Source organism: Ranitomeya imitator, chromosome 1 (assembly GCF_032444005.1).
Source record: "Ranitomeya imitator isolate aRanImi1 chromosome 1, aRanImi1.pri, whole genome shotgun sequence".
In the NCBI taxonomy this organism is placed as follows: domain Eukaryota; kingdom Metazoa; phylum Chordata; class Amphibia; order Anura; family Dendrobatidae; genus Ranitomeya; species Ranitomeya imitator.
This window is the reverse complement of record NC_091282.1, coordinates 23,306,109-23,378,197: the sequence shown is the minus strand read 5'-3', so window position 1 is coordinate 23,378,197 and position 72,089 is coordinate 23,306,109. Positions and strand designations below refer to the sequence as shown.

Sequence of the window (72,089 nt, the reverse complement as noted above, 5' to 3'; positions counted from 1 at the left end):
CACACATTACACACACGGCTCCGCTCCGCACACATAACACACACGGCTCCGCACACATTACACACACGGCTCCGCTCTGCACACATTGCACACACGGCTCCGCTCCGCACAAATTACACACACGGCTCCGCTCCGCACAAATTACACACACGGCTCTGCTCCGCACACATTACACACACGGCTCCGCTCCGCACACATTACACACACGGCTCCGAACACATAACACACACGGCTCCGCTCCGCACACATTACACACACGGCTTTGCTCCGCACACATTACACACACGGCTCCGAACACAAAACACACACGGCTCCGCTCCGCACACATTACACACACGGCTCCGCTCCGCACACATTACACACACGGCTCCGCTCCGCACACATTACACACACGGCTTTGCTCCGCACACATTACACACACGGCTCCGCTCCGCACACATTACACACACGGCTCCGCACACATTACACACACGGCTCCGCTCCGCACACATTACACACACGGCTCCGCTCCGCACACATTACACGCACGGCTCCGCTCCGCACACATTACACGCACGGCTCCGCTCCGCACACATTACACGCACGGCTCCGCTCCGCACACATTACACACACGGCTCCGCTCCGCACACATTACACACACGGCTCCGCTCCGCACACATTACACACACGGCTCCGCTCCGTACACATTACACACACGGCTCCGCTCCGCACACATTACACACACGGCTCCGCTCCGCACACATTACACACACGGCTCCGCTCTGCACACATTACACACACGGCTCCGCTCCGCACACATTACACACACGGATCCGCACACATTACACACACGGCTCCGCTCACATTACACACACGGCTCCGCTCTGCACACATTACACACACAGCTCGGCTCCGCTCCGCACACATTACACACACGGCTCCGCTCCGCACACATTACACACAGGGCTCCGCTCCGCACACATTACACACGGCTCCGCTCCGCACACATTACACACACGGCTCCGCTCCGCACACATAACACACACGGCTCCGCACACATTACACACACGGCTCCGCTCTGCACACATTGCACACACGGCTCCGCTCCGCACAAATTACACACACGGCTCCGCTCCGCACAAATTACACACACGGCTCTGCTCCGCACACATTACACACACGGCTCCGCTCCGCACACATTACACACACGGCTCCGAACACATAACACACACGGCTCCGCTCCGCACACATTACACACACGGCTTTGCTCCGCACACATTACACACACGGCTCCGAACACAAAACACACACGGCTCCGCTCCGCACACATTACACACACGGCTCCGCTCCGCACACATTACACACACGGCTCCGCTCCGCACACATTACACACACGGCTCCGCTCCGCACACATTACACACACGGCTCCGCACACATTACACACACGGCTCCGCTCCGCACACATTACACGCACGGCTCCGCTCCGCACACATTACACGCACGGCTCCGCTCCGCACACATTACACGCACGGCTCCGCTCCGCACACATTACACGCACGGCTCCGCTCCGCACACATTACACGCACGGCTCCGCTCCGCACACATTACACGCACGGCTCCGCTCCGCACACATTACACGCACGGCTCCGCTCCGCACACATTACACGCACGGCTCCGCTCCGCACACATTACACCCACGGCTCCGCTCCGCACACATTACACACACGGCTCCGCTCCGTACACATTACACACACGGCTCCGCTCCGCACACATTACACACACGGCTCCGCTCTGCACACATTACACACACGGCTCCGCTCTGCACACATTACACACACGGCTCCGCTCCGCACACATTACACACACGGCTCCGCACACATTACACACACGGCTCCGCTCACATTACACACACGGCTCCGCTCTGCACACATTACACACACAGCTCGGCTCCGCTCCGCACACATTACACACACGGCTCCGCACACATTACACACACGGCTCCGCTCCGCACACATTACACACACGGCTCCGCTCCGCACACCTTACACACACGGCTCCGCTCCGCACACATTGCACACACGGCTCCGCTCTGCACACATTACACACACGGCTCCGCTCCGCACACATTACACACACGGCTCCGCTCCGCACACATTACACACACGGCTCCGCTCCGCACACATTACACACACGGCTCCGCTCCGCACACATTACACACACGGCTCCGCACACATTACACACACGGCTCCGCACACATTACACACACGGCTCCGCTCCGCACACATTACACACACGGCTCCGCTCACATTACACACACGGCTCCGCTCCGCACACGTTACACACACGGCTCCGCTCCGCACACGTTACACACACGGCTCCGCTCCACACCACATTACACACACGGCTCCGCTCCGCACACATTACACACACGGCTCCGCTCCGCACACATTACACACACGGCTCCGCTCCGCACACATTACATACACGGCTCCGCACACATTCCACACACGGCTCTGCTCCGCACACATTCCACACACGGCTCCGCACTGCACATTACACACACGGCTCCGCTCCGCACACATTACACACACGGCTCCGCTCCGCACACATTACACACACGGCTCCGCTCCGCACACATTACATACACGGCTCCGCACTGCACATTACACACACGGCTCCGCTCCGCACACATTACACACACGGCTCCGCTCCGCACACATTACACACACGGCTCCGCTCCGCACACATTACATACACGGCTCCGCACACATTACACACACGGCTCCGCACACATTACACACACGGCTCCGCTCCGCACACATTACACACACGGCTCCGCTCCGCACACATTCCACACACGGCTCCGCACTGCACATTACACACACGGCTCCGCTCCGCACACATTACACACACGGCTCCGCTCTGCACACATTACACACACAGCTCGGCTCCGCTCCGCACACATTACACACACGGCTCCGCACACATTACACACACGGCTCTGCACACATTACACACACGGCTCCGCTCCGCACACATTACACACACGGCTCCGCTCCGCACACATTACACACACGGCTCCGCACACATTACACACACGGCTCCGCTCCGCACACATTACACACACGGCTCCGCACACATTACACACACGGCTCCGCACCGCACACATTACACACACGGCTCCGCTCCGCACACATTACACACACGGCTCCGCTCCGCACACATTACACACACGGCTCCGCTCCGCACACATTACACACACGGCTCCGCTCCACTCACATTACACACACGGCTCCGCTCCGCACACATTACACACACGGCTCCGCTCCGCACACATTACACACACGGCTCAGCTCCGCACACATTCAACACACTGCTCCGCACTGCACATTACACACACGGCTCCGCACACATTACACACACGGCTCCGCTCCGCACAAATTACACACACGGCTCCGCTCCGCACACATTACACACACGGCTCCGCTCCGCACACCTTACACACACGGCTCCGCTCCGCACATGTTACACACACGGCTCCGCTCCGCACACCTTACACACACGGCTCCGCTCCGCACACATTATACACACGGCTCCGCTCCGCACACATTACACACACGGCTCCGCTCCGCACACATTACACACACGGCTCCGCTCCGCACACATTACACACACGGCTCCGCTCCGCACACATTACACACACGGCTCCGCACACATTACACACACGGCTCCGCTCCGCACACATTACACACACGGCTCCGCTCCGCTCACGTTACACACACGGCTCCGCTCCGCACACGTTACACACACGGCTCCGCTCCGCACACGTTACACACACGGCTCCGCTCCGCACCACATTACACACACGGCTCCGCTCCGCACACATTACACACACGGCTCCGCTCCGCACACATTACACACACGGCTCCGCTCCGCACACATTACATACACGGCTCCGCTCCGAACACATTACACACACGGCTCCGCACACATTACACACACGGCTCCGCTCCGCACACATTACACACACGGCTCCGCTCCGCACACATTCCACACACGGCTCCGCACTGCACATTACACACACGGCTCCGTTCCGCACACATTACACACACAGCTCCGCTCCGCACACATTACACACACGGCTCCGCTCCGCGCACATTACACACACGGCTCCGCTCCGCACACATTACACACACGGCTCCGCACACATTACACACACGGCTCTGCACACATTACACACACGGCTCCGCTCCGCACACATTACACACACGGCTCCGCTCCGCACACATTACACACACGGCTCTGCACACATTACACACACTGCTCCGCTCCGCACACATTACACACACGGCTCCGCACACATTACACACACGGCTCCGCACACATTACACACACGGCTCCGCTCCGCACACGTTACACACACGGCTCCGCTCCGCACACGTTACACACACGGCTCCGCTCCGCACACATTACACACACGGCTCCGCTCCGCACACATTACACACACGGCTCCGCACACATTACACACTCGGCTCCGCACACATTACACACACGGCTCCGCTCCGCGCACATTACACACACGGCTCCGCTCCGCACACATTACACACACGGCTCCGCTCCTCACACATTACACAGACGGCTCCGCTCCGCACACATTACACACACGGCTCCGCTCCGCACACATTACACACACGGCTCCGCTCCGCACACATTACACACACGGCTCCGCTCCGCACACATTACACACACGGCTCCGCTCCGCACACATTACACACACGGCTCCGCACACATTACACACACGGCTCCGCACACATTACACACACGGCTCCGCTCCGCACACATTACACACACGGCTCCGCTCCGCACACATTACACACACGGCTCCGCACACATTACACACACGGCTCCGCACACATTACACACACGGCTCCGCTCTGCACACATTACACACACGGCTCCGCACACATTACACACACGGCTCCGCTCCGCACACATTACACACACGGCTCCGCTCCGCACACATTACACACACGGCTCCGCTCCGCACACATTACACACACGGCTCCGCTCCGCACACATTACACACACGGCTCCGCTCTGCACACATTACACACACGGCTCCGCACACATTACACACACGGCTCCGCTCTGCACACATTACACACACGGCTCCGCTCCTCACATTACACACACTGCTCCGCTCCGCACACATTATACACACGGCTCCGCTCCGCACACATTACACACACGGCTCCGCACACATTACACACACGGCTCCGCTCCGCACACATTACACACACGGCTCCGCTCCGCACACATTACACACACGGCTCCGCTCCGCACACATTACACACACGGCTCCGCTCCGCACACATTACACACACGGCTCCGCTCCGCACACATTACACACACGGCTCCGCTCCGCACACATTACACACACGGCTCCGCACACATTACACACACGGCTCCGCTCCGCACACATTACACACACGGCTCCGCTCAGCACACATTACACACACGGCTCCGCTCCGCACACATTACACACATGGCTCCGCACACATTACACACACGGCTCCGCTCCGCACACGTTATACACACGGCTCCGCACACATTACACGCACGACTCCGCTCCGCATACATTACACACACGGCTCCGCTCCGCACACATTACACACACGGCTCCGCACACATTACACGCACGGCTCCGCTCCGCACACATTACACACACGGCTCCGCTCCGCACACATTACACACACGGCTCCGCTCCGCACACATTACACACACGGCTCCGCTCCGCACACATTACACACACGGCTCCGCTCCGCACACATTACACACACGGCTCCGCTCCGCACACATTACACACACGGCTCCGCTCCGCACACATTACACACACGGCTCCGCACACATTACACGCACGGCTCCGCTCCGCACACATTACACGCACGGCTCCGCTCCGCACACATTACACACACGGCTCCGCTCCACACACATTACACACACGGCTCCGCTCCGCACACATTACACACACGGCTCCGCTCCGCACCGCACACATTACACACACGGCTCCGCTCCGCACACATTACACACACGGCTCCGCACACAGACTGTGGAGACCTGGGTGTCGTAACCAGTGCCTTCCCCCCTCCCATCAGTCCCGTAATCAAACACACACAGTCCTAGGTGGGTTGAACAGGTCGGTCACAGTTTATTAATTAAATAAGCAGAGAAAGGGCAATTACATATCGTAACGAGCGGCTCGCGCCGAGCTCCTGTCCGTGATCGACAGGGGAATTGGCCCAACGAGCGGTTACGACCTTTGCCCTCCCCCGCTTCTTCCGCTGTGACTTAATAAAGGTTACCAGCTTTAGTTATATCACATACGTATGCAAAAAACACTTTTTTTTTTTTTTATATATTACAACATAATTTACACATTTACATTCTCCTGCGGGTTAGTATCATAATTAGCCTTTAAAAGGGAGGGTGGGTGGGACAAAAGCTTCCAGGTGTCCTGCCGAGAGTGAAAGAGAAAGTTCTCGGCCGGACACCTGGATTTAACCCCTGTAGGAGTGGCCGTAGGACCCCTCCCCTCTAGTGCCCACTGGCCGGCTGGGGGTCTTCCAATTAGTGCATCACTAAAGGGGGGGGGGAGTGATGCTAGGGGGGGAACTGGCACAGACATTCTTTTCGTGCAGCTCTCTATGTGCTCCCCAGTCAGAGACGCGCACCTTATACAGTACCGCGTCTGCCAGACTGTGGAGACCTGGGTGTCGTAACCAGTGCCTTCCCCCCTCCCATCAGTCCCGTAATCAAACACACACAGTCCTAGGTGGGTTGAACAGGTCGGTCACAGTTTATTAATTAAATAAGCAGAGAAAGGGCAATTACATATCGTAACGAGCGGCTCGCGCTGAGCTCCTGTCCGTGATCGACAGGGGAATTGGCCCAACGAGCGGTTACGACCTTTGCCCTCCCCCGCTTCTTCCGCCACGGAGGATCCCGCGTACAAACGGCAGTTTCCCTCGTTATATAGCCAGCAGGCCCCGGGTTTTCGCACGACCACTGAGTTCTGACCTGCGGCTCCGGAGTAATTAGTGGTCGTGGCTGAAAAGGGGGGCTGCTTTTGAGACAACATCATACGCAACCACACGTCTGTCGCTTTTACCCCCCAGCCTAGATCGGGCTGTAGGGCCAGACGCCTGCGGAACTCCTCGTCGTACCTTCGCCAGGCTGAACCGCCGTGCGACTTGTACGAACTATATATCATGTCCTGATATATAAACAATTCGGAGCAGCGTTCCGGATGTTTCTGGCCCATAATACAGCCCAATACTGCGAAGGCCTGGATCCAATTATTCATGGTTAGAGCAATTTTCGATCTCCCCTTATCAAAACCCCTATCGTTCGCTTTATCCACCGTTTGTTGGTCGGCTGATAACAGCGACCATATATCTATGTAATCGTTGCTCCATATCTTCAGTCTCGTTTCCTGGTCTATATGAGCGCCTAGCGGACTGATCCCGCAGAAGAAGGCGTCTTTGTGTAGATTAGCGGATTGTGGTATTGAATTGTTCACCACATTTCCCCTTGCCTGAGATAATTGCAGGATTATCTCCTTTAACGCTGAAGTTAGCTCCATTTCCTTCACATTAACCCCGTAGCGTAACGTTTCCTCGCTACCCTTGGAACACTCACCGCTGTGTGATTCTGGACGAGTGGACACCGATCCTGGAGGAACCCCCGCCGATGTTGACGGGGGGATGTCGCAGGACGGGGAAACTCTGGCTCCCGCTACAGCGTGGGACTGGCCGATGTGCTGAGTATCGTGCGTTGGAGCCCGATTACTACCACATAGTGGCGGATTGATGGCTCCGTCTTCAGCGACTGCGCGGTGATAGTTGTGGCTGGAAGCCGCGGGGGGAGCCCGATTACTACCACATAGTGGCGGATTGATGGCTCCGTCTTCAGCGACTGCGTGATGGTTGTTGTGGCTGGAAGCCGCGGGGGATTGTTCTCCCCGGCTGAAAGCCCTAGAGGGTGCCCGCGATTTAGAGGACTTGCCACGTTCACGATGACTCTTATCCGGACTTAGCGATACCTCGGACCCCTCGGATGTTGCTGATGAAAGCCATCCTGAGGCCCGGGATCTGCGGCGGCTCCTATGGGAGCTGCGTCTGCGGCGGTGACGGGAGGGGCGTTTAGAGGAGTAGCGGGAACGGCGACGGGAGTTATCGGAGGAAGATTGGGAGGACGTGCGGCGCCTACGCCTTCGTCCGCCGTTATTATGCGGTGCAATGGGGGGGATTCTATCAGTAGACAGAGGGGGATAATTGGCCGTAGATGGTCCTGTAACGCTAATCGGAAGGGGGGGCATCAGGAGGTAACCATATTCATCCCCATTGCTGGGATTTGACGGGGCAGCGGTTACCGGATAATTTTTATTTAGGTTTTGGGCAGTGGAGGGAGGTGATAATGTGTTTGTGCTTGGTGCGTTTACTGAGGTGTCGCCATGATTCCCGCTGCACGGCTGTTGAGCGCCTTGCTCGGTCCCATGGGACCGAACAACGCGCTCTTCAGCCGCCCTGTGACCTCTCCGGCCTGACCCCTGATACCCCCGTACAGGCATCAGGGCTGCGTCTGCCGGGGGTAGGCTGGTGGTCAGGCCAGGTGATAAATCAGCACGCTGATCGGTCGATTTCGACCAATCAGCGCACTGTGGGGAAAGTGAGGGGTTAAAACCAGCCCCCAGGTTACCCCCTGCGGGCGGCGTATATGTGCCCGCAGGGAAGGCAACCGAGGACTGGCCAGCGCTGTGTTCAGCGCTGATCTGCCGCGACCGGAAGTGGGTGGGCGGGGACCGGAAGTGGCTGGGCGGAGCCTCCCCAGCACTCCGAGCGGTGTCCGAGGCCTCCGGAAGACGCCTGCAGCTGCGAGGCGGCGAGGCCCTCCCCTCCCCGACCTGGAGCCGGGGAAGGGGGCGACACCGTCCGCCGCCGGGCGCCGCCGGATGTAGCCCCGCACAGCCGGGACGGAGCCGGCTGCCCATCACTGCCATCTGCCCCCACCGGAGTCCGGACAAGAGTCGGCGAGGAGATGCCGGCCACCCTCCGACGGGTGCGACGCCCGGCTCTCCCCCGCCGCCTTCGAGAGGCCTCCAGACCCCCTACAGCCGAGGGGTCCGGCACCGACAGCGGCGCAGAGAGGGGCCTCTGTCCACCGATCGGGGCCGGGCCTAACGACGGACCGCAGGGCGCTGGTGCTCCCGAAGGTCTTGGAGGTGAGCTAGGCCCGAGGGGGCCCGATGGCGGAGGGGTGAGGGAGAACAGCCCTGGAGAAGGGATACTAAGGGACGGACCCAGGGGACCAGCGGGCGATGGGGTAATATAGGACGGACATACGGGACCAGGGGACAAAGGGGTAATGGAGGACGGACCTATGGGGCCAGGGGACGAAGGGGTGAGGAAAGACAGAGCGGGGTCAGGAGAAGGCCCAGGGAGGTGAGCCCTGAGGCCGGTAAGGATGGCCTGAAGCCAGTGCTCACCTCTCTGTTCCAATCCTTTCCGCAGGGCCTCGACCAGGGGGTCCGACATTACTACAGGGATGCAGGGACAAAAGCTTCCAGGTGTCCTGCCGAGAGTGAAAGAGAAAGTTCTCGGCCGGACACCTGGATTTAACCCCTGTAGGAGTGGCCGTAGGACCCCTCCCCTCTAGTGCCCACTGGCCGGCTGGGGGTCTTCCAATTAGTGCATCACTAAAGGGGGGGGGGGAGTGATGCTAGGGGGGGAACTGGCACAGACATTCTTTTCGTGCAGCTCTCTATGTGCTCCCCAGTCAGAGACGCGCACCTTATACAGTACCGCGTCTGCCATTACACACACGGCTCCGCTCCGCTCACATTACACACACGGCTCCGCTCCGCACACATTACACACACGGCTCCGCTCCGCACACATTACACACACGGCTCCGCTCCGCACACATTACACACACGGCTCCGCTCCGCACACATTACACACACGGCTCCGCTCCGCACACATTACACACACGGCTCCGCTCCGCACACATTACACACACGGCTCCGCACACATTACACACACGGCTCTGCTCCGCACACATTACACACACGGCTCCGCACACATTACACACACGGCTCCGCTCCGCACACATTACACACACGGCTCCGCTCCGTACACATTACACACACGGCTCCGCACACATTACACACACGGCTCTGCTCCGCACACATTACACACACGGTTCCGCACACATTACACACACGGCTCCGCTCCGCACACATTACACACACGGCTCCGCTCCGCACACATTACACACACAGCTCAGCTCACATTACACACACGGCTCTGCTCCGCACACATTACACACACGGCTCCGCACACATTACACACACGGCTCCGCTCCGCACACATTACACACACGGCTCCGCTCCGCACACATTACACACACGGCTCCGCTCCGCACACATTACACACACGGCTCCGCTCCGCACACATTACACACACGGCTCCGCTCCGCACACATTACACACACGGCTCCGCTCACATTACACACACGGCTCCGCACACATTACACAGACGGCTCCGCTCCGCACACATTACACACACGGCTCCGCTCCGCACACATTGCACACACGGCTCCGCTCCGCACACATTACACACACGGCTCCGCTCCGCACACATTACACACACGGCTCCGCTCCGCACACATTGCACACACGGCTCCGCTCTGCACACATTACACACACGGCTCCGCACACATTACACACACGGCTCCGCACACATTACACACACGGCTCCGCTCCGCACACATTACACACACGGCTCCGCTCCGCACACATTCCACACACGGCTCCGCACTGCACATTACACACACGGCTCCGCTCCGCACACATTACACACACGGCTCCGCTCTGCACACATTACACACACAGCTCGGCTCCGCTCCGCACACATTACACACACGGCTCCGCACACATTACACACACGGCTCTGCACACATTACACACACGGCTCCGCTCCGCACACATTACACACACGGCTCCGCTCCGCTCACATTACACACACGGCTCCGCTCCGCACACATTACACACACGGCTCCGCACACATTACACACACGGCTCCGCTCCGCACACATTACACACACGGCTCCGCACACATTACACACACGGCTCTGCACCGCACACATTACACACACGGCTCCGCTCCGCACACATTACACACACGGCTCCGCTCCGCACACATTACACACACGGCTCCGCTCCGCACACATTACACACACGGCTCCGCTCCACTCACATTACACACACGGCTCCGCTCCGCACACATTACACACACGGCTCCGCTCCGCACACATTACACACACGGCTCAGCTCCGCACACATTCCACACACTGCTCCGCACTGCACATTACACACACGGCTCCGCACACATTACACACACGGCTCCGCTCCGCACAAATTACACACACGGCTCCGCTCCGCACACATTACACACACGGCTCCGCTCCGCACACCTTACACACACGGCTCCGCTCCGCACACATTACACACACGGCTCCGCTCCGCACACATTACACACACGGCTCCGCTCCGCACACATTACACACACGGCTCCGCTCCGCACACATTACACACACGGCTCCGCTCCGCACACATTACACACACGGCTCCGCTCCGCTCACGTTACACACACGGCTCCGCTCCGCACACGTTACACACACGGCTCCGCTCCGCACACGTTACACACACGGCTCCGCTCCGCACACATTACACACACGGCTCCGCTCTGCACCACATTACACACACGGCTCCGCTCCGCACACATTACACACACGGCTCCGCTCCGCACACATTACACACACGGCTCCGCTCCGCACACATTACATACACGGCTCCGCTCCGCACACATTACACACACGGCTCCGCACACATTACACACACGGCTCCGCTCCGCACACATTACACACACGGCTCCGCTCCGCACACATTCCACACACGGCTCCGCACTGCACATTACACACACGGCTCCGCTCCGCACACATTACACACACGGCTCCGCTCCGCACACATTACACACACGGCTCCGCTCCGCGCACATTACACACACGGCTCCGCTCCGCACACATTACACACACGGCTCCGCACACATTACACACACGGCTCTGCACACATTACACACACGGCTCCGCTCCGCACACATTACACACACGGCTCTGCACACATTACACACACGGCTCCGCTCCGCACACATTACACACACGGCTCCGCACACATTACACACACGGCTCCGCACACATTACACACACGGCTCCGCTCCGCACACGTTACACACACGGCTCCGCTCCGCACACGTTACACACACGGCTCCGCTCTGCACACGTTACACACACGGCTCCGCTCCGCACACGTTACACACACGGCTCCGCTCCGCACACATTACACACACGGCTGTGCTCCGCACACATTACACACACGGCTCCGCACACATTACACACTCGGCTCCGCGCACATTACACACACGGCTCCGCTCCGCACACATTACACACACGGCTCCGCTCCTCACACATTACACACACGGCTCCGCTCCGCACACATTACACACACGGCTCCGCTCCGCACACATTACACACACGGCTCCGCTCCGCACACATTACACACACGGCTCCGCACACATTACACACACGGCTCCGCTCCGCACACATTACACACACGGCTCCGCTCCGCACACATTACACACACGGCTCCGCACACATTACACACACGGCTCCGCGCACATTACACACACGGCTCCGCTCCGCACACATTACACACACGGCTCCGCGCACATTACACACACGGCTCCGCTCCGCACACATTACACACACGGCTCCGCTCCGCACACATTACACACACGGCTCCGCTCCGCACACATTACACACACGGCTCCGCTCCGCACACATTACACACACGGCTCCGCTCCGCACACATTACACACACGGCTCCGCTCCGCGCACATTACACACACGGCTCCGCTCCGCGCACATTACACACACGGCTCCGCTCCGCACACATTACACACACGGCTCCGCTCCGCACACATTACACACACGGCTCCGCTCCGCACACATTACACACACGGCTCCGCTCCGCACACATTACACACACGGCTCCGCTCCGCACACATTACACACACGGCTCCGCTCCGCACACATTACACACACGGCTCCCCTCCGCACACATTACAAACACGGCTCCGCTCCGCACACATTACACACACGGCTCCGCTCCGCACACATTACACACACGGCTCCGCTCCGCACACATTACACACACGGCCCCGCTCCGCACACATTACACACACGGCTCCGCACACATTACACACACGGCTCCGCTCCGCACACATTACACACACGGCTCTGCTCCGCACACATTACACACACGGCTCCGCTCCGCACACATTACACACACGGCTCCGCTCCGCACACATTACACACACGGCTCCGCTCCGCACACATTACACACACGGCTCCGCTCCGCACACATTACACACACGGCTCCCCTCCGCACACATTACAAACACGGCTCCGCTCCGCACACATTACACACACGGCTCCGCTCCGCACACATTACACACACGGCTCCGCTCCGCACACATTACACACACGGCCCCGCTCCGCACACATTACACACACGGCTCCGCACACATTACACACACGGCTCCGCTCCGCACACATTACACACACGGCTCCGCTCCGCACACATTACACACACGGCTCTGCTCCGCACACATTACACACACGGCTCCGCACACATTACACACCCGGCTCTGCTCCGCACACATTACACACACGGCTCTGCTCCGCACACATTACACACACGGCTCTGCTCCGCACACATTACACACACGGCTCCGCTCCGCACACATTACACACACGGCTCCGCTCCGCACACATTACACACGGCTCCGCTCCGCACACATTACACACACGGCTCCGCTCCGCACACATTACACACACGGCTCCGCTCCGCACACATTACACACACGGCTCCGCTCCGCACACATTACACACACGGCTCCGCGCACATTACACACACGGCTCCGCTCCGCACACATTACACACACGACTCCGCACACATTACACACACGGCTCCGCTCTGCACACATTACACACACGGCTCCGCTCCGCACACATTACACACACGGCTCCGCTCCGCACACATTACACACGCGGCTCCGCTCCGCACACATTACACACGCGGCTCCGCTCCGCACACATTACACACGCGGCTCCGCTCCGCACACATTACAAACGCGGCTCCGCTCCGCACACATTACACACGCGGCTCCGCTCCGCGCACATTACACACGCGGCTCCGCTCCGCGCACATTACACACACGGCTCCGCTCCGCTCACATTACACACACGGCTCCGCTCCGCGCACATTACACACACGGCTCCGCACACATTACACACGCGGCTCCGCTCCGCACACATTACACACGCGGCTCCGCTCCGCACACATTACACACGCGGCTCCGCTCCGCACACATTACACACGCGGCTCCGCTCCGCACACATTACAAACGCGGCTCCGCTCCGCACACATTACACACGCGGCTCCGCTCCGCGCACATTACACACGCGGCTCCGCTCCGCGCACATTACACACACGGCTCCGCTCCGCTCACATTACACACACGGCTCCGCTCCGCGCACATTACACACACGGCTCCGCACACATTACACACGCGGCTCCGCTCCGCACACATTACACACGCGGCTCCGCTCCGCACACATTACACACGCGGCTCCGCTCCGCACACATTACACACGCGGCTCCGCTCCGCACACATTACACACGCGGCTCCGCTCCGCACACATTACACACGCGGCTCCGCTCCGCACACATTACACACGCGGCTCCGCTCCGCACACATTACACACGCGGCTCCGCTCCGCACACATTACACACGCGGCTCCGCTCCGCACACATTACACACGCGGCTCCGCTCCGCACACATTACACACGCGGCTCCGCTCCGCACACATTACACACGCGGCTCCGCTCCGCACACATTACACACGCGGCTCCGCTCCGCACACATTACACACGCGGCTCCGCTCCGCACACATTACACACGCGGCTCCGCTCCGCACACATTACACACGCGGCTCCGCTCCGCACACATTACACACGCGGCTCCGCTCCGCGCACATTACACACGCGGCTCCGCTCCGCGCACATTACACACACGGCTCCGCTCCGCTCACATTACACACACGGCTCCGCTCCGCGCACATTACACACACGGCTCCGCACACATTACACACGCGGCTCCGCTCCGCACACATTACACACGCGGCTCCGCTCCGCACACATTACACACGCGGCTCCGCTCCGCACACATTACACACGCGGCTCCGCTCCGCACACATTACACACGCGGCTCCGCTCCGCACACATTACACACGCGGCTCCGCTCCGCACACATTACACACGCGGCTCCGCTCCGCACACATTACACACGCGGCTCCGCTCCGCACACATTACACACGCGGCTCCGCTCCGCACACATTACACACGCGGCTCCGCTCCGCACACATTACACACGCGGCTCCGCTCCGCACACATTACACACGCGGCTCCGCTCCGCACACATTACACACGCGGCTCCGCTCCGCACACATTACACACGCGGCTCCGCTCCGCACACATTACACACGCGGCTCCGCTCCGCACACATTACACACGCGGCTCCGCTCCGCACACATTACACACGCGGCTCCGCTCCGCACACATTACACACGCGGCTCCGCTCCGCACACATTACACACGCGGCTCCGCTCCGCACACATTACACACGCGGCTCCGCTCCGCGCACATTACACACACGGCTCCGCTCCGCGCACATTACACACACGGCTCCGCTCCGCGCACATTACACACACGGCTCCGCACACATTACACACACGGCTCCGCTCCGCACACATTACACACGGCTCCGCTCCGCACACATTACACACACGGCTCCGCTCCGCACACATTACACACACGGCTCCGCACACATTACACACACGGCTCCGCACACATTACACACACGGCTCCGCTCCGCACACATTACACACACGGCTCCGCTCCGCACACATTACACACACGGCTCCGCTCCGCACACATTACACACACGGCTCCGCACACATTACACACACGGCTCCGCTCCGCACACATTACACACACGGCTCCGCTCCGCACACATTACACACACGGCTCCGCTCCGCACACATTACACACACGGCTCCGCTCCGCACACATTACACACACGGCTCCGCTCCGCGCACATTACACACACGGCTCCGCTCCGCACACATTACACACACGGCTCCGCACATATTACACACACGGCTCCGCTCCATCCTTCTCTATGATACTAGACACCATCCAGCACAGCAGAGTCCTGCAGACAGTGAGAGCCTTGGAGCTCCGCCCCTGATCATGTGACTCATCCCCATGTGACTGATCACATGACGGTGACGTCACACAGGTCCTGTCCGCTCTGCAGGTGGAGGTAGGTGCTGTGTCCTGGATGTTCCCTCTTTGTAGCCGCCGTCACCCTGCGCTGTATATGGGGGGAGACAGTGCCGGACCCCGCTGTAGAGATGCACAGATAGTGATAGTGGCTGCAGTTCCCGTCCCGTCCAGCAGTGGAGCTGGTGAGTGCAGAGTGTCCCGTTGTTCCGGTCACTGTCGGGCTGACGCTGGACATGGACGCTCCGCTGTTTGTTGTGTCTCGTGCACTGATCTTGGGCCGCGCGGTGCGAACACTGAGCGGGTGATGGAAGGTTCCGGGTGACGGTCCTGATATTATACATTGGTCGGGGGCTTCTCCATTATTAAAGGGGCGCTGTACCCGCCCTGACTGACACTGCTCCTGTATAGTGTCGGCTGTCAGGACGGAACCAGCGCCGCCCCATGACCGAACCTGAGGGCCACTGGGAGAATAAAGCTCATTAGTGCCTGCAGGGTTCGGCCATCAGCAGGCACCGGGCAGGATGGTAAATATATTATTACTAGATGGTGGCCGGATTCTAACGCATCGGGTATTCTAGAATATGCATGTCCATGTAGTATATTGCACAGCCACGTAGTATATTGCCCTGCCACGTAGTATATTGCCCAGCCACGTAGTATATTGCCCAGCCACGTAGTATATTGCCCAGCCATGTAGTATATTGCCCAGCCACGTAGTATATTGCCCAGCCACGTAGTATATTGCCCAGCCACGTAGTATATTGCCCAGCCACGTAGTATATTGCCCAGCCACGTAGTATATTGCCCAGCCACGTAGTATATTGCCCAGCCACGTAGTATATTGCCCAGCCACGTAGTATATTGCCCAGCCACGTAGTATATTGCCCAGCCACGTAGTATATTGCCCAGCCACGTAGTATATTGCCCTGCCACGTAGTATATTGCCCTGCCACGTAGTATATTGCCCAGCCACGTAGTATATTGCCCAGCCACGTAGTATATTGCCCAGCCACGTAGTATATTGCCCAGCCACGTAGTATATTGCCCAGCCACGTAGTATATTGCCCAGCCACGTAGTATATTGCCCAGTCACGTAGTATATTGCCCAGTCACGTAGTATATTGCCCAGCCACGTAGTATATTGCCCAGTCACTTAGTATATTGTCCAGTCACGTAGTATATTGCCCAGCCACGTAGTATATTGCCCAGCCACGTAGTATATTGCCCAGCCACGTAGTATATTGCCCAGTCACGTATATTGCCCAGTCACGTAGTATATTGCCCAGCCACGTAGTATATTGCCCTGCCACGTAGTATATTGCCCTGCCACGTAGTATATTGCCCAGCCACGTAGTATATTGCCCAGCCACGTAGTATATTGCCCAGCCACGTAGTATATTGCCCAGCCACGTAGTATATTGCCCAGTCACGTAGTATATTGCCCAGCCACGTAGTATATTGCCAACTCACGTAGTATATTGCCCAGCCACGTAGTATATTGCCCAGCCACGTAGTATATTGCCCAGCCACGTAGTATATTGCCCAGTCACGTAGTATATTGCCAACTCACGTAGTATATTGCCCAGCCACGTAGTATATTGCCCTGCCACGTAGTATATTGCCCAGTCACGTAGTATATTGCCCAGCCACGTAGTATATTGCCCAGTCACGTAGTATATTGCCCAGCCACGTAGTATATTGCCCAGTCACGTAGTATATTGCCCAGTCACGTAGTATATTGCCCAGCCACGTAGTATATTGCCCAGCCACGTAGTATATTGCCCAGCCACGTAGTATATTGCCCAGCCACGTAGTATATTGCCCAGCCACGTAGTATATTGCCCAGCCACGTAGTATATTGCCCAGCCACGTAGTATATTGCCCAGCCACGTAGTATATTGTCCAGCCACGTAGTATATTGTCCAGTCACGTAGTATATTGCCCAGCCCACGTAGTATATTGCCCAGCCCACGTAGTATATTGCCCAGCCCACGTAGTATATTGCCCAGCCCACGTAGTATATTGCCCAGCCCACGTAGTATATTGCCCAGCCCACGTACTATATTGCCCAGTCACGTAGTATATTGCCCAGCCACGTAGTATATTGCCCAGCCACGTAGTATGTTGCACAGCGATGGAATATACAGCACAGAGCCATGTAGTATACAGACTTAAAATAAAAAATAAACATATACTCGCCCTCCGTTGAAGTCCTGGCGCCTGTTTGCGGTGCACGCGGCAGCTTCCGGTCCCAGGGTTGGTATGGTCGCAGGACCTGTGATGAGGTCGCGGTCACATGACCGTGACGTCATGGCATATCCTTGTCGCATACCATCCTTGCCACCGGAACCTGCCACTTCCATGGAGCGGTCACCGTAGCTTCACGAGGAGCGGGAAAGGCGCCGGAATGTGAGTATATGATGATTTTTTATTATTATTTTTAACATTAGATCTTTTTACTATTGAGACTGCATAGGCAGCATCAATAGTAAAAAACTTTGTCGCACAGGGTTAATAGCAGCGTTAATGGAGTGCGTTACACCGCGGCATAACGCAGTCCATTAGCGCTGCCATTAACCCTGTGTGAGGGCTGACTGGAGGGGAGTACGGAGCGGGCACTGACTGCGGGGAGGAAGGAGCTGCCATGTTGCCGCCAGACTGCGACCGTCGATGATTGGTCGTGGCAATGGTCGTGGGCGTTTTGCCACGACCAATCAGCAACTTGGATTCCATGACATACAGAGGCCGCGACCAATGAATATCCGGGACAGACAGAAAGACGGAAGTGACCCTTAGACAATTATATAGTAGATAGAATCATAGAATGGTAGAGTTGGAAGGGACCCCCAGAGTCATCGTGTCCAACCCCCTGCTCAATGCAGATGTGACGCCCAGGAGACTGGGGTACCCAGCACCGGACCAATGGGGTCTGTCTCTTGAGGGGGATGTCACGGGTGGCTTGACCCGGTGCTGTGGCCTCAGGCAATGCACAGTGTAAGGGGTATCATGAGGGGACAGGCACTTACTTGATCAGCAGCAGGTTCTCCCAGCGGTGATGATCCCGATCCTGGATAGATGGCTATTGTCCAAATGAAAGACTGAGGCACTGAAACGTTTAACCAGTTTACTTTAACATAAAAGGATTTACAACCAGTCCTGTCACCGGAGTCTGTATGGGAACTCTGAGTTACTTTGACCCTGCCGGGGTCTTCGCCTCTTATTGTGCACAATTTCTGTGTGGCCCTGCTGCTGTATGTGAACTGGCTGCCGGCCCAATCTGTCCCCTCCGGGTCCTGGTTCGACGGGCAACCCGAGTCCTTTTATCGGTTTACCCCCTCCGGGAGTACCGCTGAACTCTGTGTCTGTTGCTGCATCCGACCCTAGTGAAGCTGATATCACCTCACGTTTTTCCGGTTGCTGTATTATATATAATGAATACAGCCACGGATCCGGTATCCGTCTTTGCGCCTGTTCTGGGTAGTGATTAATGCTACCCGGTTCTCACAATGTCCTTTTTCTCTATCCCTCTTCTCCTCAGGCCGGTGATTTAGGCCTGGTAACAGTCACAGGGCTGTTAGAGATTCAACTGTATGACCTCTCACTATCAGCTCCTTAGCCCAACTGCCATTTCTTCTCTCAGACCAGAATGGATCAAGGGGAGTCTCTGGAGCTCCCCCTTCTGGCCGGAGGTGGTAGTGCAGTCTTGCTATTTTAGTATTTGTACTTACTGTCAGTAACTATTTTTGTGGCAAATACCCCTAGGGGTGCCACATTCCCCCTTAGTTAAGAACAGTACTCCGGGACTGTGGGACAATAACATTTTGAAATAACAATTAATATGTACAGAGTCTTAAAAATGAAAAGTTACAAAAACCACTCAAGGAAACAAAAATAGAGTTCTGTAAAAAGTAACTTCAAATGGCGTCCATTAATACAGTTCTATCCTTGAAGGTATTAGGAACGGCACTGTACTTAGTGTCCAGGAATTTAGTTCCATTTTTCCAACGGAGTTATCAATATAAAGTCTAAAGAAAGTTCAAAAAGAGCAAAAAGCAAAGTTCAAAAAGCAGTCTTTCCGGAGCTTTGATTTAGTGCCTCCGGGCTGATAAAAAGTTCAAGAATATGCAATAAGTTCATACAGACAAGTCTCTGTAGGCACTGGGCTTAAACGTTGCAGACTGATAGCAATGACTATACTACATTTTCTGTTTAACTATATACGGCATAACATATATACAATTCACATTGTGAGCTTTATAGTTGGTAATCTGCATACCTGGCCGGTAATTGACCCTGGGTACTACGCTGTGATCTACGTAATAGCGGTGTCTCTTCATGTGGTGTACTACTGTCTACTGCGGATGTAGTATCTGCCCGCTCTGCTAAAGATAATTCCACGACTATGGAGTTGGCAAGTCCACCGTGAATGGGATTACTCTGACCAGGAATCTGTTCTTCCTGGCCTGGAACCTCCTGTAGTACGGGGTCAGCCTCTTCCTGTCTTGGGACTTCTGGTATTGGGTTCGGTGTTGGGTAAAAGGCCACCATGGGAACCACTACTGCACCATGGTATGTTAGTAGGGTTTTGGGAAAGTCTCCTATACAGGTGTGATACACTTCCTCTTCTTTTTCCTTTACTGGTTGAACCTGTATGGGTTGAATAACTTCTGGTTCTGGCTGGACAACGTCTGGCTCTTTCAATGCTTCCGGACATAATTTAAGATTGTCTCTTGACACTAGTACAGATGTTAAGCCTCCGTTTTTGCTAATGAGACACATTTTAGGATTATCCACTCTTGTTGGTAAAACTGTGTAGGGTACGGCTTCCCACTGATTGTCCAGTTTATTGGTTCGACGATTTTTCTTGAGCACTTGGTCACCCGGTCTTAATGGGGTCGCTAGAGCATTCTGGTTGAAAGTTCGCTCTTGTATTTCTCTAGTTTGCTGAAGGCTTCTTTCCACACTCTCTTGCACTTGGCGATACTGCTTTTGCCGTATGATATCCCAATTGGAGTCTTGAACTTCTGCTTCTGGTTTCAGAATTCCCATTTCTAGATCGATTGGTAATTGGCCGGGTCTTGCACGCATAAGGTAAGCTGGGGTGCAGTTGGTGGAGCTCACCGGGACATGATTATACAGATCCACCAAGTCAGGCAATTTCTCTGGCCATTGATTCCTTTCTGTCTCAGGTAAAGTCTTTAGTAGGTCTATTACAATATGGTTCATCTTCTCGCATAAGCCGTTTGTTTGTGGATGATAGGCCGTCGTCCGGATCTTTTTGCAACCATACATATTACAGAATTCTCTGAAGATCTCTGATTCAAAGGCTGTACCTTGGTCGGTGAGAACCTGTTCCGGATATCCATGGGGTCTACAAAAGTACGTTTGGAACGCTTTGGCTGCTGTTTTTGCTGTCAGATCTTTTACGGGTACTACTACCAAGAAACGTGAATAATTGTCCACGATGGTCAAGGCATAGACATAGCCGGACCGGCTTGGTGTCAACTTCACGTGGTCCATGGCTACAAGTTCAAGTGGTTGTTTGGTGATTATGGGCTGCAGTGGTGCTCTTTGGTTCTTTTGATCGTTTCTTCTGAGGTTACACGGGCCACAATTTCTGCACCACTGTTCGATTGATTTTCTCATCCCGACCCAATAAAATCTTTCTCTTAGAAGTACTTCTAACTTTTTCCAACCGAAGTGACCAGCACCATTATGGTAAGCTTCGAGGACCATCTTCACATCTTGTTTAGGCACAATAATCTGCCAAACCAATTCATGTGTTTTCGGATTGGTGTATCTTCTACAGAGCTTCCCTTGATACAGGAACATTTTGCCTCTCTCTTTCCAGAGTTGATGCGTCTCTTCTGGGGCATCCTCATAGGGATATGCACTTTGCTCAGTCAACAGTTCCTTCACCAACTTCACAGTCGGATTGCTGTCTTGGGTGTCAGCCCATCTATGGTGTGCTAACGGATTAAAATTCACCTCTTGTTGTTTCTGATAGGTACTTGACTGATGATGTTTTGCCTTGGGACGATGGAAGGCTGGTAGTTCAATTTCTTCAAGCTCCCCCGTTTCCTCTTCTACATCTCTCAAGTGTGGCATCCGGGATAGGGCATCGGCATTTCCATTCTTGCGACCTGCTCGATACTTGATTATGAAGTTGTAATTAGATAACCGGGCTATCCATCGCTGTTCTAACGCACCTAATTTGGCTGTGTCCAGGTGGGTCAACGGATTGTTGTCAGTATAGACAATAAATTCTGCAGCGGCCAGATAGTGTTTGAAACGTTCAGTCACAGCCCAAACTACTGCCAGTAGTTCCAATTTGAAGGAGCTGTAATTTTCTGAATTTCTTTCAGTAGGCCGGAGCTTTCTACTTGCAAAGGCGATGACTTTCTCCCGACCTTCTTGCTTTTGTGACAGCACCGCTCCTAGTCCCACATTACTGGCATCGGTGTAGAGGATGAAAGGTTTATGGTAATCTGGGTATGCCAGAACCTCTTCTCCGGTTAGTGCCTTCTTTAGTTGTTCAAAGGAGTCTTCCCTTTCGTCGTTCCACTGAAAAGGAGGGTTTCGGTTTGAAGGTTTCTTCGTCTGCCCTACCAAGGCGTCTTGCAAGGGTGCTGCCAACTTGGTAAATCCTTTTATAAATCTGCGATAGTAACCCACCAATCCCAGGAATTGTCTCACTTCTTTTGCGCTGGTAGGTCTTGGCCAATCCCTTATGGCGCTTATTTTCTCGGGATCTGGTGCTACTCCCTCCGAACTCACGATGTGTCCCAGGTACTGTACCTTTGGCTTGAGAAGGTGACATTTGGATGGCTTGACTTTCATGCCATACCTGGATAAGGCTTCGAACACTTCTGCCAGGTCTATTAAGTGTTGTTCGTAAGTCTTTGAGTAGACGATCACATCATCTAGGTACAGGAGGACGGTCTCGAAGTTCTTGTGTCCGAGGCAGCATTCCATCAGCCGCTGGAAGGTACCGGATGCGTTGCAGAGTCCGAACGGCATGCGATTAAATTCACATAGACCCATTGGTGTGGTGAATGCCGTCTTTTCCTTATCTCTCTCAGCCACAGTCACTTGCCAATACCCGCTTGTTAAGTCTAAGGTGGAAAAATAATTAGCAGATTTCAAAGCAGTTAAGGACTCTTCTATCCTAGGCAAGGGGTAGGCGTCTTTATGGGTGATGTTATTAATCTTCCGGTAGTCTACGCACATTCTCATGGTTCCGTCCTTTTTTTTGACAATCACTAGAGGGGCCGCCCAGGGGCTACAGCTGTCTCTTATTACCCCGGCCTGTTTCATTTCCCTCAGCATATCTTTTGCACATTGATAGTGAGCGGGCGGTATGGGTCTATATCTTTCTTTTATTGGGGGATGGTCACCTGTGGGGATTGTGTGTTCTACCCCTTCTATCCGTCCGAAGTCCAATGGGTGTTTACTGAAGACTTGTTCATATTCCGTCACTAGCCTATACACCCCTTGTTTTTGATGGGTAGGTGTTGAATTTATGCCCACGTGTAGCTGTTGGCACCAATCCTCCATTTCTCCATCTGAGCCATTGCCTTCCACCTGACAGGTTGGTTCTAAGGGCTCAATGGTTGTGATGGCATTGTTGTCAACAGTATATAGCTTTGCCACTGTAGCATACCTTGGCAAAGTGACCTCTTCCTCTCCACAGTTCAAAAGTCGTACCGGCACTCGTCCCCGGTGTACCTCGACTATCCCTCGTGCTGTGAGTATAGTGGGCCTGCTGTCGGTGTACACTGGTTCTATTAAGGCTTGATAATCTCGTCCCTTAGTACCAATGGCTGCTCTACACCATACCAGCATTTCTGTTTTTGGTGGGATTACAATAGATGTTGGATCACTTACCCTCACACTGCCGATTTCTCCACCTGCAACTTCTACCTGTTGCCTTAACATCAATACTTTTATTTCCCTCCGGAGAACTCTCTGCTGGCAGGATTGGGCAGTTTCAGCAATTTGCTGTAAGACAGAAATGACTTCGGAAAAGCAGTTCTCTAACACATTCATTCCTATCAATACAGTTGGTTCACAGTTCCGCCGGTCAACATCAACAACAATTATATACTGTTTCTTCAGTTCTACTTTACCAATCTTTATGGTCATCTCCCTGAATCCTAGTTTCGGTACCAACTTACCATTACTGGCCCATATATCTAGTTCAACATCAGAGGGCCCTTTATCAATATCTGCATCAGCCCAGTACCTCTTATAAAGGATATACGGTATAGATGAAATCTGGGAACCTGTGTCCAGCAAAGCGTTGAGGGGAATTCCGTCCAGCACGATAGGGATAATGGGTCGTCCTCCGATGTACCTGTCGTGCCAGGGTGTTGGGCCTTGAAAGTTCATTCCTGCGAAGCGGCCCGCATTCCCAGGGGATTCCCGTTTAAATCACAATCTCGTGCAAAGTGGCCCGGCTGCTGGCAACGGCGGCAAATGGGCTGTCCATCTGGTTGGTAGCGGTCGCGGGGTCGTCCTCTCCATGTCGGGTATCTCCGGGGTCTCATCCATGGAACATCCTCTCTACAGTTTGCCAACTCCATCTTGTGTCCTCTCATCTCCTGCATGGTTTTAGCCATTGAAGCAACAACATCAGCTAAAGAGTCAAGCTTTTGTTGAAGAGCCTCATTAGTACTGGGCCCCAGGGGCTTAGCAATGGCCCCGGACATAGCTGATGTCACTTGCACTCCCTGTTGTTGAGGTGCCTCTGCCATGGGTTGCGCAGGATCCTGATCCCGAGGTGCCTCTGCCAGCTGGAGACGTATAGCGCTCTCCTTTAATTGGGCAAATGTCAATTCAGGGTTCTTAAAAACAAGCATGCTCACATGCCCCCGGTGAGAAGGGGTGTAGAGTCCCTCAATAAATTGATCTCTTAGCAGTTTATCCGCTCCGGTGTTAAAAATGGGTTCAGCCAGTGTAAGTGATTTAAGGGCTTCCTGCAGGTTTAAGGCAAAGTCTCTCACGCCCTCATTAGCTTTTTGTTTGCAACTAAAGAATCGTATTTTAGCTTTGCTGCTGGCCGTGGTTTCAAATGTAGCTTTTAATCCAGCAAATATGCGTTCAACAGTGCCTTTTAGATCAGCTGCCCATGCTGTGACTTCTCGCTTAGCATGGCCACTTAACTGCATCATCAGGAGACTAACACGCTGAACTTCACCCACAGGGAACATGTCAAAATGGGCCAGCATCTTTTCTCTGAAATCGTCAAGGGTATTAGGCTCACCTTCATACATTGGAAGCCACGGGCCACCCGGGGTATATGGCATCAGCACCGGCATGATGGGCGCCGCTCCTTGCACCGCTGCGCTGCCGGACTCTCTATCGACACTCTGTCTTTCAGCTGCATTAGCGTTGCCGAGTGCTGCGGCGTCTCCGTGCTGCGACATACTGTGCCCCCCTTAGTTAATCCGGACCCTTCCGGTCCTCCGCTTCCGTCGGGATAGTGTAGATTCGTTCCGCTGTGCAGCAGGATCGATTTTCCCCTTGCTCTGATGTCAGAGCGCTCAGCTTGGTGCCGCCCACAATGACACGCCCCCTGCTGCTCCCACCCACCGCGCTCTGTAATGGCGGATTCTGAAGTTTTTCAGTTAGACTGGGGCTCAGGTGATGGCGGAGCTCAATTAACAGTCTCGTGCCTAACGGTTATGAAGTGATTACCTCAGGGGATGGCGGCCATCTTTACTCCATTATAACCAATGGGGAAAAGTCACTTTCAATAGTTTTCAATGGGGAATGGATTTTTCTTTAATAAAGTCAATTTTCAAGATTTTTCATCCCACTTTTCACAGTTTTGGGCTCCAATCACGGCACACAATACCCGGTATACGGGCTGGCTAGATCCTGTTCGTGACGCCAATTGTGACGCCCAGGAGACCGGGAAACCCAGCACCGGACCAATGGAGTCTGTCTCTTGAGGGGGATGTCACGGGTGGCTTGACCCGGTGCTGTGGCCTCAGGCAATGCACAGTGTAAGGGGTATCATGAGGGGACAGGCACTTACTTGATCAGCAGCAGGTTCTCCCAGCGGTGACGATCCCGATCCTGGATAGATGGCTATTGTCCAAATGAAAGACTGAGGCACTGAAACGTTTAACCAGTTTACTTTAACATAAAAGGATTTACAACCAGTCCTGTCACCGGAGTCTGTATGGGAACTCTGAGTTACTTTGACCCTGCCGGGGTCTTCGCCTCTTATTGTGCGCAATTTCTGTGTGGCCCTGCTGCTGTATGTGAACTGGCTGCCGGCCCAATCTGTCCCCTCCGGGTCCTGGTTCGACGGGCAACCCGAGTCCTTTTATCGGCTTACCCCCTCCAGGAGTACCGCTGAACTCTGTGTCTGTTGCTGCGTCCGGCCCTAGTGAAGCTGATATCACCTCACGTTTTTCCGGTTGCTGTATTATATATAATGAATACAGCCACGGATCCGGTATCCGTCTTTGCGCCTGTTCTGGGTAGTGATTAATGCTACCCGGTTCTCACAATGTCCTTTTTCTCTATCCCTCTTCTCCTCAGGCCGGTGATTTAGGCCTGGTCACAGTCACAGGGCTGTTAGAGATTCAACTGTATGACCTCTCACTATCAGCTCCTTAGCCCAACTGCCATTTCTTCTCTCAGACCAGAATGGATCAAGGGGAGTCTCTGGAGCTCCCCCTTCTGGCCGGAGGTGGTAGTGCAGTCTTGCTATTTTAGTATTTGTACTTACTGTCAGTAACTATTTTTGTGGCAAATACCCCTAGGGGTGCCACACAGGCCTCACTAAATCATCTCAGACAGATGTCTGTCCGGCCTCTTTGTGAAGACTTCCATTGAAGGAGAACTCACCACTTCTCGTGGTCGCTTGTTCCACTCATTGATCACCATCACTGTTTTTTCTAATATCTAATCTTTGTCTCCTCCCTTTCAGTTTCCTCCCATTGCTTCTAGTCTTTCCTTGTGCAGATGAGAATAATGATGATCCCTCTACACTGTGACAGACCCTCAGATATTTGTAGACAGCTATTAAGTCTCCTCTCAGTCTCCTCTCTTTTTGCAGCTAAACATTCCCAGATCCTTTAATTATTCCTCATAGGACATACTCTGCAGTCTGCTCACCATCCTGGTCGCTCTTCTCTGAACTTGCTCTAGTTTTTTCCTGTCGCCCATGACAGCACCAACAACAGAGGGGATTCGCCCTTCAAGGACAGGAAAGCTTCAAGGTAAAAAAGGGCGGCTCCTCTCTCCGCCTCAGTGGTTTCCTGTCCTTGACAGGGGAACCTTCAGTCGTCGGCAGTAGAAGAAAAGAAGAGAAAAGAGAAGTTCCCAGACTTGGGTTGGTCGGGTGTGGCAGGGCACTGCCGATGGGGTCTCGGCCGTCAGTCATGCGGGAGCCTGCAGCACCATCACTGCATGGTTCTCTAGCAGCCCTACGGCGCGGTCGCGGAGACTGGTCGGAAACCGGAAGTCGCGCTCTGATGACACGGTCAGGACCTTTCGCCCGGAACACTTCCAGGGCAGGTACCAGAAGCTGCAGGAGACACCGGCTGGCAGATCCCCTACAGGCACAGTATTAAAGGGTGGATCGCCAGCCAGGCAGGGGCACTAGTGCAGCTATGGACGCACAGAAGCCTTCTCCACAACAGCAGCATTGGGAGCCAGAGCAGCCACAGCGACCCCTGAAACCAGTCTCACCAGGATGGAAGTTCTGGATGCTCCAACCGACAGCAACGGTCCAAGGATTCAAGGACAAGTCGGCGCAGCTCTGCCAGGATGGAAGATTCCACGGTCCCTAAAGGACACCTTTCGGATGATGTCCTGTCTCCTGTTCCGGTACCCTTCAATTTCCTCTGAGTGGTGAGTGAGCTACGAGAATACCATTTTAATAATGCAGATCTCTCTCCCTCTCTCCTTCTCTATCTGGCCTTTCTGGTAGGATCCCCCTAGAAAGTCTACAGGGAAATCAAAGCACAGAGCATGCGCTCTGTGTGGGCAGAATATGGTTAGTACATGGCCCAAAAATTTATACCAGGTATGCATCAATGACACGGTGGCTACAGAGTCTTCTGACTTCTCTTCCACCTTAAGAACTCTCATCAGAGCTGAGAACTCATTAAAGTCTTAGTCCCTCTCAGGAACACCAAGAAGGGAAGTGTCACCCTCATAGTCTATGGCATTGGATGAAGGGGTTCTGCAGGATACGTCAGAATCATCCATGTCAGAAAGCGACTCGGGCTCAGGTTATTGCTTCCCTCTGGAAGAGGTGGACAATTTAGCTAAAGCTGTGAGGTCCACTTTGGGACTAGTCGACTAGAAGGCCAAAAAATCTATCCCAAGATGTCAAGTTTGGCACCTTGGACAAAAAGAAACAGAGCTTTTCCAATGAATGAGAAATTCCTGGGTCTCATTAGTAAAGAATGGAAGAAGCCGGATAGGAAAGGCCCCCTGCCAGCATCCTTCAAAAGGAAGTACCCCTTTGAGGAAGAGGCCACCGCGTCCTGGAATAAAGCTCCCAAATTGGACGTTGCCATATCCAAGGCCTCAAGAAGTTCATCCCTCCACTTTGAGGACTCGGGGTCGTTAAAAGACCCTCTTGATAGAAAAGTTGACTCCTTCCTTAAAGCAACATGGGACTCATCGGCAGGGGAGCTGAGTCCAGCCATCGCGGTAACCTGCACAGCAAGGTCCCTCATGGTCCGGCTCAGCATATTGGAAGACCAGCTGGGCGGGAATTCGTCCAGGGACTCAATTTTGGCCACGCTCCCAGTAATCGGGTGCATCAGCCTTTTTGGTCTATGTATTAGCCGACTCATTGAGACTGGCCGCAAGATCTGCCACATTATCGAATGCGGGCCGGAGAGCAGTCTGGTTAAAAAGACGTTCAGGCAAAATGGAAGCTATGCTGTCTCCCTTGTGACGGTCAGTACTTATTCGGCTCAGCTTTGGATGACATATTAGAAAAAGCGGCCGATGAGAAGAAAGGGTTCCCGAAACCTCCCTTCTCATCCTTCAGGCAGTCCTTTCAGTGGAAAAGGTACAACTGAAAGAGATCATCCATAGAACATAAGAGGTGGAAGGATAGATCAAAAAAGAGCAAGGAGTTCCTGTTTGGTGCTTCTTCCTGAAGTGATAGAAAGTCCTCCAAATGACTCTCGGCCCCAGGTAGGAGGAAGACTCTCCCTCTTCCATCCAGCCTGGGAGAAAATATCATCCAGTCCTTGGATTCTCAACCTGATGGGGGTAGGGTTGAAGCTGGAGTTCGGGAGACATCCCCCAAACAGGTTCATCATGACGGCCCCACGAGTGTCCAACTCGGAGCAAAAAGCTTTAGAGGCAGAGGTACTGAGCCTCTTAAAGAAAAATGTTCTGCAGGATGTACCAGTAGGAAAAGTGGTAGGCTTTTATTCTCCCCTATTCCTAATAAAGAAGTCGGATGGCTCGTACAGAACGGTTTTTAACTTAAAGGGTCTGAACAAGACATTGAAGATGCCAAAATTCAAGATGGAATCAATAAAGTCGGCAATTCAACTGCTCTTTCCGGGTTGCTATATGACTTCCTAGACCTGAAGGACGCATATTACCACGTGCCAATACATGTAGCATTCCGGAAATATCTGAGTGGCGGTATCAGTAGGGGGCACCAAAAGGCACATCCAGTAGAAGGCCCTTCCGTTTAGCCTGGCAGGACTCTTGCTTGACTCTTGCCAGCAAGAGTGTCGCCTACCAGAACAAAAGAAAGAAATGCTGCTCAATCTTCTTTCCAGATCAATACGAGATCCAGTAATGTCCCTCAGAAGTGCTATGTCCCTCTTAGGCTCCCTAACCTCATGTATCCTGGAAGTGAAGTGGGCCCAGATCCACTCGAGAGATGCAGGGTTTTGTCTTGGAAAGCCAAGTTCTTTGCAGGGGTATCTGGAGGGTACAATGACTATACCTCGGGAGGTTATACATTCGCTCCGCTGGTGGTTGCAGATAAAGTCCCTTCGGGAAGGGGTCCTGTGGTTTCCTCAAGTCACCAGGGTAGTTACCACACACGCCAGTCCTAGGGGGTGCGGAACACATCTGGGCGGCCATCTGGTTCAGGGATCGTGGTCAGCAATAGAGAAGGAAGCCTCCTCATATATGTGGGAACTTCTGGCAGTAAAGAATGTGTTGCAAGTCACTGTGGCATAACTAAATCATCATGGGGGTACATGGTCCAGCTCCCTAATGTATGTTACCAAGCGGATTTTCAGCCTTGCGGAGAGAAACATCCCTTCACTATCTGCACTTCACATCAGGGGAAAGGACACTATAATAGAGATTTTTATTTTTTTTAGCCGCAGACCACTTCTGCAGGGCGAATGGTCCCTCAAGACGGCAATATTCAGGCATCTGGTGGACAAGTGAGGGCAGATGGAAATTTACCTTTTCGCCACTCTCCAGAACAGCAAAATGGAGAGGTTCTGCTCCCTGAAACCAAGAGAGAACCCTAAGGCGGTAGACACCTTTCGGATCAAATGGGACTTTACCCTGGCCTACACCTTCTACCTGGTCGGTCTAATACCAGCAGTTCTCAGGAAGATCAGGCAGGACAGGGCAAGAATAGTGCTCACTGCCCCCTTTTGACCCGAGAGGCCCTGGTTCTTTTGGCTCAGGAACATGTCAGTCACGGAATCGTGGGTCCTTTCAGAGATCCCGGACCTTCTAGCTCAAGGGCCTGTGTTCCATTTTCAGGTGACTGGGCTGCACTTAGCCTGGAACTTGAGAGGTCAGTGCTAGAGGGTGAGGAGTTTTCTGCCAACCTGGTCTCTACCTTGCTTGCTGGTAGGAAGCCAGTCACTACAAAAATTCATGGTAGGACCTGGAAAAAATTCCTGTCATCTACAAGGTGTTCTATGGAAGGAAAGGTGCCCCTAAAATAAATCCTGGAGTTCCTTTAGAAGGAGCAGGAACAGAGCCTGGCGTTTAGTACCTTGAAAGTTCAGGTATCAGCCTTGGGGCTCTGTATAATTACAACCTCGCGGGTAATCGGTGGGTGGTCAGGTTTATTAGGATCAGACCTGTCCCACTGGCCAGGGTCCCTCCATGGGACTTGAACCTGGTCTTGAATGCTGTAACAGAACCCCCCTTTGAGCCTTCAACTGAAGGATCCATAAAACTGGTTATATTAAAAACTATACTCTTAGTAGCCCTGACATCAGCACGGAGAGTAAGCGATATACAGACCCTATCAGGAGACTCTCCCTTTACCATAGTAATGGATGATAGGCAGGGTCAGGTTTTAAAACTACTCTATCTTCCTAAAGTAGTATCTAGGTTCCTTAGGTCACAAGAGATATCGCCATCTTCATTCTGTCCTAACCCAAAAAAATGATGGGGAAAGGAAATTCCATACCCTAGATGTTAGGAGATGCCTTCTTCATTATTTATTGACAACAAAACTTTGGAGGAAGGATAGGGCCCTGTTTTTCTCCTTCCAGGGTTCTAGGAAGGGGATGGGAGTCTCGAAGGGTACCCTATCCAGATGGATAAGGGAAGCTATCGGATTGGCCTATGTAGGTGCAGGAAGACCGGTCCCTGGCAACCTGAAGGCCCACTCTACAAGAGCAGCTACATGGTCATCGCTTTCCACCTTTTATAGCCACTATAGACTGGATCTTTCTGCCTCTTCTGATCTCACGTTTGGTAAGAGGGTTGTACAGACTGTGGTCCCTGCCTAATAGAGTGATTCTCTGTAATTCTCTCCTTGATGCTGTCATGGGTGACAGGAAAGCACGTATATCACTTACAGGTAAAGTGTTTTTACGGAACCCATGACAGCACCCTTATATTCCCTCCCGTTACTAAGCCATTACCTTCCGGTCGGTGGGTTATTGTATATAGTTTACCACCTAAGGTGCGGTTAAGGATAATTTGTATAATTTGTATCCTCTCACGTTCTGTAATCCACTGATGCGGAGAGAGGAACCGCCCTTTTTTTTCTCTAGTAACCCCCTACGACAGCACACCTGGAGGATGTTACCCCTTTCCTAATAGGGACAGGAAATGACAAGAGGTTTAATAACCCCTCCCTCATCCTCCCCTCAGTGTTCTTTCCTGTCCCTACTAGGGATGAAGAGGTCATCCCAGGTGCACTGTGCCGGCAGCAGTCACCGGGGGGAATATGAATAGTTTGGCCGGGCAGCGGGGATCAGACTTTCGTCCATTCCCTGTCGCTGCTCCCGTCTCCTCCGACTCGGGACTCTTCACCGCCGCCATTCCGCGCCTGCGGTTAAGGTCTGGGGCGTTCTTCGGCTGGAGGCCTCTCGGAGCTCTCCAGCCCTTCTCCTCCTCCGCACCGCGCGCGCGTGTGTGGGTACTTCCGGTCTGAAGTCGGCGGCCGGATGTGACGTCAGACGCCGGCCGGCTTCTCTGAAACAGGAAGTTCCTCGTGCGTTCCAGCCAGGAACGCTAGGCAGACAGCGTGGAAGACGTCGGCGTTCTCCCCCACGTACTTCCGGACACCGGAGGAGGAGGTCCTCATCCAGGAGGACAGGTGCTGCGTCTGGTCGCCTATATACTCAGGCCCTGGACAGGAAGACATCGCAGGTAGGACCACTGTGTGGTGAAGACTATGGAGATGTCTGCTTCCTCGCGCTCTGCACCTGCAGAACACAGCACCATCCCGGCCCCAGTGAGTAGTCTGGCCCCGGGTGTCCATTCCCTGATGTGGGTTGTAGTCTTATGATTCCTTCTCCCCTTCCTTTTTAGGGGGACAAGGAACCCACATCAGGAATTAAAACAAAAACTACCCGCAAATGAGCAGTTTGTATGAAGACGCTGTCCTCTTCATTTAAGAAATCATTGTGCAAAGAATGCACAGACAAAATAATCAGAGAGGAACAGCCATCCCTGATAGAAGAGATTAAAACCTTAATCCAGCAGGAGATTAAAACATCTCTGGCCACTCTTTCCCAGCCTACACCATCTCCTAGTGCCCCTCCTGAGGCTAAGAAAAGGAAACTTAATCCACAGGAGGAAGAGCAGGAGGACTCTCAGGGAGAGACGTCGGACGAACCCCCAGAGGAGGGTGAATTATCCCTGGACTCTGAAACTGTCCAGCAAGAGAGATACTACTTCTCTTCATCTGATATAGAAGAACTCCTTACGGCTGTAAGGAAAACTATGGAGGTTGAGGAAGAGAAGACGGCCCAGTCAGTGCAAGAAGAGATGTTTGGAGGACTTCGTTCTAGGAAGCGTCAGGTGTTTCCTATTCACCAAAACATCCGGGATTTAGTTCTGGACGAGTGGGAATCCCCAGAAAAGAAGCTGACTACTCCAGCGGAAATTAAAGACAGATTTCCTGTGGATGCCGAGACAGCGTCATGCTGGTCAGAAGTTCCAAAAGTAGACGTCCAGATTGCCAGAGTAGCCAAAAAGACCACGCTACCATTCGAGGATGCCTCCCAACTGAGAGACCCTATGGAACGTAAGATAGATGGACTACTAAGGAAGTCGTGGGAAACGTCAGCGTCTTTACTGAACATCAATTCAGTATCCACTTGCGTGGCTAGATCGATGCATCGCTGGCTGGGGCAGCTAAAGGAGCACTTGTCCTCAGGTACCCCGAGAGAAGATATTCTAGCCTCCTTGCCTATCTTCCAGAAAGCAACAGGCTTTTTAGCAGATGCTTCCGCAGAATCCGTGAGAGTGACGGCGAGATCATCTGCACTGTCAAACTCGGTAAGGCGTGCACTCTGGCTAAGATCCTGGTCTGGGGATATGACTTCCAAGATGAGGCTGTGTTCTATTCCTTTTAAAGGAAAGTATATGTTTGGACCAGCCTTGGATGATCTTTTGGAGAAGGCTTCAGACAAGAAAAAGACCTTACCAGAACCTAGGAACCCTAGGAAAAGACCCTTCCGCGCTCAGCAGGAGCATACTCCTCAATACAAAGGAAAGGGTAAGACAGGTCGCTGGAGCTTTCCGAAAGGAGGGAAAGACAGGAATCTTTTTCTCTCACAACCCCAAAACCAGGGAAAGCAATGACGCCGTCAGAGTGGGGGGTCGGATTTCGAACTTCCTCCCAGTCTGGCAAGAGATCGGTGTGGATCAGTGGACCTTAAGATTGGTCAAAGAGGGGATGAAAATAGAGTTATTATTTTTTATTATTATTATACATTTTTATAGCGCCATTTATTCCATGGCGCTTTACATGTGAATACGGGGCAAATATAGACAAATACATTAAACATGAGCAGATAACAAGGCACACGAGTACATAAGGAGGGAGGACCCTGCCCGCGAGGGCTCACAGTCTGCAGGGGGTGGGTGAGGATACACTAGGAGAGGGAAGAGCTGGCTGTGCGTTTACATGAGTTTACATCATATCCCCAAAAAAGAATGAAAACGACAACGTTATCAACACCAAAGCTACAGTCCACCCTGATAACTGGGATAGAAGATCTCTTAATCAACAATGTGATCTCCACAGTCCCAAAAGACGAAAGAAACAAGGGCCATTATTCCAGCCTATTTCTGATAAGGAAACCAAACGGAACCCATCGGATGATAATCAATCTGAAACCGCTGAATCAATATGTAACCTACAGAAGATTCAGAATGGAGTCCGTGAGATCGACAGTACCCTTAATAGGGCAAGACTTCGTCATGGCAACCATCGACTTACAGGACGCATATTATCACGTCCCAGTCCATCCAATCTATCGAAAATTTCTAAGGTTTGCAGTCACCAGAGGAGAAGTTATAGACCACTTCCAGTTCAATGTCCTCCCATTCGGACTATCATCAGCTCCAAGGATCTTTACAAAGGTCATGTCCGAGGTGATGGCGTACATCAGAAGTCAGCAGATATGCATAATCTCATACCTCGACGTCCTCTTGGTAGTGGCTCCCACGGTTCCAATTCTACAGGAACATCTTCAAACAACAGTCCAGATCCTGTCATCCCTGGGATGGGTGGTAAACCCCAAAAAATCGGATATGGTTCCGTCCACAACGAAGATCTTTTTAGGGGTCTTATTAGACTCCCACAGCCAAACATCTTTCTTGCCCGAACAAAAACGGTCCCTGCTTACATCAAAGATAAGAATGTTGCGGGACAAGAAGAGAGTATCTCTAAGATGGGCCATGTCGGTTCTAGGTACCATGACATCTTGCATCCAGATGGTGGCATGGGCTCAAGCCCACACCAGGATACTTCAGACACATATTCTATCAAGCTGGGACGGATCCCCAGGTTCTCTAGACAAAAAGATCTGGATACCACCGCATGTAAAATCCTCATTAACATGGTGGCTACAAAAAGAGGACTTAATAAGAGGAGTTCCCTGGTTGCAGGTCCCAGCAGTGACCATAACAGTAGATGCCAGTGGAAAAGGTTGGGGAGCTACGGTAGACCAGCACATATTCCAGGGATTCTGGTCAGCCGAAATAGCACAACAATCCTCGAATTTCAAAGAACTAAAAGCAGTAGAAGAAGTTCTAAAAGCGGCGGTAACTCTTGTACAAAATTCCCACATAAAAATATACTCAGACAACATGACAACAGTTGCCCACCTTCGCCACCAGGGAAGTACAAGACACGAAGATCTAAAAAGAATATCAGCAAGAATATTTTCTTGGGCCGAAGAACATGTTCTCTCTGTATCCGCCCTACACATAAAAGGGGAGATAAACGTACAAGCCGACTTCTTGAGCAGAACAGAGGTCCGTCCAGGAGAATGGAGCCTAAACCCAGAAGTCTTTCAGATTCTAGTCAAAAGATGGGGACAGCCAGAAGTGGACTTGTTTGCGAACAGTCAGAACACAAAGGTAGACCAGTTCTTCTCGCTAGAACCGATGAATCCGGGGTTAGCTGTGGACGCATTGGTCCAGCCATGGACATTCACGCTAGCATACGCTTTCCCGCCATTGCCAGTCCTATCAAAAGTCCTGCAGAAAATAAGGGCAGAAAAACTCAAGGTGATCCTAATAGCTCCACTTTGGCCCAAAAGAGGTTGGTTTGGGGCCCTCATCAGTCTAAAAATAGATGGGCCAATAGCACTTCCACCTGTCAAAGACCTTCTCTACCAGGGGCCAATACTGCATCCAGATCCCGAGAGGCTACACCTAAATGCCTGGCTTCTGAATTCTCAATTCTGAGAACTAGAGGACTATCAAAGAGAGTAATTAAAACATTACAAAAAAGCCGCAAAACAGTTACTAATTCTATCTACCAAAAAATCTGGAAGACTTTCATCACATGGTGTGCTCCTGAACAACCTAACCCAGATAAACCAAACCTAGCCAAGATCCTGGATTTTCTACAAGATGGGCTGGAGAAGGGTCTCAGACCCAGCACCCTCAAGGTACAAGTGGCAGCCTTGAGCTCTTATTTTGACCAGTCTTTAGCTGACCGTAGATGGGTAAGAAGATTCATGATGGCGGCATCCCGCATATCTCCAAGACCCATAAATATAGTTCCATCCTGGGACCTGAATATAGTCCTGAAAGGACTTACACTGCCACCATTTGAACCCTTATCTTCCATAACCATGGATAAACTCGCCTGGAAGACCACCTTCCTGGTAGCCATAACAACAGCCAGAAGAGTGGGTGAACTACAAGCCCTGTCAATCAATGAGCCCTACATGAAGATTCTTCAGGACAGGCTTATCCTGCGATTAGACCCATCCTTTCTCCCAAAGCTCGTCTCCGATTTCCACAAATCGCAGGAGATAATTCTTCCATCATTCTATCAAGAACCAAAGAATGAGGAAGAGGAACATTTCCATACTTTGGATGTTCGAAGAATGGTACTCTATTATCTTCATGCATCAGAAAAGATTAGAAAAGATCAGAATCTGTTTATTCATCTTCTCGGCCAGAATAAGGGGAAGAAAACTTCCAGATCCACAATTGCAAATTGGATCAAAAGAGCAATCCTGGAGGCTTATCAAATTCAAGGCCTTCCACCACCAGAAAAGCTCACAGCCCATTCTACTAGAGCAACAGCTGTCTCCTGGGCCAAGAAAGCCAGTGCTTCCATCGAGCAAATATGCAGAGCGGCTACGTGGTCCTCGGTCCATACGTTCTCCAAACATTACAGGTTTGACCTGATGTCAAAAGAAGACTTAGCCTTCGGAGAAAAAGTCCTTAGTGCTGTAGTCCCTCCCTAAAAATTACTCTTGGGTACTGCTCCAGGTGTGCTGTCGTGGGGGGTTACTAGAGAAAATAGAATTATTCTTACCGTTAATTCGGTTTCTAGTAACCCACCACGACAGCAGGAGTAATCCCTCCCTTTGCTTAATATACGTTCTGAAAAGAATAAATATAATTTGAAGCATTCATTCTCCTGTGGTCCTTTATAATAACACTGAGGGGAGGATGAGGGAGGGGTTATTTAACCTCTTGTCATTTCCTGTCCCTATTAGGAAAGGGGTAACATCCTCCAGGTGTGCTGTCGTGGTGGGTTACTAGAAACCGAATTAACGGTAAGAATAATTCTATTTTTTTCTTGAAGGTTTCTTGTCCTTGAAGAGCGGAGCCCCACTCTCGTTGGTGCGGTCATGGGTTCCGTAAAAACACATTATTGGTAAGTAATATACTTGTTTCAATGTCTTTTTTTAAAATGTGGTGCCCAGAACTGGACACAGTATTCCAGATGAGGCCTGACCGAGGAGGAGTAGAAGGGGATAATGACTTCACGTGATCTAGACTCAATGGTTCTCTTAATACATCCTAGAACTGTTTGCCTTTTTTGCTGCTGCATCACACTGTTGACTCATGTGCAGTCTGTGATCTATTAGTATGCCCAAGTCTTTTTCACACATGCTTTTGCTTGGCCCTATTCCTCCCATTCTTTATATGCTTTTTCATCTTTATGTAGTACTTTGCATTTTTCCGTTAAAAACCATTCTGTTATTTGCTGCCCACTGCTGCAGTTTATTTATATCTTTTTGAATCCTCTCTTCTCTAGTATTAGCTATCCCTCCTAGCTTTGTGTCATCAGCAAATTTTAATCAGTTTACCCTCAATTCCTTCATCTAAATCATTGATAAAAATGTTGAACAATGCAGGGCCCAGGACAAAGCCCTGTGGTACCCAACTTGAGACATTCTTCCAACTGGATGTTCAGCCATTTACAACCACTCTTTGAGTCCGATCACTAAGCCAGTTATTAATCCACCTAACAGTTGCCTTGTCCATTCCATACTTAGTCATTTTTTTCAATAAGGAAAGTATGAGATACTTTCTCAAATGCTTTGCTGAAGTCAAGATATACTAATTAAGTTAGTCTGGCATGACTTATTAGTTACAAACCCTTGCTGACTCTGGTCAATCACTTCATTCTTATCCAGGTACTTACATACATGTTGTTTAATAATTTGTTCAAAGATCATTCCTGGTATAGAAGTCAGACTCACCGGCCTATAGTTCCCTGGGTCCACCTTCTTCCCCTTTTTGAAGATAGGAACAACAATTGCTCTTCTCCAGTCTTCTGGGGTGTCTCTTGTTCTCCTAGAATTTTCAAAGATTATGGAGAGTGGTTCAATAATTTCGTCTGTTATCTCCAAAATAGGAATGTAAAAGTTCAGCCTTCTCAACATCCTTTCTTATCATTTCATCCTGTAAAAATCCTATAGCATCTTTGACTTTTCTTTTACTTTTGGCATATCCCCAAAAATCATTTTTTTTATTGCTTTTGACATCTCTTGCAAGCCTCAATTCATTGTCAGCTTTAGCTAATCTGAGTCGTGCCCTGTAGGTTCTGCAGACAGCATTATATTCTTCTTTAGATATGCCCCCATTTTCCATTTGACAAACATTTCTTTCTTCCTTCTTAGCACGTGTTCAAGTTCTGTGTTAATCCATCCTGGTTTCCTTAAATGCTTCCTATTCTTCCCTCTTTTTGGAATGGTTAATGATTGTACGATTAACAACCAAAGAAAGTATTCAAAGAAAACAGGTACAATTACTTTATTGAATATAAAAACATGATTGTATAGCAAATGAAAAATAAAACCTGTTCACAAGGATGATAAAACAAAATATAGCACAACAGATGTGTGTGTGTGGGGGGGCAGGATATGTCAAATTAATTGGTAATTCATAAGTAACAAACCATTAATAGCAAAAGACACATTTCCAAAAGATTACTGTATATTAATAAGTACCAATAAGATGGCAAAACGCATAGTGCGTTAGATGCAAGATATCGCCTTACGTTAGGATGTAATATATAGATTTATAAATGTAAGGCAAAAAGAATAGGGACTCAAATATACAGCAAGCAATGGAAAAATGAGAATCAGTGGAATAAGTACATCAAAGGTAGATAAGTTTGCATTGGTAACTCTTGGAGTGGTGTGAGTGGGCAGCACTGTGGCATTTTGTTTGGTATCATGCTGCTACAGTGGGGAAAATAAGTATTTAGTCAGCCACCAATTGTGCAAGTTCTCCCACTTAAAAAGATGAGAGAGGCCTGTAATAGACATCATAGGTAGACCACAAATACTTATTTTCCGACATAATTTGCAAAATAAATCTTGCCAAATCTGACAAGGTGATTTTCTGGATTTGTTTTCTCAATTTGACTCTCCTATTTGTGGTCTACCTATGATGTCAATTACAGGCCTCTCATCTTTATAAGTGGGAGAACCTGCACAATTGGTGGCCGACTACTTTTTTCCCCACTGTAGCTTGTATCACTTTCATTGGATTTCCATCTAGGTCTTACTTGCTGTACACAGCCTTATGTCTTTGATCGCACTATGCACTTTTTCAAGTTACCAATACAAACTTATCCCCTATGATGTTCTTACCCCACTGATTCTTATTTTTCATTTGTTGGATAATCATATTTTTTATATTCAATAATAAAGAATTATATATGTGCCAGTCTTCTTTGCATACTTTCTGTGGTTGTGAATATTGGTTATGGTATTCATTGTATGGTTAATGTTTATTTTCTTTTCCATATATCCATATAGTTTATTGATGACTCTATTAACCTGCAGATTAAATACACCTATATTATTTATTCTATCACATAGGCCATAGACTATACATGAATTGCAAAAAAACAAGAAAGAGCAACTTCCTATAAGGCCAGACAAAAATTCAAAAACTTTATTTAGACAATCAAGATAAAGCCAAAATAAAAGTATATACACATTGAAGGGGAAAAAAACACAGATGAGGGAATTGGTGAGTAACCCTGGACCATAAGATAGATATATAAAATTTTTTTTTACATAAACACCATGTACAAAATATCATCAATGATTTCCTGCAGTATCATAGAAAAAGAAGACATGTAGACGTTCAGGTATAGGTACATGCAGTATGCATGTATATCCATATAAATATACACTGCTTAAAAAAATAAAGGGAACACTAAAATCCCACATCCTAGATATCACTGAATGAAATAGTCCTGTTTTAAATCTTTATTCATTACATAGTGGAATGTGTTGAGAACAATAAAACCTAAAAATGATCAACGTAAATCACAACTAATACCCACGGAGGTCTGGAGTTGAAATGATGCTCAAAATCAAAGTGAAAAATCAAATTACAGGCTGATCCAACTTCAGTAGAAATGCCTCAAGAAAAGGAAATGATGCTCAGTAGTGTGTGTGGCCTCTACGTGCCTGTATGACCTCCCTACAATGCCTGCTCATGCTCCTGATGAGGTGGCAGATGAACTCCTGAGGGATCTCCTCCCAGACCTGGACTAAAGCATCCGCCAACTCCTGGACAGTCTGTGGTGCAAAGTGACGTTGGTGGATGGTGTGAGACATGCTGTCCCAGATATGTTCAATCGGATTCAGGTCTGGGAAACGGGCGGGCCAGTTCATAGCTTCAATGCCTTCATCTTGCAGGAACTGTTGACACACTCCAGCCGCATGAGGTCTGGCATTGTCCTGCATTAGGAGGAAACCAGGGCCAACCGCAACAGCATATGGTCTCACAAGGAGTCTGAGGATCTCATCTCGGTACTTAATGGCAGTCAGGCTACCTCTGGCGAGCACATGGAGGGCTGTGCGGACCTCCAAAGAAATCCCACCCCACACCATTACTGACCCACTGCCAAACCGGTCATGCTGAAGGATGTTGCAGGCAGCAGATCGCTCTCCATGGCGTCTCCAGACCCTGTCACGTCTGTCACATGTGCTCAGTGTGAACCTGCTTTCATCTGTGAAGAGCACAAGGCGCCAATGGTGAATTTGCCAATCCTGGTGTTCTGTGGCAAATGTCAAGCGTTCTGCACGGTGTTGGGCTGTGAGCACAACCCTATCTGTTGACATCGGGCACTCAGACCATCCTGATGTAGTCGGTTTCTAACTGTGCAGACACATGCACATTTGTGGCCTGCTGGAGGTCATTTTGCAGGGCTCTGGCAGCGCTCCTCCTGTTCCTCCTTGCACAAAGGCTGAGGTAGCGGTCCTGCTGCTGAGTTGTTACCCTCCTACGGCCCCCTCCACGTCTCCTGGTGTACTGGCCTGTCTCCTGGTAGCGCTTCCAGCTTCTGGACACTACACTGACAGACACAGCAAACCTTCTTGCCACAGCTCGCATTGATGTGCCATCCTGGATGAGCTGCACTACTTGAGCCACTTGTGTGGGTTGTAGAGTCCGTCTCATGCTACCACGAGTGTGAAAGTACAACCAACATTCAAAAGTGACCAAAACAGCCAGAAAGCATTGTTACTGAGATGTGGTCTGTGGTCCCCACCTGCAGAACCACTCCTTTATTGAGGGTGTCTTGATAATTGCCAATAATTTCCATCTGTTGTCTATTCCATTTGCACAACAGCATGTGAAATTGATTGTCAATCAGTGTTGCTTCCTAAGTGGACAGTTTGATTTCACAGAAGTTTGATTTACTTGGAGTTAGATTATGTTGTTTGTGTTCCCTTTATTTTTGGAGCAGTGTATATATAGTACACATGGGCGGTGAAATAAGAACGATAATGTACAACTAAAGCCAATATGGAAATATGCTGGAGAACCGACATCAAGAAAAGAAATACCAACAGTCTGTTATGGTATAGGCATAGCCACATTCAACACCATGTCATGTCTGACATACTGTACATATGCATATCCGGCTAGCAAGACCCATCTTTATAAAGTATCATAAATTAGGGCAGCACGGTGCTCAGTGGTTAGCACTCTGAAAAAAATATATATATACATATATAACGGCATGGTGGCTCAGTGGCTAGCCCTGTACTATAGGGCAGCACGGTGGCTCAGTGGTTAGCACTGTACTATATATAGGACAGCACGGTGGCTCAGTGGGTAGCTTTGTACTACATATAGGGCAGCACAGTGGCTTAGTGGTTAGTACTGTACTATATATAGGGCGACACTGTGGCTTAGTGGTTAGCACTGTACTATATATAGAGCAGCACCGTGTCTCTAGTTAGCACTGTACTATATATAGGGCAGCACCGTGTCTGGTTAGCACTGTACTATATAGGGCAGCTCAGTGGTTAGCACTGTACTATATATAGGGCAGCACAGTGGCTCACTAGTTAGCACTGTACTATATATAGGGCAGCTCAGTGGTTAGCACTGTATTATATATAGGACCGCTCAGTGGTTAGCACTGTACTATATAAAGGACAGCACGATGGCTCCGTGGTTAGCACTGTACTATATGTAGAGCATCACGGTGGCTCAGTGGTTAGCATTGTACTACATAAAGGGCAGCACAGTGGCTAGCACTGTACTATATATAGGGCAGCGTGATGGATCTGTGGTTAGCACTGTACTATAGGGCAGCACGGTGGCTCAGTGGTTAGCATTCTACTATATATATAGAGCAGCACAGAGGCTCAGTGGTTAGCACTGTACTATAGATAGGACAGCACACTGGCTCAGTGGTTAGCACTGTACTATATATAGGGCAGCACAGTAGCTCAGTGGCTAGAACTGTACTATATGTAGGACAACACGATGGCTCCGTGGTAAACACTGTACTATATATAGGGCAGCACGGTGGCACAGTAGTTAGCACTGTACAACATATAGGACAGCACAGTGGCTCAGTGGTTAGCACTGTACTATATATAGGGCAGCACAGTAGCTCAGTGGCTAGCACTGTACTATATGTAGGACAGCACGATGGCTCCGTGGTTAGCACTGTACTATATAGGGCAGCACGGTGACTCAGTGGCTAGCACTGTACTATATGTAGGACAGCACGATGGCTCCGTGGTTAGCACTGTACTATATATAGGGCAGCACGGTGACTCAGTGGCTAGCACTGTACTATATATAGGGCAGCGCACGGTGACTCAGTGGCTAGCACTGTATTATATGTAGGACAGCACGATGGCTCCGTGGTAAACACTGTACTATATATAGGACAGCACAGTGGCTGTGGTTAGCACTACTATATATAGGGCAGCACAGTAGCTCAGTGGCTAGCACTGTACTATATGTAGGACAGCACAATGGCTCCGTGGTTAGCACTGTACTATATATAGGGCAGCACGGTGACTCAGTGGCTAGCACTGTACTATATATATAGGACAGCACGATGGCTCCGTGGTTAGCACTGTACTATATATAGGGCAGCACGGTGACTCAGTGGCTAGCACTGTACTATATGTAGGACAGCACGATGGCTCAGTGGTTAGCACTGTACTATAAATAGGGCAGCACAATGGCTCAGTGGTTAGCACTGTACTATAAATAGGGCAGCACAATGGCTCAGTGGTTAGCACTGTACTATATATAGGGCAGCACGGTGGCACAGTAGTTAGCACTGTACTATATATAGGACAGCACAATGGCTCAGTGGTTAGCACTGTACTATATATAGCATAGCAGGGTGGCTCAGTGGGCTCAAATCCAACCAAGTACAACATCTGCAAGGAGTTTGTATGTTCTCCCTGTGTTTGTGTGGGTTTCCTCAGGGTGCTCTAGTTTCCTCCCACACTCCAAAGACAAATTGATAAAAAATGGGGACACTGAGGATAATGTCTGTAAAGTGCTGTGCAATTAATGACGCTATATAAGTGAGTAAAATAAATAAAGAAAAACAAATTATTTGCAGCTGTATCATCACTTGTACACGATAGTTCTTTTTTCCACGTCCCATGTGTACTATATATATATATTTATATGGATATACATGCATACTGCATGTTCCTATACCTAAACGTCTACATGTGTTCTTTTCCTAGGACACTGCAGGAAACCATTGCTGATATTTTGTACATGGTGTTTATGTAATTTTTATATATATATTATTGTCCAGGTTTAGGCCAGGTTCACATTGCGTTAACAGCAGCCCGCGCAACACATGAATTAACGGGCTTCTGTTAACGCAAGTGCCGATATGTCATATCGCTAGTGCAGTTAGAGCTAGCAGATGCTCTATCTGCGCTAGCGGCGATGGACCCGGAAATGCTGCAGCCCGCGTCCCAGGGTCCGTCACTCAATGACGGCGCATCGCTGGCGTACGCCGATTGTGGGCACAGATGACGTAGTTGGTGAGTAAGGCTGGGTTCACATTGCGTTTATATGGCATGTTAGACGGACTACGTTACACCGCGGCAAAACGCTGTGTAATGTAGTCCGTTACCACCGCCGTTAAGTCCTATGTCGGACGCATCGCTAGCGCACATGCAATGTAAACCCAGCCTTACTCACCAACTCCCTCATCTGTGGTTTTTTTCCTTTTAATGTGTACATACACTTATATTTTGGTTTAATTTTGATCGTCCAAATAAAGATTTAGCAATTTTATCTGGCCTCAGTAAGTTGCTCTTTCTTGGTTTTTGTATTACCTGCAGATTAAGAACATATTTGCAAGTTAATAGCGTTCTTTCTGGTGACCGGTTCCCTTTAAACCCCCACATGCAGCATACTATCATGTATGATCAGTTATGTGGGGACTACCCAGTATTTGTAGAACTACAGTTGCCTGAAGTAGACAGGACATGCTTTGCAGTTTTATAACAGAATTAGAAGAGGGGAAGCTGTGCTCTCCTGCCCATAAACCCCCACATTCACTGATACGAGCCTCCTCGCCTTGTTTTGCAGTTTTATAAGAGTGAGTAGTGAAGTCACCTAAGTGTCTGGGTCCGTATGGTCCACAGAGCAGTCAGTGTTTAATTGTACCAAGTGATCAGAACCCTGGGAAAGTTTACCAAGTGATACACAGAATCATGGAATCAGAAGCAAGAATAATTGTTTCTCAGTAGGTCAAAAAGTCCCAGTCTCTTGGAGGACAGTCATCACATCTGCAGTGTGAATCTATAGAAGACATATTTCATCAGAAAAGTCATCACCGTACAGCTTTGTGTTAATCCATTTCTTAAATTTCCTGCTGGGATAAGGTGTTATCCTGCTCGGGGGCTAACCCGGTGTCTTTGGCGTGCTCGAAAAATACGTTCAAGTCCCTGCGGCTGCATGTCTCACGGCTGTTCAACAGCGACAACACATATAGGGATTACCTGTTTGTTAGGCAATCCCTGCATTTGTTGCGTCTGTCGATCAGCCGCGAGACATGCAAGTGCGGGGACTCGGAACGTATTTTTCAAGCGCACCTTATCCGAGCACGTTCGCTCATCACTAGTGCTGAGCTGTCCATGTCTGGAGTGACAGTTTATCTGTTCAATCTGGACCAGGATGTGGCAGGGCTTTATCCATGTGTCACTTGTCCAGAGTGATTACCAGGCTATTTAACCAGCTCTTTGCCTTTGATTGCTACCAGTTGTAGCTTTGCTCAGGAGGGGTGTGTTTGCTCTATTCTCCTAGTCTTGTATTTCGATCCTTGCTGCTTGACCTAGCATTTGTCTTGACCATCCGTTTTCCTAGCCCTTTTTGTCGTGATCCGCAACCTTTTTGGAATATAGACTTCGGATTGTTTCCAGGCTACCATTTGTCTATGACTTACTCTCTTGCTTTTCAACCTTGGACCTCTTCACTACCCCACCTCATGGCTTATCTGTGAGTAGTGACTAGCGTCACGGTATGTTTCTCATATGACCATGTGAATGTAGCTTTCATGTGAAAGCTTCTCAAACATGGAGGCGTTTCCTCAACAAGATATTCAACGTCTCCATCCAAGCAGAGATAATACAATATCTGCACTATGTACGGTGATTCTTGAAAATTTGTGAACCGTTCAGAATTTTATATATTCCAAAAATCCAACAAGTAGGTAAAGAAAGCCAGATCGTTTGACATTTTTTTTATTACCTAAAGCACATAATCCAATATCACATGTCTGACAGTGGCAAAAGTACAGTACAGACCAAACGTTTGGACACACCTTCTCATTTAAAGATTTTTCTGTATTTTCATGACTATGAAAATTGTAAATTCACAAGGTGGCTACTTTGAAGAACCTAGAATATAAGACATTTCAGTTGTTTCACACTTTTTTAAGTATATAATTCCACATGTGTTAATTCATAGTTTTGTTGCCTTCAGTGTGAATGTACAATTTTCATAGTCATGAAAATACAGAAAAATCTTTAAATGAGAAGGTGTGTCAAAACTTTTGGTCTGTACTGTATGTGAACCTTTTCTCTCAGTATCTGCTCTGACCCCTTGTGCAGTAATAATATTTCCGGTAATTGTTGGTTAGCTCTTGTTGGCTTTTTAGCGTTTTATCGCATTCCGCCCTACGAAACCGCTTCACTTGTGTAATATTGGAGGGTTTTCTCTCATGAACTGCTCACCTCAGGTCCTTCCACAATATTTCTGTAGGATTTAGGTCAGGACTTTCACTTGGTTATACTAAAACTTTGCTGACAGTCAGTGGCTGCTAATGGTCCACATCACTATTATTTCCTTCAGATTTAACTGACATCCAGAAGGAAATGAGAGAGAAGCAGCTGTTCTGACTTCGCCTGGATGTCAGTTTACCCAATGGAAGTGAAAGCGAAGAGGCCATTAGCAGCCCCTGATACAGGGCTCACTTGACTTAACAATTTCACGCCATACCTAGCAACGGAGCGGAGTACAGGCTGCTTTTATTTCACATGGGGGAGTATAGTAATGGAGAAGTGGTTGTCTGAGTACTGTTCAACCCCTTTTACATTACCTAATGTGTGAGAAGCCTTTAGTTGCTTAGAGGTTACCTTGGGTTCATTCATGAATATTATACTCCTTGCTGTTGGAGTGTTCTTGTAATTCTCAAAGTTCACATACGGTACTTTAGCAACTCACAGACGTGTAATATTGGATTATTTTGCTCATATAAAAAATGACAGTCTAATATTTTGACTTATTTGTCTGATTTTGGTTTATATTTGCTTTTAGGGCTGAAAATCTTGTGTAAATTTAGGTTAAACACTATATCTTTTTAAATTTTTCCATTTATTATCACCAGTCAATTTTTGTTTTTTTTTTCACTTTTTTTTTTACAACTTATTCCCTTTACATTATATGAACTTCGTTGTTGTTTTTTCTAGATATATTTTTCCTGTTTGACCCATCAAAGATGAATAAGGACAGATACAAGATAGTGGAGAGGATTTTAAACCTCACCCTGGAAATAATCTTCCAGCTTACTGGAGAGGTGAGAGGCTCTGATGTCATCACATGACATCATTATCTATGGGAATAACAGGTGATATGACCGGAGAGGTGAGAGGCTCTGATGTCATCACATGACTTCATTATCTATGGGAATAACAGGAGATATGACCGGAGAGGTGAGAGGCTCTGATGTCATCACATGACCTCATTATCTATGGGAATAACAGGGGATATGACCAGAGAGGTGAGAGGTTCTGATGTCATCACATGACCTCATTATCTATGTGAATAACGGGATATGACCGGAGAGGTGAGAGGCTCTGATGTCATCACAATGACCTCATTTTCTATGGGAATAACAGGAAATATGACCGGAGAGGTGAGAGGCTCTGATATCATCACATGACATCATTATCTATGGGAATAACAGGAAATATGACCGGAGAGGTGAGAGGCTCTGATGTCATCACATGACATCATTATCTATGGGAATAACAGGAAATATGACCGGAGAGGTGAGAGGCTCTGATGTCATCACATGACATCATTATCTATGGGAATAACAGGAAATATGACCGGAGAGGTGAGAGGCTCTGATGTCATCACATGACATCATTATTTATGGGAATAACAGGAAATATGACCGGAGAGGTGAGAGGCTCTGATGTCATCACATGACCTCATTATCTATGGGAATAACAGGGCATATGACCGGAGAGGTGAGAGGTTTTGATGTCATCACATGACCTCATTATCTATGGGAATAACAGGAAATATGACCGGAGAGGTGAGAGGCTCTGATGTCATCACATGACCTCATTATCTATGGGAATAACAGGGTATATGACCGGAGAGGTGAGAGGCTCTGATGTCATCACATGACCTCATTATCTATGGGAATAACAGGGGATATGACCGGAGAGGTGATGGACTCTGGAGATGTCTGTAGTGATATTATTAATGTCTCCACACTCAGGATTACACAGTAGTGAAGACCTCTAGTGATCGCGGTCAGGCCCCTGTGTCGGAAGGACAGGGAGGAACCCAGAGCCCAATCCCGGGGCCTCCTCCTCACCCCCGGATACATGAGGACATCAGTGACCAGAAGATCCTAGAACTCACCAACAAGATGATTGAGCTGCTGACTGGAGAGGTGACGCTGCTGGGAATGCTGGGACTTTATACAGGACAGCACTGGAGGATTCTGGGTGATGACGGTATCATTGTGTTTGTCAGGTTCCTATAAGGTGTCAGGACGTCACCATCTTTTTCTCCATGGAGGAGTGGGAGTATCTAGAAGGACACAAGGATCGGTACCAGGAGGTGATGATGGAGGAGCACCGGCCCCGCACATCACCAGGTAATAGACAGGACTAAATACACACGGCCTATAATTCTCTGTATGTAATAATGATGTCAGTCCTGTCTGTGTCTCCTCAGTTCTCTCCAGTAAGAGGACAACCCCAGAGAGATGTCCCGCTCCTCCTCCTCCTCCACAGGACCATCAGGTAGATGGAGATCTCCCTATGATGTGTAGACGGCTGTGACTTCTCACCATTATTCCCAGGGACTTCTAGCATCATCGGGGACTTTTACAATATTTGTTTTGCAGCTTTTGGATCCGGAAAAAGATCTGAACAATATTAATGGTCCAGAGAGAAATGTGAGGGGTGATCAGCGGTGTAAAGAGGAGACCCCTAATGTGACGGGCGATCAGCGGTGTAAAGAGGAGACCCCTGATGTGAGGGGCGATCAGCGGTGTAAAGAGGAGACTTCTGCAGGTAACCGCCCAGGTGAGTAGTGACCGCTGGATAAGACGAGAAGTCACAGATTCCTTTCCTTCTTTAAAATAAATACCTAGTCCTATTTCCTATTATCCAGTGTCAGTATGTCTGAGTCCCAGAAATGTAGTGATATTAGTGAAACTGGGGGTGTGAAGTTTCTAGAATGATTGTTCTGCTTATGTCATTTCATTAGGGGAATACACAGGACATGAGGTTTGAAAATAGGAAAAAGGATACAGTATTTCCAGGATTCTGCCATTGTTTTTGTATAGATTTGTAGATTCTTTTTTAATCCCCGGGAGATTAAAAGTGCAATACCTGCTTGGTTGTACAGTTCTGTTGCTGACTCCTCCATCCTTATAGAATCTTTAGACACTTCGTTTCTGGCATTATTCCTCTTACATGGCCGTATGTAGGGTAAACATAGACACTTTTCTTGTGGGACCGACTGTGAGACTATAATCCATATTTTTATCTATTTTTCTATGTGATTTCCCTTTGGAATTGTTGAGGGGTTATTGTGGTAAGACAGATCATTTTTTTTACATTTTTTTTTAAATTCTTTTAATTGAAAGATTCCACAGGATAAAGTTACGAACATATACTATCACAGTATATGGTCAGTATGAGCCAAACAGTCACCCTTTAAAATAACATGTAGGTAACATTACACTCTCAATAATAGAGTAAACAAAATTAAAAAAAAAAGTGAACAAACAATATACGGTAGATCATAGCATATTAGGATAATTTCCATTATGAAGCATTGCACACTCAACTGAATTATCAGGTTCTCTATCAAAATTCAGATCAAGTACCAATTAGGGTCATAATAAGGGTATGTGCACACGTTGCAGATTCCATTGCGGAATTTTCCGCAGCGGATTTGCAAAATCCGCGTGAAAAACCGCTTCGGTTTTTACTGCGGATTTATTGCAGATTCTACTGCGGATTCTGCTGCGGTTTTCCATCTGCAGTTTTCTATTGGAGCAGATGGAAAACTGCTGTGGATTCCGCACAAAGAATTGACATGCTGCGGAAAATAATCCGCAGCGTTTCCGCGCGGCTTTTTCCGTAGTATGGGCACAGCGTTTTTGGTTTCCCATAAGTTTACATTGTATACATTGTACTGTAAACTCATGGGAAACTGCTGCGGATCCTCAGCTGCGGAAATGCTGCGGATCCGCAGCAAAATCCGCAACGTGTACACATAGCCTCAAAGTACACTCTTGCAGTTTACACACATCATCACCTTCCATAAGTTGACATAGACAACATCAGTGTTCATATCATGAGATAGATGCGTTAAGGGTGAATCACACCATCTCTCCCATATCTTATGGAGTTTCTGAGGGCATCTTCTATTTCTATATAATATATTCTCATATGGTATTCACTAATTTTTTCCACTGATTAATAGCAGGAGGCTTCCTCCCATCCACCTTAGTGCTATTGCTTTCCTAGCCATAAATAGAACCTCCCGCAGAACTATTTTATCCTAGTGCAACCACAGTTCTTCATCCTCAATACCGAAGATGCATAACTCTGGACTACATTCAGTTGGTATCCCAATTATCCGTTCTAATGTAGTTATCACTTTGACGATTATTATATGAGCAGTACAACGACACTGCGGTCAGGGGCCCAAGTTTTCCAGATAAAACAGATTTGTAATGTTATCCTGTTTTGAAATTTACAAAATCTGGGTTGTTGTTTTTTTTTTTTTACAGATGATTTTGGTGATACACAGCATGCATATGAAGAGCATCCCGTTATCGCAGATTGTCCTTCAGGCGTTTACATCCAAGATCTGTCATCTGATGCCTTTAAGCATATCCTATCTTATGATTCACCACCAAATGTTGAGCTAAATGAAAGTCATGTACGCGGTGTTAAATGTGAAAGAATTCACACAGGGGAGAAGCCATATTCATGCCCAGAATGTGAGAAATGTTTTACTGAGCATTCATCTCTGGTTGACCATCGGAAGAGTCACACAGAGGTGAAGCCAATATTATGTTTAGAATGTGGTAAATGTTTTACCCATAAATCAGATCTTGTTACACATAAAATAATTCATACAGGGAAAAAGCAATTTTCTTGTACTCTATGTGGAAAGTCTTTTAGACAAAAGACAACTCTAATTGTACATCAGAGAACTCACACAGGGGAGAAGCCATTTTCATGTTCAGAATGTGGGAAATGTTTTACTTCAAAAACATATCTTGTTAACCATGAGAGAATTCACACTGGGGAGAAGCCATTTTCTTGTACTATGTGTGGAAAGTGTTTTAGGCAAAAGGCAACTCTAATTGTACATCAAAGAACTCACACAGGAGAGAAGCCATATTCATGTTCAAAATGTGAGAAATGTTTTACTTGGAAATCACAACTTGTTAAACATAAAAGAGTCCACATGGGGGAAAAGCCATTTTCTTGCACGGTGTGTGGAAAGGGTTTCAGACAAAAGTCAGCCCTAATTGTACATCGAATAATTCACACAGGAAAACCATTTTCATGTCAGGAATGTGGGAAATATTTTATTCAGAAATCAAACCTTTTAAGACATCAAAGAAATCACACAGAGGAGAAATCCATTTCATGTTCAGAATGTGGAAAATGTTTTAATTATAAATCGCAGCTTGATAACCATCTAAAATCTCACACAGGGGAGAAGCCATTTTGTTGTTCAGAATGTGGAAAAAGCTTTGTTCACAAATACAATTTTGTTAGACATCTGAGAATTCACACAGAAGTGAAGCCATTTTCATGTAATCTATGTGGGAAATGTTTTACTCAGAATTCATATCTGATTGACCATCAGAAAACTCACACAGGGATTAACACAATTTTATGTTTAGAATGTGGGAAATGGTATAGCAGTAAATCCAGTCTAGATGTACATGTAAGAACTCATCACAAAGGAGAGAAGCCGTACTCATGTCCAGAATGTGCAAAAAGTTTTCCGCGGAAATCAGAGCTTGTTAGACATCAAAAAGTTCACACAGGAGAGAAGCCATTTTCATGTTCAGAATGTGAGAAATCTTTTACCCATAAATCAGGTCTTGTTAGACATCAGATAATTCACACAGGCGAAAAGCCATTTTTATGTACCATATGTGGAAAGTGCTTTAACCAAAAGTCATCTTTAATATCACATCAAATATCTCACACAGGAAAACCATTTGCATGTCCAGAGTGTGGAAAATGTTTTAATTTGGAATCACAGCTTGATGTACATAAAAAATCTCATACAGGGGAGAAGCCATTTTCATGTTCAGAATGTTCAAAATGTTTTGTTCATAAATCCGCTCTTGTTAGACATCTGAGAATTCACACAGGGGAGAAGCCATTTTCATGTAGTCTATGTGGAAAGTCTTACCAGCGAAAGTCAAATCTAATTGCACATCAGAGAACTCACACAGAAAAAATATGTCCATAAATGAAGTGTTTGTAGACATCAATGAACTCACACAGGGCAGCAAACATTTTTTTTTTCATTGAGAAACAGTGCAAGAAATAATACAACAGTTCATAATAATAATTTAAAGATAAAGTCGCACATCATGCAAAAGAAATGGTGGTTCTGTATGCAGTTGTCTATAAACATCTGTTATCAGCAAACAGAATCCCAATAACATTGATTTATCAACCATGTGCATAGAATATTATACATTAATGTATAACTGTATCCTAAAACTTGTTACCAATTAATAATAAGCTTTTGAATTGAAACCTATATATGAACTTGTCTTAATTTTTTACTCTTGAAGGAGCGATATTGCCTCAACCTGGGGAGTTGAGAGACATCTGGTTGGAATATTGTGTATAACTGTACAACTTTGTGAAAAACTATTTTAGCTCACTTTCTATTTTATTTTTTACATTTTTTTCATAATGATGCTAGGAAAAGTCTGAGAACGAAGGAACTTGTTTCCACATCAAGAAGGCATATCCCAGGGGGTAGCTGACACTAGAGATCTGACCACCTCAGAAAGAAGGTGTCCAAAAGGCATGAATACTGTGACAGGACAATATCTGATTATTATTTATTTTTAGAGCACCATTGATTCCATGATGCTGAAGGTTTACATACAAAATATGAATATAAATTGCAATGAACAAAGTAACAATGACCGGTACAGAAGGAGAAGGCCCGTCCCTCTAGGGGTTATAGTCTACAGGATAATGCGGAAGGAGACATTAGGTTGGAGGATGCGGAAGCTCCTGTGGTGGTGAGGTGGCAGCAGGGTCATTATAGGCTGTAAGATTTCTTCAATAGATAGGTTTTCAAGTTTGGACTGGAAGTTTCAAATGTGGCGGATAATCTGACGTGTTTGGGCACAGAATTCCAAAGGATGGGGAATACTTGGGAGAAGTTTTGAAGGCGATTGGGTGAAGAACAAATGAGTGGATGAGAGATGGAGGCATTGGGAGTACAGTAGATTACATGTGGAAGATATAGGGAGATTTTTTAAAGATGTATAGAAGAGACAAATTATGGATGGCTTTGTAGGTCAATGTTAATAGTTACATTGGGGAATTGAGAGCCAATTAAGGGATTTGCAGAGGAGTAGCAAGGAGAGAGGTGAATTAGTCTGGCTGCAGAGATGAGGACTTTCTGGAGATGTGTGAGACTGTTACCAAGAAGGCCACATAGAAGGATATTGCAGTAGTCAAAGCGGGAGATGATCAGGGCACTAGCATTTTGGCAGTTTCAGGGTTGAGGAAAGGACAGATTCTGGAAATGTTTTTGAATTGGAGGCACTAGCAGCTGGTAAGAACTTAGATGTGCTGTTTGAAGGACAAGGTAGAGGTGAGGGTTACTCCGAGACAGCAGACTTCCAATACAGGGGAAAGCATTATGTCCTTTATTGTGATAGATCAGGTAGGACTCATATGAAATGGAGGAAAGATCATGAATTCAGTTTTATCCACATTGAGTTTTATGAAGTGAGAGGAGAAGAAGGAGGAGGATATGACTGATACTCTAGGATTCTGGAAAGCAGAGAGTGCTATCAGCGTATAGAGGGTACTGGAAGACGTGGAATTTTGAGTTGTCATACCAAAGGTATAAATAGAGAATAGTAGGCGTCCCAAGACAGAGCATTGACGAACACTAACAAAGAGAGGAGAGATGAGCAGGTAGTGTGGGAGTGCCAGAGCGAGGAGTGTGGTTGAAGTGAAGGCCACCTTAACAGCACAGCAGGGGAGGCTGTGTCGAAGGGTTGTGAATAACGTGGAGCATATTGCAGACAACGAATATTCCAAAGTGCTTCTGGGAGGGAGCAGCGGCGTGGGGGTAGGAGAATCTGTTTTATGTTGGAGTGGTGGGGACTAAGGGAGGAATAATGGGGGTATCAGATGTGGGGGTCCAGGATTGGGAGATATATCGCCAGCAGGGCTGCCACTAGAAATTTTGGGGCCCCATACTGGCAAAATTTTCGGGGCCCCCTTGAGACTCCGCCCAGGCTCCACCCCAGCCCCGCCTCCATGCTCCACCCCTCGAACTGTCCACAGTCCCACCGCTCTCTCTTGGAAAATGTCCACTTATCACCAATCACACATTGACAGTTCCCATCACCAGATCACACATATAGCCAGCAGCTTTTGTTTTGGCCAAAAGATTTTTTAAGCCACCACCATAACACGGTAGACACTTTTGGCCGGGCCCTACTCTGCTGTAACCTATTAAATATTTGTTAAAATATGCAATACAATTTAGGTATATTTTATTTATTTTTCAATTTTTAAAATGACCTATAATACTACATACAAGGAACAAATACCACAGCACTATGACCAGATGACATATTACCACCACAGTGATCGAATAATATAAAATACAAGGAACAAATACCGCTATACCATGACCAGACCACATATTACCACCAATGACTGAATACTACAATACTGATCAGTAATAAAAAAAAAAACCCACAATACTATCACCATCAGTGCCATTATACACAGGAGATCTGTAATTAGTATGCAGTGTCTGTGTAGAAGTAATACAGTGATCACCGGTGACATTATACACAGGAGCTCTGTATATAATGTATAGGTAATACAGTGATCACTGGTGACATTGTACACAGGACCTCTGTATATAGTATACAGTGTATAGTGTCAGTGTATAGGTAACACTGACTCACCAGTGACGTCTCTAGGTGAAGTCCTTCATCTTTCATCCAGCACAGACCGCCATCACTTCATCCAGCCAGGACTCGTCTCTGCAGGATATAACACAGATATCTCGAGTTCCGCTTGTAGAACATATTACTTAATTTTCCCAGCCTCTACATTACACGACATGAAGAAGGCAACATAGTATCACTCTACACAGTAACAGGACCGCCCCCCATTTAAAACAGTATACTCAAAAAATAAAATAAATGCATCACTGCAATAATAATATCCCTTAATTAGCCCCTATGGTAATATTCACCATCCTAGCCCCCGTGTGTCTCATTCCAGGCTCCAGCCATATGTTCTCCCATCCTGCCCTCATGAGTATCCATTCTGCCCCATATGATCTCCCCATCCTGCCCCATCAGTCTCCATCGTATCCATCCTGCCCCATCTGTCTCCATTCTGCCCCATCTGTTTCCAATCCTGCCCCATCTGTGTCCAGCACTCTGCCCCATCTGTTTCCAATCCTGCCCCATCTGTTTCCAATCCTGCCCCATCTGTTTCCAATCCTGCCCCATCTGTCTCCAATCCTGCCCCATCTGTCTCCAATCCTGCCCCATCTGTCTCCATTCTGCCCCATCTGTCTCCAATCCTGCCCCTTCTGTATCCAGCACTCTGCCCCATCTGTTTCCAATCCTGCCCCATCTGTTTCCAATCCTGCCCCATCTGTTTCCAATCCTGCCCCATCTGTTTCCAATCCTGCCCCATCTGTCCAATCCTGCCCCATCTGTTTCCAATCCTGCCCCATCTGTTTCCAATCCTGCCCCATCTGTGTCCAATCCTGCCCCATCTGTGTCCAGCACTCTGCCCCATGTTTGTCCAATCCTGCCCCATCTGTTTCCAATCCTGCCCCATCTGTTTCCAATCCTGCCCCATCTGTTTCCAATCCTGCCCCATCTGTGTCCAATCCTGCTCCATCTGTGTCCAGCACTCTGCCCCATGTTTGTCCAATCCTGCCCCATCTGTTTCCAATCCTTCCCCTATCTGTTTCCAATCCTGCCCCATCTGTTTCCAATCCTGCCCCATCTCTGTCCAGCATTCTGCCCCATCTCTGTCCAGCTTTTTGCCCCTGTGTCCAGCGTTCTTCCCTGGGCCCCCCGGATCGCCGCTCTCAAGAAAAAAAAAAAAAAGAAAAAGTTCTTCTTACCTGGCCGTGCTCCTGCAGCGGGCAAAGTTTCCCTCAGCTGCAGCGTGCACGCACGCTGCGGCTGACGTCAGCTGCCAGCCTCAGATTGGCTGGCGGCTGTTAACTATTGACGTGTGGGCCCGCGCCCGGACGTCAATAGCTTTAAACAGCTGCAGCGTCGGCGCTAAGGGCCCGGTTAGCCTGCGGCTGCCGGTAGGGGCCCGGTGAGCAGATGAGACGGGGCCCGATGCAGGCCCCCTCTGCCCACCGGGCCCCATACGCCAGTCATGGCCGTCATGCCCTGATGGCGGCCCTGATCGCCAGCTTTGAGGAGACTCAAAGAAACGAGAAGTAGAATGCCCGGCTTGTTTTGTCTTTTAGAAGGAGAGCTGTGAGATTGAGAAGCAGGTCTGTAGATGAGGTCAGGTGGGGGGAGGGAAGATTAGCTCCTCCATTTTTCCAGCAGGACCTGGATCACTACAGTGGGCCCTGGATCGGGATCCCTACAGTGGGCCCAGAACCGGGATCACTACAGCGAGCCAAGGACAAGGATGACTACAACATGCCCAGGACTGGGATTAGTACAGATTGTAGTATGGGACTATAATTAGAGGTCAGACAGGGTCATGTACCTCCGAGACCGTCAATGCCAAAAAGTGTGTTGCCTGCTGGGTGCTCGGGTTCAGCATATTGCGGAACGGATAGACAGATTTCTGGGTGTGGCTGAGAAAAACCTAGCGGTCATGGTGCACATCGGTACCAATCAAAGTTGGGCTGCCGTCACACTAGCAGTATCTGGTCAGTATTTTACATCAGTATTTGTAGCCAAAACCAGGAGTGGAACAAATAGAGGAAAAGTATAATAGAAACATATGCTCCACTTCTGTATTCATCACCCACTCCTGGTTTTGGCTACAACTACTGATGTAAAATCCTGACCAAATACTGCTAGTGTGACGGCAGCCTTAGAGGGAGGTGAAGGGTCATTAAAAATTATTACAGGGATCTAGGAGGAGAGACGCTGAAGGCCAGGACTTAAGAAGTGGTGTTTTCAGAAATACTGCCAGAGCCACGAGATTGGGAATTGTAGGGACTAAAAAAGGAGCCATACTAGTAAACTAGGAGGAATTATAATCCAAATAAAAAAAATGAGTATAAAAACAATAAATAAAAATAAACTGTCTAGTAACAAACCAAAGTAATATATCAAATACTCGAGACAGCAGCAGCATACTCTAGAGTATTTGATTTATTATTTTGGTCTTTCACTAGATTTTTTTATTTTTTGTATTATTTGCACCAAATTTCCAGGCACAGTCTGCATCGATTGCTCAGGAAGGATATAATGGAACTAGAGAGAGTACAAAGGAGGGCAACAAAATTAATAAAGGGGATGGGAGAACTACAATACCCAGATAGATTAGCGAAATTAGGATTATTTAGTCTAGAAAAAAGACGACTGAGGGGCGATCTAATAACCATGTATAAGTATATAAGGGGACAATACAAATATCTCGCTGAGGATCTGTTTATACCAAGGAAGGTGACGGGCACAAGGGGGCATTCTTTGCGTCTGGAGGAGAGAAGGTTTTTCCACCAACATAGAAGAGGATTCTTTACTGTTAGGGCAGTGAGAATCTGGAATTGCTTGCCTGAGGAGGTGGTGATGGCGAACTCAGTCGAGGGGTTCAAGAGAGGCCTGGATGTCTTCCTGGAGCAGAACAATATTGTATCATACAATTATTAGGTTCTGTAGAAGGACGTAGATCTGGGTATTTATTATGATGGAATATAGGCTGAACTGGATGGACAAATGTCTTTTTTTCGGCCTTACTAACTATGTTACTATGTTACTATGATTACCTGGAGATCGAGCTACAGTTAAGTCCATATATATTTGGACAGAGACAACATTTTTCTAATTTTGGTTATAGACATTACCACAATGAATTTTAAACAAAACAATTCAGATGCAGTTGAAGTTCAGACTTTCAGCTTTCATTTGAGGGTTTCCACATTAAAATTGGATGAAGGGTTTAGGAGTTTCAGCTCCTTAACATGTGACACCCTGTTTTTAAAGGGACCAAAAGTAATTGGACAGATTAAATAATTTTAAATAAAATGTTCATTTTTAGTACTTGGTTGAAAACCCTTTGTTGGCAATGACTGCCTGAAGTCTTGAACTCATGGACATCACCAGACGCTGTGTTTCCTCCTTTTTGATGCTCTGCCAGGTCTTCACTGCGGTGGTTTTCAGCTGCAGTTTGTTTGTGGGCCTTTCTGTCTGAAGTTTAGTCTTTAACAAGTGAAATGCTGCTCAATTGGGTTGAGATCAGGTGACTGACTTGGCCATTCAAGAATATCCACTTCTTTGCTTTAATAAACTCCTGGGTTGCTTTGGCTTTATGTTTTGGGTCATTGTCCATCTGTAGTATGATACGACGACCAATCAGTTGGCTGCATTTGGCTGGATCTGAGCACACCGTATGGCGGCTCTGAAGACCTCAGAATTCATTCTTCTGTCCTGTGTCACATCATCAATAATCACTAGTGACCCAGAGCCACTGGCAGCCATGCATGCCCGCGCCGTCACACTGCCTCCGCCGGGTTTTACAGATGATGTGGTATGCTTTGGATCATGAGCTGGACCGCGCCTTCACCATACTTTTCCCATCATTCTGGTAGAGGTTGATCTTGGTTTCATCTGTCCATAGAATGTTCTTCCAGAACTGTGCCGGCTTTGTTAGATGTTTTTTGAGCCTTTTTCTTCTTGATGCTTATGAGTGGCTTGCACCGAGCAGTGAACCCTCTGTAGTTACTTTCATGCAGTCTTCTCTTTATGGCAGATTTGGATATTGATGCGCCGACCTCCTGGAGAGTGTTGGTCACTTGGTCGGCTGTTGTGAAGGTGTTTCTCTTCACCATGGAGATTATTCTGCGATCATCCACCACTGTTGTCTTCCATGGGCGCCCAGGTCTTTTTGCATTGATGAGTTCACCAGTGCTTGCTTGCTTTCTTTCTTTCTTTCTCAGGATGAACCAAACTGTAGATTTTGCCACTCCTAATATTGTAGCAATTTCTCGGATGGGTTTCTGTTTTCGCAGCTTATGCCCCGAGGGTGGTTTGCACGTTAATGACCGAGCCAATTTTTACAATTCTGACCACTGTCCCTTTATGAGGTTATAACTCTGGAATGCTTCAACAGATCCCAGTGATTCTGACATTGTTTTCTCGTGACATATTGTACTTCATGTTAGTGGTAAAATTTCTTTGATATTACCTGCGTTTATTTGTGAAAAAAATGGAAATTTGGCGAACATTTTGAAAATTTCGCAATTTTCCAACTTTGAATTTTTATGCCCTTAAATCACAGAGATATGTCACACAAAATACTTAATAAGTAACATTTCCCACATGTCTAATTTACATCAGCACAATTTTGGAACCAACATTTTTTTTTGTTTTTCAATGCAAAATTGGCTGGAATTGAGATGGGACGCCATGTTGCGTTTGGAGAGCCCCTGATGTGCCTAAACATTGAAACCCCCCACAAGTGACACCATTTAAGAAATAGACCCCCTAAGGAACTTATCTAGATGTGTGGTGAGCACTTTGACCCACCAAGTGCTTTACTACAGTTTATGACGCAGAGCCGTGAAAATAAAAATTCTTTTTTTTTTCCACAAAAATTCATTTTTAGCCCCTAGTTTTGTATTTTTCCAACAGTAACAGGAGAAATTGGACCCCAAAAGTTGTTTTCCAATTTGTCCTGAGTACGCTGATACCCAACATGTGGGGGGGAACCATCGTTTGGGCGCATGGGAGGGCTCGGAAGGGAAGGAGCACCATTTGGAATGCAGACTTAGATGGAATGGTCTGCAGGCGTCACATTGCGTTTGCAGAGCCCCTAATGTACCTAAACAGTAGAAACCCCCCACACGTGACCCCATATTTGGAAATTATACCCCCCAAGGAACTTATCTAGATGTGTTGTGAGAACTTTGAACCCCCAAGTATTTCACTACAGTTAATAACGCAGAGCTGTGAAAATAAAAAATCATTTTTTCCTACAAAAATGTTTTTTAGCCCCCCAAATTTTAATTTTCCCAAGGGAAACAAGAGAAATTGGACCCCAGAAGTTGTCCAATTTGTCCTGAGTACGCTGATACCCCATATGTTGGGGTAAACCCCTGTTTGGGCACACGGGAGAGCTCGGAAGGGAAGGAGCACTGTTTTACTTTTTCAATGCAGAATTGGCTGGAATTGAGATCGGACGCCATGTCGCGTTTGGAGAGCCCCTGATGTGCCGAAACAGTGGAAACCCCCAATTATAACTGAAACCCTAATCCAAACACTCCCCTAACCCTAATTCCAACGGTAACCCTAACCACACCTCTAACCCTGACACACCCCTAACCCTAATCCCAACCATAAATGTAATCCTAACCCTAGCCCCAACCTTAACCCTAGCACTAACAATAATGGGAAAATGGAAATAAATAAAAAAATGTATTTCTCCCAAATGAAGGGGGGTTTGATTTACTTTTATAGCAGGTTTTTTAGCGGATTTTTATGATTGGCAGCCGTCACACACTAAAAGACGCTTTTTATTGCAAAAATTTTTTTTGCATTACCACATTTTGAGAGCTTTAATTTTTCAATATTTTGGTCCACAGAGTTATGTGAGGTCTTTTTTTTTGCGGGACGAGTTGACGTTTTTATTGGTAACATTTTCGGGCACGTGACATTTTTTGATCACTTATTATTCCGATTTTTGTGAGGCAGAATGACCAAAATACAGCTATTGATGAATTTCTTTTTTGGGGGGGAGGCGTTTATACCGTTCCGCGTTTGGTAAAATGGATAAAGCAGTTTTATTCTTCGGGTCAGTACGTTTACAGCTACACCTCATTTATATCATTTTTTTTATGTTTTGGCGCTTTTATGTGATAAAAACTATTTTATAGAAAACAATATTTTTGCATCGCTTTATTTTGAGGACTATAACTTTATTTTTTCGCTCATCATGCTGTATGGCGGCTCGTTTTTTGCTGGACAAGATGACGTTTTCAGCGGTACCATGGTTATTTATATTCGTCTTTTTGATCGTGTGCTATTTCACTTTTTGTTAAAGCGTTGTTTTTTTGCCTCTTTTTTTTTTACGGTGTTCACTGAAGGGGTTAACTAGTGGGACAGTTTTATAGGTCGGGTCGTTGCGGACGCGGCGATACTAAATATATGTACTTTTATTGTTTTGGTTTTTTTAGATAAAGAAATGTATTTATGGGAACAATATATATATATTTTTCTTTATTTAGGAATTGTTTTTTTTTTTTGTTTTTTCTTTACACATCTAAATATATATATTTTTTTTACTTTATAACATTGCACTGGGGGGGCATCATGTTATAAGGTCAGATCGCTGATCTGACACTTTGCAGAGCACTAGGTAAGCCACCTTCCTGCAGTACCCGGATGCAGCCCCGTGGCCATTTTGGATCCTGGACCTGCAGGGAGGAGACGCTCAGTACAAGGTGAGCACATCACTTTGTACCGAGGGTCTCAGGGAAGCATGCAGGGAGCCCCCTCCCTGTGCGATGCTTCCCTATGCCGCCGGAACATTGCGATCATGTTTGATCCCAGTGTGCCGGGGTTAATGTGCTGGGGGCGGTCTGTGACCGCTCCTGGCACATAGTGCCGGATGTCAGCTGTGATAGTCAGCTGACACCGGGCCGCGATCGGCCACGCTTCCTGTTGTGAATTCTGTGGCTGAATTCACTCCTGTGGTCACAAGTGGTACTGCAGCTTCTGAGCTTCTTCCCTCAGGTGTTCTGGTGAGCTCGTTAACTGCTTCGTTACTTAACTCCGTCTGATGCTGCTATCCCTGCTCCTTGTCAATGTTCCAGTGTTGGATCTGAGCTTCTACTGCTTGTTCCTGTGACCTGCTGCTCTGTATAGCTAAGTGCTTTTTTGCTATTTTGTTGCTTTTTTTCTGTCCAGCTTGTCTTTTGTTTTGCTGGTAGCTCTGAGAAGCAAAGGGTGTACCGCCGTGCCGTTAGTTCGGCACGGTGGGTCTTTTTTGCCCCCTTTGCGTGGTTTTTGCTTTAGGGTTTTTTGTAGACTGCAAAGTTCGCTTTACTATCCTCGCTCTGTCTAAGATTATCGGGCCCCACTTTGCTGAATCTAGTTCATCCCTACGTTTTGTCTTTTCATCTTACTCACAGTCATTATATGTGGGGGGCTGCCTTTTCCTTTGGGGTATTTCTCTGGGGGCAAGTCAGGCCTATTTTTCTATCTTCAGGCTAGCTAGTTTCTTAGGCTGTGCCGAGTTGCATAGGTAGTTGCTAGGCGCAATCCACAGCCGCTTTTAGTTGTGTTTAGGATAGGTAGGTGTGCAGTCTACAGAGTTTCCACGTCTCAGAGCTCGTTCTTTGTTTTTGGGTATTTGTCAGATCACTGTGTGCGCTCTGATCGCTAGGCACACTGTGTCTCTGGATTGCCTTCATTACACCTTTCATTAGCAGACATAACAGTACAAGGAGCCAACTAATGATTCTCAATAGAGGGAAAGAAAAAGTTCTGACATCATTTTTTTTTTTTTTTCTCTGCTCTGTGTTCATTTTTTTTTTTTCCCCTAGACATTTGGGTGATTCTGGACACAGGTGTGGACATGGATATTCAGGGTCTGTGCTCTTCAATGGATAATCTCGTTATAAATGTACAAAAGATTCAAGATACTATTGATCAGAAATATATGCTAGAACCAAGAATTCCTATTCCTGATTTGTTTTTTGGAGATAGAACTAAGTTTCTAAGTTTCAAAAATAATTGTAAGCTATTTCTGGCCTTGAAACCTCATTCTTCTGGTAATCCTATTCAACAGGTTTTGATTATTATTTCTTTTTTGCGCGGCGACCCTCAAGACTGGGCATTTTCTCTTGCGCCAGGAGAACCTGCATTGAGTAGTGTCGATGCGTTTTTCCTGGCGCTCGGATTGCTGTACGATGAGCCTAATTCAGTGGATCAGGCTGAGAGAAATTTGCTGGCTTTGTGCCAGGGTCAGGATGATATAGAAGTATATTGTCAGAAATTTAGGAAATGGTCAGTACTCACTCAGTGGAATGAATCTGCGCTGGCAGCTTTGTTCAGAAAGGGTCTCTCTGAGGCTCTTAAGGATGTCATGGTGGGTTTTCCTATGCCTGCTGGTTTGAATGAGTCTTTGTCTTTGGCCATTCAAATCGGTCGACGCTTGCGCGAGCGTAAATCTGTGCACCATTTGGCGGTATTGCCTGAGGTTAAACCTGAGCCTATGCAGTGCGATAGGACTATGACCAGAGTTGAACGGCAGGAATACAGACGTCTGAATGGGCTGTGTTTCTACTGTGGTGATTCCACTCATGCTATTTCTGATTGTCCTAAGCGCACTAAGCGGTCCGCTAGGTCTGCCGTCATTGGTACTGTACAGTCCAAATTCCTTCTGTCCATTACCTTGATATGCTCTTTGTCGTCGTTTTCTGTCATGGCGTTTGTGGATTCAGGCGCTGCCCTGAATCTGATGGATTTGGATTATGCTAAACGTTGTGGGTTTTTCTTGGAGCCTTTGCGGTGTCCTATTCCATTGAGAGGAATTGATGCTACACCTTTGGCCAAGAATAAACCTCAGTACTGGGCCCAGCTGACCATGTGCATGGCTCCTGCACATCAGGAAGTTATTCGCTTTCTGGTGCTACATAATCTGCATGATGTGGTCGTGTTGGGGTTGCCATGGCTACAAACCCATAATCCAGTATTGGATTGGAATTCCATGTCGGTATCCAGCTGGGGTTGTCAGGGGGTACATGGTGATGTTCCATTTTTGTCGATTTCGTCATCCACCCCTTCTGAGGTCCCAGAGTTCTTGTCTGATTATCAGGATGTATTTGAAGAGCCCAAGTCCGATGCCCTACCTCCGCATAGGGATTGTGATTGTGCTATCAATTTGATTCCTGGTAGTAAATTCCCTAAAGGTCAATTATTTAATTTATCCGTGCCCGAACACGCCGCTATGCGCAGTTATGTGAAGGAATCCCTGGAGAAGGGACATATTCGCCCATCATCATCACCACTGGGAGCAGGGTTCTTCTTTGTAGCCAAGAAGGATGGTTCGCTGAGACCGTGTATTGATTACCGCCTTCTTAATAAGATCACTGTTAAATTTCAGTATCCCTTGCCATTGTTATCTGACTTGTTTGCTCGGATTAAGGGGGCTAGTTGGTTCACTAAGATAGATCTTCGTGGTGCGTATAATCTGGTGAGAATCAGGCAAGGAGATGAATGGAAAACTGCATTCAATACGCCCGAGGGTCATTTTGAGTATCTAGTGATGCCGTTCGGACTTGCCAATGCTCCATCTGTGTTTCAGTCTTTTATGCATGACATCTTCCGTGAGTATCTGGATAAATTCCTGATTGTTTACTTGGATGACATTTTGATCTTCTCAGATGATTGGGAGTCTCATGTGAAGCAGGTCAGAATGGTTTTTCAGGTCCTGCGTGCTAATTCTTTGTTTGTGAAGGGATCTAAGTGTCTCTTCGGTGTGCAGAAAGTTTCATTTTTGGGGTTCATCTTTACCCCTTCTACTATCGAGATGGATCCTGTTAAGGTCCAAGCCATCCAGGATTGGATTCAGCCGACATCTCTGAAAAGTCTGCAAAAGTTCCTGGGCTTTGCTAATTTTTATCGTCGCTTCATCTGTAATTTTTCTAGCATTGCCAAACCATTGACCGATTTGACCAAGAAGGGTGCTGATTTGGTTAATTGGTCTTCTGCTGCTGTGGAAGCTTTTCAGGAATTGAAGCGTCGTTTTTGTTCTGCCCCTGTGTTGTGTCAGCCAGATGTTTCTCTTCCGTTCCAGGTCGAGGTTGATGCTTCTGAGATTGGAGCAGGGGCTGTTTTGTCACAGAGAGGTTCTGATTGCTCAGTGATGAAACCATGTGCTTTCTTTTCCAGGAAGTTTTCGCCCGCTGAGCGTAATTATGATGTGGGCAACCGAGAGTTGCTGGCCATGAAGTGGGCATTCGAGGAATGGCGCCATTGGCTTGAAGGAGCTAAGCATCGCGTGGTGGTATTGACTGATCATAAGAACTTGACTTATCTCGAGTCTGCCAAGCGCTTGAATCCTAGACAGGCCCGTTGGTCATTATTTTTTGCCCGCTTCGACTTTGTGATTTCGTACCTTCCGGGCTCTAAAAATGTGAAGGCGGATGCTCTGTCTAGGAGTTTTGTGCCCGACTCTCCGGGTTTATCTGAGCCAGCGGGTATCCTCAAGGAAGGAGTCATTGTGTCTGCCATCTCCCCTGATTTGCGGCGGGTGCTGCAAAAATTTCAGGCGAATAAACCTGATCGTTGTCCAGCGGAGAAACTGTTTGTCCCTGATAGGTGGACTAATAAACTTATCTCTGAACTTCATTGTTCGGTGTTGGCTGGTCATCCTGGAATCTTTGGTACCAGAGAGTTAGTGGCTAGATCCTTCTGGTGGCCATCTCTGTCACGGGATGTACGTACTTTTGTGCAGTCCTGTGGGATTTGTGCTAGGGCTAAGCCCTGCTGTTCTCGTGCCAGTGGGTTGCTTTTGCCCTTGCCGGTCCCAAAGAGGCCTTGGACACATATTTCGATGGATTTCATTTCTGACCTTCCCGTTTCTCAAAAGATGTCAGTCATTTGGGTGGTCTGTGATCGCTTTTCTAAAATGGTCCATCTGGTGCCCTTGGCTAAATTGCCTTCCTCCTCTGATTTGGTACCTTTGTTCTTTCAGCATGTGGTTCGGTTGCATGGCATTCCTGAGAATATTGTTTCTGACAGAGGTTCCCAGTTTGTTTCAAGGTTTTGGCGAGCCTTTTGTGGTAGGATGGGCATTGACCTATCCTTTTCCTCGGCTTTCCATCCTCAAACTAATGGCCAGACCGAACGAACCAATCAGACCTTGGAAACATATCTGAGATGTTTTGTTTCTGCTGACCAGGATGATTGGGTGTCCTTTTTGCCGTTGGCTGAGTTCGCCCTTAATAATCGGGCCAGCTCGGCTACCTTGGTTTCTCCATTTTTTTGCAATTCTGGGTTCCATCCTCGTTTCTCTTCAGGACAGGTTGAGTCTTCGGACTGTCCTGGTGTGGATTCTGTGGTGGACAGGTTGCAGCAGATCTGGACTCAGGTAGTGGACAATTTGACCTTGTCCCAGGAGAAGGCTCAACTTTTCGCTAATCGCAGACGCCGTGTGGGTCCCCGACTTCGTGTTGGGGATCTGGTTTGGTTATCTTCTCGTCATATTCCTATGAAGGTTTCCTCTCCTAAATTTAAACCTCGTTTTATTGGTCCGTATAGGATTTCTGAGGTTCTCAATCCTGTGTCTTTTCGTTTGACCCTCCCAGACTCCTTTTCCATACATAATGTATTCCATAGGTCGTTGTTGCGGAGATACGTGGCACCTATGGTTCCATCTGTTGAGCCTCCTGCCCCGGTTTTGGTGGAGGGGGAATTGGAGTATATTGTGGAGAAGATTTTGGATTCTCGTGTTTCTAGACGGAAACTCCAGTATCTGGTTAAATGGAAGGGTTATGCTCAGGAAGATAATTCCTGGGTTTTTGCCTCTGATGTTCATGCTCCCGATCTTGTTCGTGCCTTTCATGCGGCTCATCCTGGTCGGCCTGGGGGCTCTGGTGAGGGTTCGGTGACCCCTCCTCAAGGGGGGGGTACTGTTGTGAATTCTGTGGCTGAATTCACTCCTGTGGTCACAAGTGGTACTGCAGCTTCTGAGCTTCTTCCCTCAGGTGTTCTGGTGAGCTCGTTAACTGCTTCGTTACTTAACTCCGTCTGATGCTGCTATCCCTGCTCCTTGTCAATGTTCCAGTGTTGGATCTGAGCTTCTACTGCTTGTTCCTGTGACCTGCTGCTCTGTATAGCTAAGTGCTTTTTTGCTATTTTGTTGCTTTTTTTCTGTCCAGCTTGTCTTTTGTTTTGCTGGTAGCTCTGAGAAGCAAAGGGTGTACCGCCGTGCCGTTAGTTCGGCACGGTGGGTCTTTTTTGCCCCCTTTGCGTGGTTTTTGCTTTAGGGTTTTTTGTAGACTGCAAAGTTCGCTTTACTATCCTCGCTCTGTCTAAGATTATCGGGCCCCACTTTGCTGAATCTAGTTCATCCCTACGTTTTGTCTTTTCATCTTACTCACAGTCATTATATGTGGGGGGCTGCCTTTTCCTTTGGGGTATTTCTCTGGGGGCAAGTCAGGCCTATTTTTCTATCTTCAGGCTAGCTAGTTTCTTAGGCTGTGCCGAGTTGCATAGGTAGTTGCTAGGCGCAATCCACAGCCGCTTTTAGTTGTGTTTAGGATAGGTAGGTGTGCAGTCTACAGAGTTTCCACGTCTCAGAGCTCGTTCTTTGTTTTTGGGTATTTGTCAGATCACTGTGTGCGCTCTGATCGCTAGGCACACTGTGTCTCTGGATTGCCTTCATTACACCTTTCATTAGCAGACATAACAGCTTCCCCTGTGAGCGCGGCCGATTGCTATGATGTACTATCCCGTCCCTGGGAATTAAGTCCCAGGTCACCTTGACGGGATAGTACGTCATATGGGATTAAGGGGTTAAGGATGGCTTGTTTCACCTGCATGGAGAGCTCCTTTACCGCATGTTTACTTCACAGCAAAACCTTCCAAATGCAAACACCACACCTCAATCAACTCCAGGCCTTCTATCTGCTTAATTGAGAATGATATAATGAAGGGATTGCCCACACCTGTCCATGAAATAGCCTTGGAGTCAATTGTCCAATTACTTTTGGTCCCTTTAAAAACAGGGTGGCACATGTTAAGGAGCTGAAACACCTAAGGGTATGTGCACACGCTGCGGATTTTGCTGCGGATCCGCATTGTTTCCGCAGCTGCGGGTCCGCAGCAGTTTCCCATGAGTTTACATTACAATGTAAACCTATGGAAAACAGAAAACGCTGTGCCCATGCTGCGGAAAAAAACGCGCGGAAACGCAGCGGTTTACATTCCGCAACATGTCACTTCTTTCTGCGGATTCTGCAGCGGTTTTACCCCTGCTTCAATAGAAAACCGCAGGTGTAAAACTGCAGTGAAATCCGCACAAAAACCGCGGTAAATCCGCGATAAATCTGCAGCAAAAATGCAGCGATTTTGCCCCGCAGATTTATCAAATCCGCTGCGGAAAAATCCGCAGAGGACCATTCTACGTGTGCACATAGCCTAAACCCTTTATCCAATTTTAATGTGGATACCGTCATATGAAATCCGAAAGTCTGAACTTCAACCGCATCTGAATTGTTTTGTTTAAAATTCATTGTGGTAATGTCTAGAACCAAACTTAGAAAAATGGTGTCTCTGTCCAAATATATATGGACCTAACTGTATATGGCTGCATCCCACCGTTTTGGACTTTAGACTCCCATTTTGGTTGGTATTTCCAATTTTTCATGGACATTTCTTTTTTCTACCTCCCATATCTCTGACTCCTTTTCTTCTCTTTTCAGTGGCTCTTCACTATCTCTTCTTGTAACGGGGTCGTTGCCAAGGGATAGGAGGACGGTTGACTTGGTACTGATATTTAAGACAGGTGAGAAGGTGAATACAAGCAACTACCATTCGGTAAGTCTGACATTATCTGCAAAGTTTTTTGAGAATATTATAAGAGATGACCTGCAGAAACACAGTCATGGCCGAAAGTGTTGGCACCCTTGAATTTGTTCCAAAAAATGAAGTACTTCTCCCAGAATATTATTGCAATTAAATAAGTTTTGTTATACACGTTTATTTCCTTTGTGTGTATTGAACAACGCTAAAAAAAAAAAACAGAGAAAAAAAGCGCAATTGAACATAATTTCTCACAAAACACCCAAAATGGGCCTGACAAAATTGTTGTCACCATTCCAAAATTTTGGGTAACCAACTTTGTTTCAAGCATGTAATTTTCGTTCAAACTCGCCTGTGGCAAGTAACAGGTGTGGGCAATATGGTAATCACACCTGAAATCAGATAAATAGGGGAGAAGTTGACTCAGTCTTTGCATTGTGTGTCTGTGTGTGACACTCTAAGCATGGAGAACAGAAAGAGAACTGTCTGAGGACTTGAGAACCAAAATTGTTGAACAATATCAACAATCTCAAGGTTTTCAAATCCATCTCCAGAGATCTTGATGTCCCTTTACTGTGCTCAACATAATCAAGAAGTTTACATCCTATGACACTGTAGCTAATCTCCCTGGAAGAGGATGGCAGAAAAATTGATGAAAAGTTGCAATGTAGGATGGTCCGTATGGAGGATAAGCCCCAATCAAGTTCAAAAGAAATTCAAGCTGTCCTGCAGACTCAGGATGCATCAGTGTCAGTGCGAATTATCCGTCGACATTTGAATGAAATGAAACGCTATGGCAGGAGACCCCACTGCTGCCAGAGAGACATAAAACGGCTAGACTGCTGTTTGTCAAAATGTACGCGAATAACCAAAATCCTTCTGGGAAAGTGTCTCGTGGACAGATGCGACCAAGATAGAGCTTTTTGGTAAAGCGCATTATTCTACTGTTTACTGAAAAAGGAATGACAACTACAAAGCATTGACACAGTACCTACAGTCAAATATGGTGGAGGTTCAAAGATATATTGGGGTTGTTTTGCTGCCTTTGGCACTGGGAGCCTTGACTGTGTGCAATGACTATAAACATAAGGATGAATGACCTCGGGAGATCAAAACATCCAACACCGTGGAGACACCATCACGTGTTTCTCAACGCAGTGATCCAGAACACTGCTCCTATCCCTTATGGGAAATATGCAAATGCATGTAGAAAAGCCGCGGAGACACCATCACGTGTTTCTCAATGCAAGCAATAAATAGCCAGGTCTTTCACCGGGAAGGAACAACCACGGGAAGGGCATCATCCAAAAAGGAAAACCACCTATGCCAAACATGGTATCCATCCACAGACAGCTGTTTCGGGGTATTTGCCCCTAATCAGTGTGGAGTAGGAAACTGGCTATTAGGAACAGTGCCTAGTGAAAGGACTATAAACATAAGGATGAATGACCTCAGGGAGATCAAAACATCCAACACAGCGGAGACACCATCATGTGTTTCTCAACGCAGTGATCCAGAACACTGCCCCCATCCCTTATGGGAAATATGCAAATGCATGTAGAAAAGCCGCGGAGACACCATCACGTGTTTCTCAATACCCCGAAACAGCTGTCTGTGGATGGATACCATGTTTTGGCATAGGTGGTTTTCCTTTTTGGATGCTGCCCTTCCCGTGGTTGTTCCTTCCCGGTGAAAGACCTGGCTATTTATTGCTTGCGTTGAGAAACGCGTGATGGTGTCTCCGCGACTTTTCTACATGCATTGACTGTGTGCAAGGCATCATAAAATCTGAAGATTGACAAGGATTTTGGGTGGCAATGTAGTGCGCAGTGTCAGAAAGCAGGCTTTATGTCCTAGGTTTTCCAGCAGAACAATGGCCTCAAACATACTTCAAGACTACCCCAGAAATGGATGGAAACAAAGTGCTGGAGAGTTCTGAAGTGGCAGCAATGAGTCCCAATCTAAGTCCCCATGCTCACCCATGGAGAGATCTTAAAATTGCTGTTGGGAGAAGACGCCTTCACATATGAGAGACCTTGAGCAGTCTGCAAAACAAGAGTCGTCCAAAACTCCAGCTGAGAAGTGTAAGAAGCTTGCTGATGGTTATAGGAAGCGATTGATTGCAGTTATTTATTACAAAGGGTGCAACCAAATATTAGGTTGAGGGTGTCAACAATTTTGACAGGCCCATTTTGGGGGTTTTGTGTGAAATTATGTCCAATTTGCCTTTTTTCCCCTGTTTCGTTCCAACACACACAAAGGAAATAAACCTGTGTATAACAAAACCTGGGGAATTGAAATCATTTTCTAGGAGAAATACTTCATTTTCTGGAACAATTTCAAGGGTGCCAACACTTTCAGCCATGA

General features: G+C 48.3%; 1 protein-coding gene across 1 annotated transcript; it reads left to right on the top strand.

Moving 5' to 3' along the window:
• Positions 1 to 16,517: 16,517 nt before the first annotated feature.
• On the top strand, positions 16,518 to 53,517 carry LOC138659000 (zinc finger protein 665-like). The gene is made up of 7 exons (XM_069745875.1): positions 16,518 to 16,686; positions 47,929 to 48,035; positions 48,972 to 49,148; positions 49,232 to 49,355; positions 49,436 to 49,503; positions 49,608 to 49,788; positions 51,510 to 53,517. Exons 1-7 carry the CDS (start codon positions 16,560 to 16,562, stop codon positions 53,219 to 53,221), a joined length of 2,496 nt encoding a protein of 831 aa, XP_069601976.1. The 5' UTR covers positions 16,518 to 16,559; the 3' UTR covers positions 53,222 to 53,517.
• The last annotated feature ends 18,572 nt before the right edge of the window (positions 53,518 to 72,089 follow it).

Bases quoted from the DNA above. Each gene is read 5' to 3' on its own strand.
- LOC138659000 (XM_069745875.1), top strand. From the start codon at position 16,560: ATGTTCCCTCTTTGTAGCCGCCGTCACCCTGCGCTGTATATGGGGGGA. The intron at 16,687-47,928 runs GTGAGTGCAGAG...TGTTTTTTCTAG, and splicing joins CCCGTCCAGCAGTGGAGCTG to ATATATTTTTCCTGTTTGAC. The intron at 49,149-49,231 runs GTGACGCTGCTG...TGTGTTTGTCAG, and splicing joins TTGAGCTGCTGACTGGAGAG to GTTCCTATAAGGTGTCAGGA.